Here is a 72,089-nt window from a genome sequence, read left to right as displayed (position 1 = left end):
ATGCCATGCTCCCTCCAGGTCTCCAGATGGCACTTTAACCCATGCTCAGTGTTCTCCACTCCTGCAGATGGTGCTAGTGTATTTAATTGTACTCAAGACTCTCCTCATTAGCCCTGATTCCCTTCACCTGTGTCTTGCCCTTTATAAGTGTGCTTGTTCCTTGCCATTATGTTCAGTCTTGAGCCATGTTCTCCAGTGTGCAGAGCTCCAGTTAAGTTTTGCGACTTATTGTACCTTTTTGACCCTTGTGTCTATTTTTGTCTGTTTTATGGAAGCTCGGCTTTCCTAGTTTATTTGTACTTAGTGCTTTGTTTTTTTTTCAAGTAAAGTCTACTTTTAGTTTTTGGAAGACCTCAAGTCTCTTGACTCTTTACTCTTCTGCTCTTGGGTTCCATTGTCTGGTAGTTAGCTCAGTGGAGAACACACCACACTTAGAACACCAGAGACCTGAGTTCAAGTCCAGCCAAGGGCGACATCCTTACAAGAGAACATACTATTATAACCAGGTTTTGTATAGGACACTCAAACCTTAATTATTCACTGCATATTATAGGAAAATGTGAGTCAGATTGTTGCAATTACTGTTGAAACAGTTGAACATGTGCTTTTACACTGTGAGGCATATAATAGAGAAAGAAATCAACTTGTTGAAAACAAGATATGGAAATTAATGCCATTTCAGTTAAGCATATATTTCAGGATGCACAGAAACAGTTAAAGGGTTAGTTCACCCAAAAATGAAAATTCTGTCATTTATTACGTACCCTCATGCCGTTCCACACCTTTGGAACACAAATTTAAGATATTTTTGTTGAAATCCGATGGCTCAGTGAGGCCTGCATAGAGAGCAATGACATTTCCTCTCTCAAGATCCATAAAGGTACTAAAAACATATTTAAATCGGTTCATGTGAGTACAGTGGTTCAATATTAATATTATAAAGCAACGAGAATATTTTTGGTGCGCCAAAAAACAAAACCCAAAATAACTATTTACATAGTGATAGCCGATTTCAAAACACTGCTTCAGGAATTTTCCGAGCATTATGAATCAGTGTGTCGAATCAGCTGTTCGGAGCGCCAAAGTCACGTGATTTCAGCAGTTTGACACGTGATCCGAATCATGATTCGATACGTTGATTCATTATGCTCCGAAGCTTCCTGAAGCAGTGTTTTGAAATCAGCCATCACTAAACAAGTCGTTATTTAGTTTTTTTGGTGCACCAAAAATATTCTTGTCGCTTTATAATATTAATATTGAACCACTGTACTCACATGAACCGATTTAAATATGTTTTTAGTACATTAATGGATCTTGAGAGAGGAAATATCATTGCTGGCTATAGTGGCCTCACTGAGTCATTGGATTTCAACAAAAATATCTTAATTTGTAATTTAATTTGCGAAGATTAACGAAGGTCTTACAGGTGTGGAACAGCGTGAGGGTGAGGGTGAGTCGTTTTTGGTTTAACTAACCCTTTAAGGGTTTATGATATTCTTCTAAAATATTTGAGAGATACAGATTTGATTAGAAGAATTATAATTTTTTTTTTTTTCCTTTATTCCTTTTATTCATCGAGGCCTCACACTCCATCCCAGTAGGTGGCGGAAATGGACCGTAGGACCATAAAATGTTCATCCAATTATTATATTTAGTTCGAATGAAATAATGCACCTGCCAGTTAGCATATGTTTTTACATACGCTCGTGCACCCTGTTCGCTCAGATATCATACGTCATCAGCGTGCTTCATGCTATGCAGTTTATACAGATTACAGACAGACCTCAGTCACGGAGCACCGCAAACAAACAGCTGCCACCTTTTACAGTTCCTGCTGAATCAAAACAACGCCCTTGTGCTGCCATGACTACCATAATTAATAGATAGCAACCCGGAGCCATTCAGCCAGACTCGAAATTATGCGTTTTTTATGTCAACAGTAGCCTGTCAACACCGAAATTAATCTGCAGCAGTCAGGTACAAGCTCTTTAAGTTGTTTATGTTTATTAATATTGTAATATTATGTGCTTTGAGACATGAGGTAGTTTAAAGTCATCTCTTTTGATGCTTTGCCTAGAGCAGCTGTGTGTGTTCATGTGTTTTGGATGAGGCATGGCTTTGGATGGTGCATTGGTGATAAATATTTTGTAAAGTGGTAAATTAGGTTTTTCCTCTAGTGGGCATTTTCATATATAGACTCTCTGTCTGTCTCTTTCTCTCTCTATACCTGTGTCTGTGTGTATGTTTGTACATTTTATTTTATTTTGTGTCTTCATATTCAAAATCACCTTCTCATAAACACATGAGAAAAAATCCCATCTTAAAGATCTCTTTAAAAAAATGTGAATTAATTACTATAGAAAAAAACTTATACTGAATTTTCAAACTCACATCCTTGTTTAGTTTCAGATGACAGCAGTGATAAATGCCATTTTGTAAGTGACTGAAAATTTCTCCCCACCAAGGCTTCTCTTAATCCTGTTTACTCTGCTACATTACATGTTGATGGTACTGAAAGAATATACATGCAAAAGCCAACAGGGTTTCTCCTTCTGATCAGATTACATTGTCCTAAAGCAGCTAAAGCCTAAAAGATCAAGCATTGACAGACAGCTCATTGTGATGGGTCATTCTACTGATGGAGCTGCAGATGAAACCAACAGGATAGCACAACATGGAAAAAGCTCATTTCTAAGACAAAGTGTGTCTAATTCAAGCAATATGGATGAGATCTACTGACGGTATGGATTCAGCATTCACACTTTTTCCCCTCTACAAGCTAGAGAAACATATTTGTGGATGAAATTCTTGTTGGTTTATTTTGCAATAATGACCATCTAACTGAAGGCTACAATATTTATTGGACATGAACATTTGATTTGAGTTTACAATACAGTCTTTACAATGGCACGCTCTGTATAAATGTCCTAGATCATGTAAATTTCATAACTTACAACCTTCAAAACTTCTAAGTCAAGCTAGCACCACATTAAATTCTTGACAGGAAGGAACACAATGCAGGGATAGAATACAGTGCGGTCACTGGTTTGTACTAAACCACTGAATGTGTATTCTATCCCTGCATCGTGTTCCTTCCTGTCAAGAATTTAAAGTCACTTTCAGTAGATGGAAGACAGTGACCTCTTGAACTGAGATGTAGGTACTGCAGAAGATATGACGCTACTTTCTTTATGGCCAGGTACTGAATGCTTCTCTCTATGTACAGTGAGATTCAACATAAATTAAACATGGACATTTTCACTGTAAACATGAAACCATACACTGGAAATTACTGGAGTCACTTCTCTGAATAAATCCAGGGGACTGTAGTTGATGCTCTTTACTATGCTTTATTGTGATTTTAATTTATTTAATTGGGAGGACATTATTATAGCATGCATTACCAGAGAGTATAACAAATAAAAAAAATAAAAAGCCCAGGATCCCCTTCAAGATATAACAAAATAGATTATGCTTAGAGTTAACCATACCCCTGCATCAAACTACAAAGAAAAAAGAAATGTAGCCATTAATGCACTGCAACAATCAGCTTAAATCATAACTACTGTCATTTTCGGATATATATTATGTTTTACAATTTTTTTCAGATTGAGTCATGTTCAAATCAGCACTAAGGAGGATATTTTATTTTTTCTTCTTTCTAGTTTTCACACTTAGTGCATTTGCAGGTCTCTATGTACATGTAGATATGAGACTTCTCGCTGCCATTGGCACACTTCAGCGTCACATTTCTATTGCTGAATTGATCCTCCTGGCAGCAAAAACAGCTGTGCGTCATATTGTTCATGTCCATCGAATACCTGTGCAGGTTTCCAAGAAAAACAAGTCAGATGAAGGTAATACAGCTGGATGTGAATTTATCCTAATACAGTATCCACACAAAGGTTTGGATGCTAAGACACACTTAAAAATGTATGAATTTCATTGGATAATGTATACATGACAAAAATATCAAACCAAAAGGCTACCGCAAACATGCTGGAGATTTTCCCAGAGCTATCTTCACTTTTCTGAGCTATTTTTGTTTTGTTAAAACATGATCATTTTAACAGTCAGTTGAATTGATATTCATTTTATTATAGAATAATTAACAAAATGGTTTTAATTAGCAAAGACATACTGATATCTCGCAATCCTGTTGCTAAAAAAAAAAAATGTTAAATTTATGGAAATATAAGACATCAATAACTACAAATCAACATTTGGTCCCAAACTAGCTAGTCCCTACTAAGTGACAGCTTAAATGAGTCTTAAATTTCAACCCTGTTATCCATTTTTGGCATAGGTAATTTTCTTTACATTTTCATAATTTTAACATTTTAAATGTTATAATATTGATTATTATTTGATGTTTATTGCCAAGTCTTCAGAAAGAAAGTCTTACAAAATATTATGCAAATTATAGACTTTACAGTTCATCTGAGAATTAAAAATAAAAAATGAATATGTTTGTGTAATGCTCTCACATTGATCTGCTGTCACAGTGGCCAGCGCAGGAAGTAACTTCTACTTTGTCAATGGAAGTGCAACCATCGACATGCAGACGGGTGTGGTTCTTCTCTAGAATACAGTTCTTGGGTTCACCTGAGAGATGATAGAGGCAGGTAAGCTTGAGATTCATGAACAATACATGCACTGAATGTTATGTATTATGTTATTTTAATTTACTTAACATCTGTTAAATTATCTGCATAGACATAGTAATGTGGACAAAATCATTTTAACTTAAATATATATTGTTTGTGTCAGGGTGTTTAGTATAAAGTATATCTTACAGGTCCTGCAACATCCATCTATGTCAAATTGTATTGTATCCTGTAAAGACAAATAATAGAATAGAAAACGTTATTCAAATGTTATTCAAACATATTGCACATTTTCATACTAAATAAAAGTACATATTTTTTTCTTGAAACAATACACAAAAACAATTTCAAAATAATATTTCACTCCATTTTGTCATCACCCTGTTTTACTTTATTTCTTGTATGAAACAAAATCTGTTATATACTATTAAGTATAATTGTAATAAAGAACATAAGTTGTATGGGCTTTTTTTTTAATTTGTAATATATATATATATATAGTGGTCATGAGCTAAGAATTCATTCCTTGTTCATTCATTGTTTTCTCATTTTAGTTCAATTGTGGCCACAAATTAATTTGTTCCCACATTCTATTAATTCACTTGTTCCCTTGTTTTAGTAAATCATGGCGACATTAAATTCAATTGTTCCCTTGTTTTGATTTAAATAAAACAAGGCAACAAATTATTACAATGTGGCCATGATTAAGTAAATCGAAGGAAACGAGTTTCGTAAAACATGCCAATTTTGGGAATGCATTGTTAATTAGTGGTCATGATATACGTATATACATTTTTCCCGTCATGTGTGGGGCTTCCCTGACATCCCGTGGCCCCTATCCTTTTTCACTGCTTGGAACAACATTAGGTTGAGTAAATAATGACAGAATATTCCCCTCTTTGATATACTAAACAAACCCATTTGCAACTTTTGTTTTGAAAACACTGACCGTAGTCTGGAGAAATGTGAAAAAATAAAAGAAAAACAGTGACTGTATGTCAAAGCGACACATCCAAACTTAAGCAGTAGCAGAAAGCAGCAGTAATAATAATTTTTTTTTAAAAATACAAGCTTACAGGCACACAATCCACTGGATTAAAGTCAGGGCATGTTTTAATGCTCTCCACAATCACAAACGAGCCATTCACTTTATTGCAGGTACCAGTTGTACATTTGAACTTGTACGCCTCTTGATCCTAAACAAAAAGACAGAGGCTGTATGAGGATGTATACTTATACTGTTTACTATAATATGTCTGATGAACTGAAAGAATGAAGAAAACATTGAAATGTTTTACACTGTACCTGGAGATTATGTGTGGTTTTGTCTGGTGCATCATAAATACAGCATTTTTGTTGACATGATCCACAGCACTCTCCTTCTTTTTTCACATATTCAAAGCAAGAGCCCAACTAAAGCAGACACAGGTCACTATGATGGTGACTACAATACATTTTTATTTTCACTAAAATATCAACATCCATATCTGTTAATTCTCAACAGCAACTTCTGTACAAGTATGAAAGAAATAATGTCAAACTGGTTTGTAAGCTTTAGTTGTAAAAGTCAGTTGTAGTTCTTGTGTTTCTGCTTGTCTCATTTTTCTGATCTTGTTTCTCTGTCCCTCAGTGATTCTGCTTATCAGGTGTTCATAAAGTGTCTGAATTCACTCCGTTCTTTTAATCAACTCTGTCAAGTGGACTATATTAGTGAACTAATGTAGGGAATAGTGAATGAGGGTATAGGGTGTGATTTAGAACACAGCCTCTGAGTGTCGACTTTGAGCGATGTTAACTCACAGTATATTCCTGTAGGCTATTTTCTCGAAAATGACAGATATTACCCAGATTGCATTGTTTTCTACAGTATATTACTGTTTTAATAGAAAATGTTTTTTTACTGTCAGAATTTGGCTGTTTTTCTACAGCAAGGTCTAACAGTGTACATAAGAGTTAATACAAAGTGTTGATTGTTAGTCACCCACAGAACAGCAGTTCCAGACAATCAAACCCAGTGTTAATCACATGTGAAGCAGAATGAAGCAGCCTCCACATCTGTTTTCAGGCCTTCCCACTTAGCTCTCTCCAGTGCTTGAAAGCTATTCTAATATAAATGCAGGTCCCAAAGTGCTTGGCCAGTCATAAACCTTCATTCCAGTAATATTCTTTTGTGCTCTTTTGTATCGTGTCTCATCTTTCGTTCTGCAGTTTTTTTCTTATTTTCAAATCTCTTGCTCGTTTTGTCGACCATCACACACCCCTTAATATTGATTGGTTATACGTTTGTAGTTGGTGACGGCCTGACTAACTTCCAGACAGTGTTTCTGAAATTCTACTCAGTCCACCTTATGAATATTTCGTATTCCAAAAAATACTTTTAATACTTTAATTTTTTTTATCCTTTTTCTTAAGACAAAACTTAAGACCAATTTATATTCTTGAATAGAAGGTTGTTAAAACCTGCGTAAATTACAAGGTAAATTACAACATAATTAAAGTTAGAAATTTCATAGTTGTTTTCTTTTTTCTTAAGAATATTGTTGTGGTTCCAGCCCTGGTTCTTAGGAATCATTTGTCCAGGAATAGGACATAACGGCTGTGTTTGCTGTTGTGTGCTGGTGAACAAAGCTACATCACTTTAGAATCAATTCAGAAAAACCATATTGCATCAAAAAATGACAGCCATACAAAATACATAGAAAATGTCATGTGTTATTTGACTATAATCCTGTTCCCTAATAAAGCGAGAACAAGATGCAGCGCTTAGCACTATGGGAACAGCTTTGCATAACCATCTGTGAATACTGTGTATAACACGTCAATTGAAAGCCTCAGATGGTGACGTCATAATGATGTGCTCATCTGAGGCTATAATTTTATGTGCCACAGGTGCCTCTTCAAGTATCACTTTGTCTGAAAAATTGTCCTGGGATATCCTCAGTGTCGCAGGTAACAGGGTTACAGTCATGTAACCTGAGACGCTACCTTTCAAAAACTACTCTCAATGCTGCGTTTAGTACTATGGGAAAGAGAATACCCATGCTGCTGCACTGTGGACATCTGGACCCCTCATGGTTGTGTAGTGTGTGTGCTCACAAGCATGTGAAAGGTCTCAGACATGAGCTTGTGAAACAAGGACGTGAACATCCAAACTATAAAATCTTATGAATGTGTGAGGAGAGGTCCAACCTGCCGCATCACAGCTTGGGAAGAAGCAAACCCCCTAGTGGAATGAGCCCTAATTCCTAAAGGCGAAGCTTGACCACGTGCCTCATAGGCTAGAGCAATGTCATCCCTCACCCAATGTGATAGTTTGCTTGGTGGCCCTGTTTTGACCACTATAGCAGATGAAGAGTTGCTCTGACTTATGCCACTGGTGAGTGCGGTGGACATAGACCTGAGGAGCACGGACTGGACACAGTCGGTGAAGTTTCTCCTGCTCTTGCATTGTGAACGGACAAGGGCAGAAGGCTTCAAGAGTGACCGGATTTAGTCGAAAATGGAACCTTAGGCAGGTAGTCATTGTGCGGATGCAAAATAACCTTAAAGGTTCATGAAACCTTAAACTAAATTTTCTGAGATTTTAACAGATGTATGTGTGTTGAACATCATTGTATACAATGTTAGCATATAAAAGATTTAATTGTAGGGGAAAAGTGGTTAATTTTGAGATTTTTTCAGCTATTTTCAACTTCCAGGTTTAAAATCTACACTGTGTCCACGTCACTGCGGTGCACTATAATACTTCCATGATGCGTCAGTCTTATAATTATTAATGAGACTTTTATAAATTAGAGTTTTCTTATCCTATGAGAAGACACTGTCTCTTAATTATTCAGGACACCATGTGGTTCTTTTAAATGACAGACATCAAACTGTTAGATCACGCAGTAGATGAGAGAGGCGTTCATAGGTCACAAGTCTTTGTTTTTGTGGTGTAAAAGTTTGGGTGTGTTGCATGGCTTTCCCCGTGATGCTGCCAGGGCTAGACTGGCTGCGGGCAGTTGGTTGGTCATCAACTATGACACATTGAAACTGTTTATGTTTAGTAAGCAGAGAGAGAGAGAGAGAGCTACAATAACGGGAGAAACTTCGGCCTCTTTCATTCTCTGAAAGGTGCTTCAAACAGTGAGATCGCATACAATAAGGTAGAGATGCATTAATGGATCAAAAACGAGTGTTTGTTTTTGCTTTGTAAGAGTTTCTGCGTTGCACAAGTTCTCTTTAATATCTGTCTTAGTCATAAACATGATTCATCACATCGTGAGTGTGGGTCGGTAGCTTGTCAGGCGCTGACTCTAGAGGTTCAAAGGGGGTGTCAACCAGCCCCTCGAGGACTATGGACTATAAATCCCATGAGGGAATCTTGGCTCTAACGGAAGGCCTCAGTTGCCTGGCCCCACAAATGAAGTGGACGTGTAGAGGATTCTTCCCTACTGGCAACCCATTAGTCAAGGCGTGGCAAGCCAATATAGCAGCCACATAAACCCTGAGAGTAGGAGACTGTCGTGTGTTGTCCATCTGCAATAGGACATGGCAGCCTATCAACTTTAGGAGGAAGTATTTCAAGGCCAGAAATACAGCCATCAGTTTGAGACAGTTGATTTGCCATTCGAAATGATGACCCTCTCACACCCCTTGGGCTGGACGACTACCTAAGACTGCTCCCCAGTCTGACAGGGAGGTGTCTGTCATTAGCATTTTGTCACTAGAGTAGGACCCAGGAGTAGTTGTGCCTGCGCTGTGATCGAATTCCATATAACCCCAAAGTATGACATTCTCTGGGTAGGAGAGAGAACAAATTTGCTGGCTCTGAGTCTCAACCCCAGAGAGACAAGATGAGCTAGAATGACATCTCGGTGTTGTGAGGCTAGCTCTTGTGACTGTGCTAGTAACAACCAGTCAACTATTTAATTCAAAATGTGGATGCCCTGGAGTAGCAAAGGACACCCGACATACCCGACATTGGTAAGCTTTGTCCCCCAAAGCAAACCTCAGGAACTTCCTGTGTTGTGGCAATATTTCTATGTGAAAATATGCGTCTTTGAGATTGACAAACCAATTTGAATGTTGCAACACAATCATCTTGATAGTTAGCATCTTGAACTTGAGCATTCTGAGGGAACGGTTCATGCCTCGAAGATCTAAAATCGGACGCAGTCCCATATCTTTTTCGGGGACCAGGAAGTATCGACTGTAGTAGCCCGCCTCTCTCTGGGAGGGGAACATGTTCTATGGCCCCTGTGACGAGCAGGGCGGGCGAGAGCCGTGAGGGAACAGCGCGAGGCCAGTGGCGCGAGAGTTAATGAGCTTCACCTGGGAGGCGCACCGGCCTTCAGTCTCTCACGGAGGAGCTCTGGGAGCATAAAAGGAGGAGCGACGACAGTGAAGGACGAGTGAGGACCAGGCCTGGATATTATTTTATGTTTTATTATGTTTGTGAACAAAACGAAAGTAATGCCGGCAGACCCTCGCAGACGTCTGCCAGCATTACTTTCGGCTTTACTTTTCGGCATTACTTTCGTTTTGTTCTTTGTTTATTTTGAATTAAAGTTACGTTGAATGTTCGCCGGTTCCCGCCTCCTTCTTCCCGTATATACGAACTGTGTTACATTGGTGCCGAAACCCGGGAGGAAGGAGGGACATGCTGTCGGAGAGCCCTCGCTGCTGAGGGGGATCGCGGTGCTGCAGAGTTCGGGCAGCGCGGGAGTGTGAAGACCACGAGAGGCTGCCCGAGGCAGTGGTGCTGGAGCCTAGTGACAGGTGGGACAGAGAGCTCGAGGCCATGCCCCTGGGACGAGGTGGGGTGGCTGCCATCCAAGAGGGAGTGGAGGAGTCGCCCGCCATTCGCCGTGGGCCAGAGCCTGCTGCCGTCTGCCATGCAGGGGAGGAGCAGGGAAAGGGGGACTCGCTGCCTGCTGCCATCAGTCGGAGGAGCCATCGCCGGCCGCCAGGAGGCGGTTGAGGATCGGGCCGTCCACCGAGCGTCCAGTGCCATCGCATGGCACCGCGAGAAAGAGCCTCTCGGCAGGCTGAGGACTGAGCGGCAGTGTGTCTGGGAACCGGACCAAGACATTTTTTTTTCTTTTTCCTCTCTCCCCTCTCTTGTTCTGTCGCTCCCCTTGCTTCCGTCTCCTTTCTCTCATCTCGTCTGTCCTTACCCCCAGGTGCTGCAGCTGCCGAGACAGGGGGAGTAGAGCGCAGTCTTGGGAGTACCCCCCGCCCTGCGAGGGGCGATGGGGGTATGTGACGAGCAGGGCGGGTGAGAGCCGTGAGGGAACGGCGCGAGGCCGGTAGCGCGAGAGTTAATGAGCTTCACCTGGGAGGCGCACCGGCCTTCAGTCTCTCACGGAGGAGCTCCGGGAGCATAAAAGGAGGAGCAACGACAGTGAAGGACGAGAGAGGACCAGGCCTGGATATTATTTTATGTTTTATTATGTTTGTGTGGCCGGCAGACATCCGCGAGGGTCTGCCGGCATTACTTTCGTTTTGTTCTTTGTTTATTTTGAATTAAAGTTACGTCGAATGTTCGCCGGTTCCTGCCTCCTTCTTCCCGTATATATACGAACTGCGTTACAGCCCCTTTGTCCAGAACAGATTTCAGATCTTGTGACAGTAAATGTGCCTGCTCCGTTTTTTTTACAGTAGTGGGGACCACACCATTGAAATGCGGAGAACGAAGAGCAAACTGGATTCTGTACCCTTTTCCTACTGTCATTAGAACCCAAATAGATATGCTTCTAGTTGCTTCCACGCTGCCAAGTTCTCTGAAATGGGTACCAATATTGATACTTCCCATTGAGGGGGTGCTGGGTGTTCCATGTCCTGGGAAAAAACAGGAAATAATGGAACACTCAACACTTCGCTGGAAACTGCTACCCCCCTGTGTTGACCAAGTCACCAAGGGTGAAATGGGGGCATCAAGCATGAACACTTGGTCGCTGTCTTTGAAGCATGTGAGGTTCAGACACAGATGCCTCTCCATGGTGCCCATTGAATGACCAATGGTGCATGCCAATTGCTTAGTCGCACAGAGGGACAGATCTGTAGCTCGACAAAGCTCAGAGAATGCCTCCTCATTGATGGAACCTCCCATACTCAGATCCTTTAGCAGGTCAGCCTGGTATGCCTGCAACACCGCCATGGTATGCCCACCAGGCATACCGCCATGGTATGGCCACTAGACAGAAACCTGTCTTCTAATTAAAAACGTTTAGAGGTCTCTTATTTGCGTGGCCAGTCTAGCTGTAACCTGGCAACCATGCAAGTAACCACCTAGAGTAATTCCTCATACACTTTATCATCACGTGAGGAATGCTCAGACTGGAAACTCAAAATCCATAGTGGGTGCAAGAGATTCATTGTACTCCTGAAAGGACATTCAGATCTAGATAGGAAGTGAGCGATAGGCATAGACCCATAGGGATAAAGCCCCATAATGACAGAGTGGGTGCTGGTCCTCGGAAGTAGGTGAGACAAGCACGTAGCACTTTCACTGGGAAAAGTTCACAGTGCTCACAGTCGTCCACCTCCAACGCGTGGGCAGTGTGCTCTTCCCCCAAACAAACAAAGCAAAACTGATATGAATCACATTCAGGCATGGGCCGTGGACACACAGCTCTAACCTCTTACATCGCTCATTTTCTTTAGACCATCTCTTTTCCTTATTGCTTTCAAAGAGAGTGAGAGGAGAAAGAGAGAATATTCCTGATTTGTCACAAACAACACAGTATGATTCTTAAGACAACGACACTTAAAGAGGCACCTGTGGCACGTCTAATTATAGCCTCAGATGAGGGCACATTACTATGAACTTGACAGCCTTAGACAGTGATGTCAATGTCAATTTCAATGACGTGTTATACACAGTATTCACAGATCGTCACGCAATGCTTTTCCCATAGTGCTAAGCGCAGCAATGAGTGTAGCTTTTGAAAGGGAACAAGTGTTTCATGTTTGGATTTTATTACTACTTACAGGTTTACAGTCACTTGAATCCAAGTAAGAGCACTTCTCAGAGCTCCTGTCGGTCATAAGCGAGCCATTGATTTCACGACAAGTAACATTTTGACATTTGTAACTATGGACTTCTCCAACCTAAAAAAAACAGACAGACTCAGAGCAGATTAATTGTCTGCTGAACCGAAAGAATGAAGAAGTTTAAGAATGTTTTCAAATGTACCTTGAGAGTCTGTCTGGTGTTGTTTGGCGCATCATAAATACAGGCCACTTGTATACATGATCCACAGCACTCTCCTTCTTTTTTCACATATTGAAACCCCTTGGAGTGAAAAACAAGTTTATACAGTAGTTTCAATAATCCAATGGCACTTTTTACTGGATTTTAAAGTAGAGACTTTTTAAGCATTACTGAAGAGTAAGAGGTGATGTTAAAAAGAAGATAAGAAAATAAGAAAATATGAGAAATATAAGAAAAAAACTGTAACAGCGGCCAAAATACATACAGAACAAGTGTGGATTTAGAGATTCTACTTACAGGTTTACAGTCACTTGAAATCAAGTAAAAGCACTTCTCAGAGCTCCTGTCAGTCATAAAAAAGCCATTGATTTCACGACAGGTAACATTTTCACATGTGTAATTGTGGACTTCTCCAACCTAACAAAAGACAAAAAGACTCCATGAGGACTGAAGAACATAGCTGATTAATTGTCTGCTGAACTGAACAAATAAAGAAAGGTTTAAGAATGTTTTCAAATGTACCTTGAGAGTCTGTTTGGTGTTGTTTGGTGCATCATAAATACAGGACACTTGTCTACATGATCCACAGCACTCTCCTTCTTTTTTCACATATTCAAATCCCTTGGAGTGTAAAACAAACAAGTATATAAAGTAGTGTCAATAATCTAATGGCACATGTTATTGAATTATCAATTTAGAAAAATTTTAAGCATTACTGAGGAGTAAGAGGTGGATATTAAAGAAGACGAGTAGATAAGAAACAAGAAATAACTGTAGCAGCAGCCAAAATACATACTGAACAAGTGTGGATTCAGAGATTCTACTTACAGGACTACAGTTATGTGAACTGCATTCTGTGATGTTCTTTTCAATCATAAGAGAGCCATTGATTTTATGGCAAGCAACAGTTTCACATTTGTAACTGGAGACTTCTCCAACCTGACAAAAGACAGACTCCATTGAAGAACAGAACTATATGATTAAGTGAAGAAAATTATAACAAATAAAAAACTTGCTAGAAACCGACAGAGTCTTCCATCGATAATAGTTCATTAATATGGAATGAACCCAGCAGCTCACCTTGTACTTCATGTTATTGTACACACAGACGTCTTTGGGCACTGAACAGAAAAAATAAACAATTTTGGGAATTGCTTATAGAGAAAATTTCACTTGTCATCATTTACTCACCCTCATCTCATCTCAAAACCAATATGACCCTCATTCTTTCATGGAACACAAAAGGAGAAAGAATACACTTTTCCAATCATTTGCGATGAATGGGCATTGAAGCTTTAAAGTTTCAGAAACAATACAAAAACACCATGAATGTAACAGAAAAGTGGACTATACTGCTTTGAAGACATTCTAATATGTCATACTTGGTACAAGATCACAAACTGAATGGATGAAGAATGGGGGTGTAACGATATATATCGCACTATGATATTTTGCGATGCAAAAATGTTACGATATGTATCGCAGAGTGATGTCGATACTTTTACGATATGACGGCAGTCTAATCTTATGACCTCATGACCTACTCTGCAAAATGGAGGTGGCAGTGAGAGAAGCCGCATATTAAGGGTGTGTCTCAATCAGCTCTCTTGTTCAGTAAGTGTTTCGCGCACACATTGAATCTTGCTAGCAGGTTTAAACGTATCTCGCGTCAGTCTCTTACTTGGTCGCGTGAGAAAAGTTGTGGCTTTCTTTCACCGCAGTGCCACCGCAACAGCTGTGCTCACAGAAAAGCAAAAGATGCTTGCTAGGCTTTGCTTTAAGAAGTTCTGTCTTAGGGGCCGTTCACATATTGCGTCTTTTCCGCGTGCAAGTCAGTTATTTCAAATGTAGCCATGTGGCAGGCGCGATCATAATGGAAGCAACGCGGTCGCGACGCACATGCAGTGCGTCTTCCAGGCGCATCGAGATGAAAAATTCTCAACTTTTCAGAATGCCGCAAGTGCACTGCAGGTCATGTGACAAGAACCAACCGATCAGCAATGGCCTTTCTGCAACAAAACATCAAAATCTGCGAAAACTGCGCGTGTGCACGAGCGCCAAGAGAACTTATTTAACACAGACCTATTGTCACGATCACCGTCGGCCCCTGTCAAGTTTCGGACTACATTTCCCATCATCCCCCCTGCCAGTCACATGCTCACACTCCTCTCCAATCATCATCTGCCACATCCACCCTTGCACACCACACTGATCACCACACCCAGCTGCAGCTCATTTACAGGACTATAAAGGACTGTCACATACACCACCTCACCGCGAAGTCTTGATTACCTTGTGTGTCATTTCCGAGCGTTTATATCCTGTTTACCTGTTACTGTTCCTGTCTGTTACCCGTTATTGACCCGTTGCTGCCTGTCCTGACTCTTGCCTTGTATACTGTTCTGTGAATGATATCCGCCTGCCTCGATCTACTGCCTGTACTCTGACTACGACTCTGCCTGTTCCTTGCTGTTCCTGTTTGCCCCTGATCGACCCAGACTGTACGACTATGCTCACTTTGAATAAAAGCTTGCAAATGGATCTCTGCCTCAGTCCCGCTTCGTTACACCTATATCTTATAGAATTGAGATATTTCTTTCTTTTTAGGTACAATTATTGCTGAGTTTAAGTTAACTTTTGAGATGTTTCAGATTCTTGCAGAGAGACGGCTGAAAGCGCACCCTGTTTTTTATTTTATTTTATTATTCAAAAGTACAAGGTTTTTGTTATTGTGAGTGTAGACAAATAAAAGCAGACCATTCGTAGTCTTGCATCAATCTGTAAGCTATCGCCAAAAATGAGGAAGGCCTGTTTTTGTTTCATAGTTTCATATTTATATTTAAATATTGGGCTATTGCCTATTATTTTTAAATGAATAAATTCCACCTATGTTCATTATGAAAAGTGAATAGCATGACGGATGCGAAATGTCAGGAGACAAATGCAGCGGGTTAGACATAAGTTTGACCACTTCATTAAGTTTTGTTTTATAGTAAGTCTTTCTTTAAAGTGAATTTCGTTTTGTAGAAATTGTATCTTAATTTCAATCAATGTTTCATCAACCAATTGCCTATATTTAATAAATAGGAAGAAAACCAAGAACGTTGGGTGTGGAATGGAAATGAAACCATGTTTCCACGGCCTTTGAATAAGGCTGAAGCAATAGACGTCTTTATTACTTTATTACATGTCTTTATTACTTAAATAATTGATAAGATGTTTTTGGTCAACCAATATATTTTAGCTGGTCTACTTAGACACACATTTGCGTAGTGGCTTATTGTGCAAAATTTTTTTCCTACCACACGCCAAACTCATAACATTTCTTGCAGATTTAAAAAAAAAAAAAAAAAAAAACACGACACATGCAAGCAGAATACCATAGAAACTAATGCTAAATTACCACAAAAGGGGGAAAAATTCACTGTTGTTTCCATCACCGTTTGTAAGGTAGCCAAGACAACAGCAAGCTTTGATGCGCTGTGCTACTGTGTTACTGTTAGCGGTCTTTGCTGAGATATTATTATTATTATTATTTTGCCCAAACGTAAATAGCATAGCCAATAAGTCTAGAGTTATGCTATTTCTTTATTCTTTTACTGTAAATACATGAATTTAGTTTAGGCCTGCCTATATCATTTGATGCACCGATCTAAATTACTGAAAATTTGCGGCCGAAGCAATTTACGTGCTTGTCTAGAAGGGAACCTTATATAGCCTAGCCTATGCGCAAATTTGTGTCTAACTTAGAATTTAGAGCAGCTAAAATATATTGTTAGACCAAAACATCCTATCACTTAATTAAGAAATAAAGACATGTATTTAAGAAATTTAATAAAAACAGAAAGACGTATATTGCTTCAGCCTTATTCAAAGGCCGCGGAAACATGGTTTAGTTTCCATTCCACACCCGACGTTCTTGGTTTTCTTCCTAATTAAATATAGGCAATTGGTTGATGAAACATTGATTGAAATTAAGATACAATTTCTACAAAACGAAATTAATTTTAAAGAAAGACTTACTATAAAACAAAACTTAATGAAGTGGTCGAAGTTATGTCTGACCTGTTGCATTTGTCTCCCAACATTGCGCATCCGTCATGCTATTCCCTTTTCATAATGAACATAGGTGACATCTTTAAAAAAAATATATATATATATTAGGCTATAGCCCAATATTTAAATATAAATATGAAACTAATTGGTTACATTTTTATCCCTCTGGTTGACGAAAGCGCCGGCGCGTTCTGATGGATTTTCTCCTCAGAAACAACTTAAAACAGGCTATTTACAACTATTTTTGGCGATAGCCTACAGATTAGTGCAAGAATACAAATGGTCTACTTGTATTTGTGTGCGCACACGATAACAACAAAACCTTGTGCTTTAGTAAAATAAAATAAATGAAAAAAACAGGGTGCGCTTTCAGCTGTCTCTCTGCGAGAAACTGAAACGTCTCAAAAATGAACTTAAACTCAGCGAATAATAGTACCTGAAAACGAAAGAAATATCTCAATTCGATAATAAATTCGTAGGTCTGTGTTAAATAAGAGGCGATCTATCCGCTGGAATGTGTTGTTTCTGAATTTGATATTTGATATTTTAAGGAATAGAATACACTAAATGCATTTAAATGCGGCTGCAGGAGTTGCAGTTTTTTTATGACGTTTTATTAACCCGTCCATTCTTTTTCATTTCAATGATTTAGCTAAATCGCCTTAAAATGATTTAGCTAAATTGCCTTAATAACGGGAGCGAAATTATTCAGTGACTCACGTTTTACTAAAATAAAGGGATATAATTCATGAAACAGGCAACAATTTATTAATCAGTGTCCAAACAGGCTATATTTTTCCTAAGTAGTTATCTGTCAAATAAAGGACAGGTAACGAATAACAAAGTAGCCTATGTGCGTGTCAAAAATCCATGCTGTTTTATTAAAGGAGTTTAAAATATAAATAAAAAATGTATTTGTGATAAATATATGCCTAATATGTGAGAAAATTTATATTTTGCATAAAGATAAATGTGCTTTGATGCATTTGTTGGATAACATATGGTTAAAGCGCCACTCAGTGGTCAAAAGCTGCAAATGCACTTTGCGACGCGGCGGTAGAAACACCGTTTTGGATGGCCACCTACTGTACCTGTACATATCTCATCTCCATAAATATATCTAGTAGTAAAGCTAATGCAAGGGCTAGAAATCAATTTATCCTTTGCTGAAACTTCCTGATCCTCTTGGCGAGCGCAGTTAATGGTTGCATAGTAACGACCGATGCCACGGGAGCGCAAGCCCTTTGGAAAGAAGGAGAAGCCATGCGGCCACGCCTTCCACGCGTTTTTAGACGCAATATGTGAATGTCCCTTAGGATTCTAGAATAATTAATCTGCAGTCAATGAGTTCATGTTAATTTTAACATTTTTTTTCAGTGACAGACAGACCTATTCAGCTGTTAATTTGAATACCGAAGCTTTTTATTAAACCTGAAATGTGATCTTGTATGTACAACAAGGAAAATTATTGAAATTTGTTATTGTTTTTTAAATAAATGAAGCTGAAATTCAAATAAGATTTTGATCAAAATATCGAGATACGTATTGTATTGTGAACTCCATATCGAGACCTGAGCGTATCGTTACACCCCTAATGAAGAATATTTAAATAAATATTATTGAATGTTTTGAATCTTTTTTATGTGTTTATGGCTGTTATTAGGTCAAAGTGGAAGAAAGTGGAAGAAATATCCATTGCTTGTTTTACTTATTTGATGTCTATGACACTACCAGCAGGTTTATACTAGATGAGACATTGTTTAAGTTTAAGGGTCCTATCACAGAACTTGCATAATGCGGCGTCATGTGCAACGCAAGTGTATTTCCTAGTTTCAGCCTGACGCAGTTAGCATTTTCATGTCCTGCACCACAATGTTTAAAAAGCAAATGCACCCATTTGTGCGCCCATGGGCGTGCTGGTCTGAAAACGAGGTGTGTTGGCGCGTTACTATTTTGATGCAACTGAATCAATGAGTCGAAACTAAGTCATTAGTAAATTTGTTATTAAAAGAGCGCGTTCGTAATATGTGCCTATATGTGGGTGCACAATGCGCTTCCGTTTCCTAGCTGGAGAAGGGTTAAGTTTTTCTGCTTGCAAATTCCGCCATGGTGCGAGTACAATTGGCTTTTAAAGGGAATGTGAGATGAGACTCTGATTGGTTTATTGCATTTTAGGGCCAAAACACACCCATTACTTATTAGGAGAATAGGGACAACACATTTAGACCATGTGCTGGGCACGCTGACCATTTTTCCTGTCGTTAAAATAGCAAAAGTAGAATCAGACATGCCCTAAGTGCACTTGCACCATGCGCTTTAGACCATGTGCTTAGATCATTAAAATAGGGCCCTAAATGTGGTGTGTTTTGAATTTCTTATTGTTCTTGCCCATGCACCATGTTGGCAATTTCTAACTTTTACTGTATTCAGTCACTGCTACAAATCTTTTGAGCCGCAATTCGAATTTCAATTCTTTCTTTGATGCTTGATCAATCCTTGATGACTCACCACAAGTTGGACAGCAGTTTATATCTGTGCTTTCGTATCCGTCACCACAGGGCATCTTAGTTGGACACTGTATAGGCTTTTTTAAAAGCACACCAGGATTACTGCAATTATATGTGTGACACTGAAATGTCCATGTGTCCCCAGGCTGCAGAAGAAGATTGAGAGTTTGTTTTGGTAATTTTAGTTTGTTATGATTACAAATAATTGTAAAAATGTGACTTCTCTGACTAATATGAGTTAAGAGGCTGCAGGTTTGGTCTAATATAGCTAAAAGGGTTATTGCTGGGGGTTCAGGGGGAATGAGGGCCCTAGGCAGCGATTTCAGCCAAGGGGGTCCGAAGAAATAACATAACGGTGTATCATTGTTTCTTTTAAATTATTGTGACATACCTTTCTAGGTAATCCATCAGGACCAATGCAATCTACAAAGAGGGAACAAAACCAACAACACAATCAAAAATATGACATAAAGCTGCATTAAACTAGAAAACAGAGAAAGTAAATGGAGAAACACTTCTTACCGCAGTAAGCTGTACACATATCTGACGTCATATTAACCCGATATTGGCCACCCGGACAGTAACAACCTTCAGTTACAGTTTGGTTTAAAATACTGCAATTCTTCTGCCCAAACATATCATTGTACCTAGTTGAAAAGTTGAATGAAAGGACAATAGAAATTTTTCAGTGATTTTCAGTAAATTTCAGAGCATTTAGTATTATAATTATAATACAACATGATAATGGATATGAACTGATAAGGATTATTACGATGTACTGCAGGATTTTTCCACTCTTGGTCCGCATGCCTTGTAGACTTTGTTACTGGGGCACTTGTATTCTGTTACAGAAATCAATGACAAGATTCATGGCTCTTTCAGATACAGTACTGTAGTATCATGAATTACAACAGTGAAAGTACAATTAAAGGGTTAGTTCACCCAAAAATGAAAATACTGTCATTAATTACTCACCCTCATGCCATTCCACACCCATAAGACCTTCGTTCATCTTCGGAACACAAATTAAGATATTTTAGTTAAAATCCGATGGCTCCGTGAGGCCTGCATAGGGAGCAATGACATTTGCTCTCTCAAGATCCATAAAGGTACTAAAATACAAAGGTACAAGATCCATAAAGGCATCTAAATCAGTTTATGTGAGTATAGTGGTTCAATATTAATATTATAAAGCGACGAGAATATTTTTGGTGCGCCAAAAAAACAAAACTTATTTAGTGTTGGCCGATTTCAAAACACTGCTTCAGGAAGCATCAGAGCGTTATGAATCAGTGTGTCGAATCAGCTGTTCGGAGCGCCAAAGTCACGTGATTTCATCCGTTTGGCAGTTTGACACACGATCTGAATCATGATTCGATACACTGATTCATTTATGCTCCGAAGCTTCCTGAAGCAGTGTTCTGAAATCGGCCATCACTTTATAAGTCGTTATTTTGTTTTTTTGGCGCACCAAAAATATTCTCGTCGCTTTATAATATTAATATTGAACCACTGTACTCACATGAACCGATTTAAATATGTTTTTAGTACCTTTATGGATCTTGAGAGAGGAAATGTCATTGCTCCCTATGGAGGCCTCACGGAGCCATCGGATTTCAACTAAAATATCTTAATTTGTGTTCTGAACATTAACAAAGGTCTTATGGGTGTGAAACGGCATGAGGATAAGTAATAAATGACAGATTTTTTTTTTTGTGTGTGTGTGTGAACTGACCCTTTAAATGTATCCACACATTATAAACATTAATATTACTAAAATCGTGATTGCATTTGTGAGTGTACCACATAGCCCATTGAGAATAGAGGAGTTTCTCCAGTCCACACAGATAGAATTCTCTCCACATAGCTGTGCATAGGCCTCTAGACTAGCGCAGACAGAAGGCTTTCCCTTTGTGAATACATCATATTTACATGCCTCATAATAATCCTTATAGGGAACGGCGTCATGGCAGCTGTTAAACAGACTGTGAAAAAAAAAACAAATTTGTGAGCCCCCCCCCCATCCAAAAAATCAAAATAATTCACTTATCTTAGAAGAGAATCATTTAAAAATGTGAATTTTATTAACATCATGATTTAATTCTGTTTAATAATGCTTTTAATAGAATCACTCTCTGTTACAAACAAACTGTGTTTGTCCTTTGCCTTACTTGGTGGTGATTATTTCACAGACAGTAATATTTGGAGGTTTAGTTGGAGTTGGTCCTGGAGGAGATGGAGGAGGTAATTTACAACCCGGTGGGACCATCCAAAACTGTGCCATGTCCTCACATGATTTGTCGATTGTTCCATTAGGAAGTCTGCAGTCGTCTATGGTGCTGTTGTCACAATGCCCTACAGAATATCAACAGAATTTCAAAAAGTTAATGAACAGAAGCACAAGCCAACCATGATGGGAAAATTTCAGCTGCAATAAATCAAGATGGAATAAGAACTTTCCTGAAATCAACAAAAACCAATATATATTCAGGTATAGAGCCTAAATTTAGTTTTTCTTTTAAGAAAACAAAAGTAAGTATTTTATTGTTCTTGCAGAAGGTGATCATCTAATTAAAATGAGTTCTATCAACATTATGCTTCACTTGAGACATGTTGAGCTTTGATTATAATTAAAATCTGTCATTAAACAACTAGATCTGTACTCACCACATTGTCCCTGAGTATTATTATGGAAGTAGGAGAATGGGAGATTGATTTGGATGCCTGTTTTACTGACTGTAATCAAAGTTTTGATTTCAGAGATGTTCAGAGTGACTTTCATGCCGGTACTGGTGATGATGATGCTATCGATTATGTATGTTGGCATCTGCTTTACATCATTAACAGAGACCTAAGGGAAATATTTATAATGAAAATTGTAATACTGAGTATTACATACATTTGCTGTAGAGCAGTATTGCGGAATAAACTGTGTACAAGTAAAAAGTGTACAAGTGAAATTCAGTATGAGTAGAAACTTGCAGGAGTGGATGGGAGTGAAATTAAACAATCCTGTGCAGACCTAGTTTTAAACACTTGTAGTTTTTGTAAAAAAAAAAAAAAAGTTTGAATAAACTTACATTGATCACTTCATTATTGTCACTTGCCAGCTTGATTTTGTAGGATTTGTAATACACAAGCACATACTCAGGGCAAGTAAGATTATGTGCAGTATCACAATAATAGTTTTTAGCATGGACACTGATATTGTATCTTGGGATGATTTCTTCGAACAAAACATAAGTGCAGTTTCCTTGAAAAGTATAATATTGTCCATCAAAAGTTTTATAATGAGGGTCACCCCAGGAACCGCATACACCTGTTGGATCAGAAAACAGATAAATATAATGCACTGCCAATACAATGTAATTTTTGATAGCACCTTTACGATCAATTTGAAAAAAAAAAAAAAAAAACTCACATTGACACTCATACTTAAAGCAGCAGTCATTGTTATAATACACCTTCACAGGATCAAGTCCATTAACACATTTAAGATTTTCTATTACTGGGTCACAATGTACAGTTTCTGTGACGACTTTTCCATCTTTGCACTTTTTGATAGTGCATGCATTTGTCTGCTATAAATAAAAGAAATATTGATGAACAAAGGTTAATAAAACAGGGTCATAATTCATTTCAGGTCGTTTTACCTGCACAAGAATACAATAATTATTTTTAACCAAGTTATTTACACTAGTTAGGCACTGAAATAATAAACACAAATTGTATGTGAGGACTGTTTTAGTCTCTTTTATTACCGTGTTGTCGAATTGAATCTGTTTTACAATATGGCAAAAAGGGGACTGTAGTGTATAGTTGCAATAAGCAGTATAGCATTCATCCTGTAGAGGAGGGATTGTTGTCCCTATAATTACAATAAAAGATTTGCAGAGAAGGCAAATATTTTTTTTAACAATTTAAACTTCAAAACATTTTAAAAATCATGCCAATTTCAATTTGACTATTAATCAATCTAATACATAAATTTACATGGAAAAAAAATAAAAGTATCAGTACTTACCTACTGGGTAAGTTTTATTGTTATATGTGCAGTAACATGTGATTGTTGTTGTTGTTGTTGTTGTTGTTGTTGTTACTTTCTGGCTTGCAGGTGTTGAGGAAATAATAGGGGGCTCCGTGTGCACACTGAAGTTTGTTGACATAGAACTGATTGTAGCTATTGTAGATGTGATTGTTTCTGTCTTGGTAGGTGTTGGTGTTACAGTAATAGTGGTGGTAGATGTTGTAGGAGTTGTGGTTGTGACTGTAGTAGTTGTAGAGGTAGCAGTGGATGTTTCTGTTGTTGTAGATGTTGTCACAGTAGAAGTGGGAGTATATGTTTCTGTTGTTGTAGATGGTGGTGTCACAGTAGTAGTGGGAGTATATGTTTCTGTTGTTGTAGATGGTGGTGTCACAGTAGAAGTGGGAGTATATGTTTCTGTTGTTGTAGATGGTGGTGTCACAGTAGAAGTGGAAGTATATGTTTCTGTTGTTGTAGATGGTGGTGTCACAGTAGAAGTGGAAGTATATGTTTCTGTTGTTGTAGATGGCGGTGTCACAGTAGTAGTGGGAGTATATGTTTCTGTTGTTGTAGATGGTGGTGTCACAGTAGTAGTGGGAGTATATGTTTCTGTTGTTGTAGATGGTGGTGTCACAGTAGTAGTGGGAGTATATGTTTCTGTTGTTGTAGATGGTGGTGTCACAGTAGTAGTGGGAGTATATGTTTCTGTTGTTGTAGATGGTGGTGTCACAGTAGTAGTGGGAGTATATGTTTCTGTTGTTGTAGATGGTGGTGTCACAGTAGTAGTGGGAGTATATGTTTCTGTTGTTGTAGATGGTGGTGTCACAGTAGTAGTGGGAGTATATGTTTCTGTTGTTGTAGATGGTGGTGTCACAGTAGTAGTGGGAGTATATGTTTCTGTTGTTGTAGATGGTGGTGTCACAGTAGTAGTGGGAGTATATGTTTCTGTTGTTGTAGATGGTGGTGTCACAGTAGAAGTGGGAGTATATGTTTCTGTTGTTGTAGATGGTGGTGTCACAGTAGTAGTAGTAGTATATGTTTCTGTTGTTGTAGATGGTGGTGTCACAGTAGTAGTGGGAGTATATGTTTCTGTTGTTGTAGATGGTGGTGTCACAGTAGTAGTGGGAGTATATGTTTCTGTTGTTGTAGATGGTGGTGTCACAGTAGTAGTGGGAGTATATGTTTCTGTTGTTGTAGATGGTGGTGTCACAGTAGTAGTGGGAGTATATGTTTCTGTTGTTGTAGATGGTGGTGTCACAGTAGTAGTGGGAGTATATGTTTCTGTTGTTGTAGATGGTGGTGTCACAGTAGTAGTGGGAGTATATGTTTCTGTTGTTGTAGATGGTGGTGTCACAGTAGTCGTGGGAGTATATGTTTCTGTTGTTGTAGATGGTGGTGTCACAGTAGAAGTGGGAGTATATGTTTCTGTTGTTGTAGATGGTGGTGTCACAGTAGTAGTGGGAGTATATGTTTCTGTTGTTGTAGATGGTGGTGTCACAGTAGTAGTGGGAGTATATGTTTCTGTTGTTGTAGATGGTGGTGTCACAGTAGTAGTAGTAGTATATGTTTCTGTTGTTGTAGATGGTGGTGTCACAGTAGTAGTGGGAGTATATGTTTCTGTTGTTGTAGATGGTGGTGTCACAGTAGTAGTGGGAGTATATGTTTCTGTTGTTGTAGATGGTGGTGTCACAGTAGTAGTAGTAGTATATGTTTCTGTTGTTGTAGATGGTGGTGTCACAGTAGTCGTGGGAGTATATGTTTCTGTTGTTGTAGATGGTGGTGTCACAGTAGTAGTAGTAGTATATGTTTCTGTTGTTGTAGATGGTGGTGTCACAGTAGTAGTGGGAGTATATGTTTCTGTTGTTGTAGATGGTGGTGTCACAGTAGTAGTGGGAGTATATGTTTCTGTTGTTGTAGATGGTGGTGTCACAGTAGTAGTGGGAGTATATGTTTCTGTTGTTGTAGATGGTGGTGTCACAGTAGTAGTGGGAGTATATGTTTCTGTTGTTGTAGATGGTGGTGTCACAGTAGTAGTGGGAGTATATGTTTCTGTTGTTGTAGATGGTGGTGTCACAGTAGTAGTAGTAGTATATGTTTCTGTTGTTGTAGATGGTGGTGTCACAGTAGTAGTAGTAGTATATGTTTCTGTTGTTGTAGATGGTGGTGTCACAGTAGTAGTAGTAGTATATGTTTCTGTTGTTGTAGATGGCGGTGTCACAGTAGCAGTAGTAGTATATGTTTCTGTTGTTGTAGATGGCGGTGTCACAGTAGTAGTAGTAGTATATGTTTCTGTTGTTGTAGATGGTGGTGTCACAGTAGTAGTGGGAGTATATGTTTCTGTTGTTGTAGATGGTGGTGTCACAGTAGTAGTGGGAGTATATGTTTCTGTTGTTGTAGATGGTGGTGTCACAGTAGTAGTGGGAGTATATGTTTCTGTTGTTGTAGATGGTGGTGTCACAGTAGTAGTGGGAGTATATGTTTCTGTTGTTGTAGATGGTGGTGTCACAGTAGTAGTGGGAGTATATGTTTCTGTTGTTGTAGATGGTGGTGTCACAGTAGTAGTGGGAGTATATGTTTCTGTTGTTGTAGATGGTGGTGTCACAGTAGTAGTGGGAGTATATGTTTCTGTTGTTGTAGATGGTGGTGTCACAGTAGTAATGGGAGTATATGTTTCTGTTGTTGTAGATGGTGGTTTCACAGTAGTAGTGGGAGTATATGTTTCTGTTGTTGTAGATGGTGGTGTCACAGTAGTAGTAGTAGTATATGTTTCTGTTGTTGTAGATGGTGGTGTCACAGTAGTAGTGGGAGTATATGTTTCTGTTGTTGTAGATGGTGGTGTCACAGTAGTAGTGGGAGTATATGTTTCTGTTGTTGTAGATGGTGGTGTCACAGTAGTAGTGGGAGTATATGTTTCTGTTGTTGTAGATGGTGGTGTCACAGTAGTAGTGGGAGTATATGTTTCTGTTGTTGTAGATGGTGGTGTCACAGTAGTAGTGGGAGTATATGTTTCTGTTGTTGTAGATGGTGGTGTCACAGTAGTAGTAGGAGTATATGTTTCTGTTGTTGTAGATGGTGGTGTCACAGTAGTAGTGGGAGTATATGTTTCTGTTGTTGTAGATGGTGGTGTCACAGTAGTAGTGGGAGTATATGTTTCTGTTGTTGTAGATGGTGGTGTCACAGTAGTAGTGGGAGTATATGTTTCTGTTGTTGTAGATGGTGGTGTCACAGTAGTAGTGGGAGTATATGTTTCTGTTGTTGTAGATGGTGGTGTCACAGTAGTAGTGGGAGTATATGTTTCTGTTGTTGTAGATGGTGGTGTCACAGTAGTAGTGGGAGTATATGTTTCTGTTGTTGTAGATGGTGGTGTCACAGTAGTAGTGGGAGTATATGTTTCTGTTGTTGTAGATGGTGGTGTCACAGTAGTAGTGGGAGTATATGTTTCTGTTGTTGTAGATGGTGGTGTCACAGTAGTAGTAGTAGTATATGTTTCTGTTGTTGTAGATGGTGGTGTCACAGTAGTAGTAGTAGTATATGTTTCTGTTGTTGTAGATGGTGGTGTCACAGTAGTAGTGGGAGTATATGTTTCTGTTGTTGTAGATGGCGGTGTCACAGTAGTAGTAGTAGTATATGTTTCTGTTGTTGTAGATGGCGGTGTCACAGTAGTAGTGGGAGTATATGTTTCTGTTGTTGTAGATGGCGGTGTCACAGTAGTAGTAGTAGTATATGTTTCTGTTGTTGTAGATGGTGGTGTCACAGTAGTAGTGGGAGTATATGTTTCTGTTGTTGTAGATGGCGGTGTCACAGTAGTAGTGGGAGTATATGTTTCTGTTGTTGTAGATGGTGGTGTCACAGTAGTAGTGGGAGTATATGTTTCTGTTGTTGTAGATGGTGGTGTCACAGTAGTAGTGGGAGTATATGTTTCTGTTGTTGTAGATGGTGGTGTCACAGTAGTAGTGGGAGTATATGTTTCTGTTGTTGTAGATGGTGGTGTTACAGTAGTAGTGGGAGTATATGTTTCTGTTGTTGTAGATGGTGGTGTCACAGTGGTAGTAGTAGTATATGTTTCTGTTGTTGTAGATGCTGGTGTCACAGTAGTAGTGGGAGTATATGTTTCTGTTGTTGTAGATGGTGGTGTCACAGTAGTAGTGGGAGTATATGTTTCTGTTGTTGTAGATGGTGGTGTCACAGTAGTAGTGGGAGTATATGTTTCTGTTGTTGTAGATGGTGGTGTCACAGTAGAAGTGGGAGTATATGTTTCTGTTGTTGTAGATGGTGGTGTCACAGTAGTAGTAGTAGTATATGTTTCTGTTGTTGTAGATGGTGGTGTCACAGTAGTAGTGGGAGTATATGTTTCTGTTGTTGTAGATGGTGGTGTCACAGTAGTAGTGGGAGTATATGTTTCTGTTGTTGTAGATGGTGGTGTCACAGTAGTAGTGGGAGTATATGTTTCTGTTGTTGTAGATGGTGGTGTCACAGTAGTAGTGGGAGTATATGTTTCTGTTGTTGTAGATGGTGGTGTCACAGTAGAAGTGGGAGTATATGTTTCTGTTGTTGTAGATGGTGGTGTCACAGTAGTAGTGGGAGTATATGTTTCTGTTGTTGTAGATGGTGGTGTCACAGTAGTAGTGGGAGTATATGTTTCTGTTGTTGTAGATGGTGGTGTCACAGTAGTAGTAGTAGTAGTATATGTTTCTGTTGTTGTAGATGGTGGTGTCACAGTAGTAGTGGGAGTATATGTTTCTGTTGTTGTAGATGGTGGTGTCACAGTAGTAGTGGGAGTATATGTTTCTGTTGTTGTAGATGGTGGTGTCACAGTAGTAGTGGGAGTATATGTTTCTGTTGTTGTAGATGGTGGTGTCACAGTAGTAGTGGGAGTATATGTTTCTGTTGTTGTAGATGGTGGTGTCACAGTAGTAGTGGGAGTATATGTTTCTGTTGTTGTAGATGGTGGTGTCACAGTAGTAGTGGGAGTATATGTTTCTGTTGTTGTAGATGGTGGTGTCACAGTAGTAGTGGGAGTATATGTTTCTGTTGTTGTAGATGGTGGTGTCACAGTAGTAGTGGGAGTATATGTTTCTGTTGTTGTAGATGGTGGTGTCACAGTAGTAGTGGGAGTATATGTTTCTGTTGTTGTAGATGGTGGTGTCACAGTAGTAGTGGGAGTATATGTTTCTGTTGTTGTAGATGGTGGTGTCACAGTAGTAGTGGGAGTATATGTTTCTGTTGTTGTAGATGGTGGTGTCACAGTAGTAGTGGGAGTATATGTTTCTGTTGTTGTAGATGGTGGTGTCACAGTAGTAGTGGGAGTATATGTTTCTGTTGTTGTAGATGGTGGTGTCACAGTAGTAGTAGTAGTAGTATATGTTTCTGTTGTTGTAGATGGTGGTGTCACAGTAGTAGTGGGAGTATATGTTTCTGTTGTTGTAGATGGTGGTGTCACAGTAGTAGTGGGAGTATATGTTTCTGTTGTTGTAGATGGTGGTGTCACAGTAGTAGTGGGAGTATATGTTTCTGTTGTTGTAGATGGTGGTGTCACAGTAGTAGTGGGAGTATATGTTTCTGTTGTTGTAGATGGTGGTGTCACAGTAGTAGTGGGAGTATATGTTTCTGTTGTTGTAGATGGTGGTGTCACAGTAGTAGTGGGAGTATATGTTTCTGTTGTTGTAGATGGTGGTGTCACAGTAGTAGTGGGAGTATATGTTTCTGTTGTTGTAGATGGTGGTGTCACAGTAGTAGTAGTAGTATATGTTTCTGTTGTTGTAGATGGTGGTGTCACAGTAGTAGTAGTAGTAGTATATGTTTCTGTTGTTGTAGATGGTGGTGTCACAGTAGTAGTAGTAGTAGTATATGTTTCTGTTGTTGTAGATGGTGGTGTCACAGTAGTAGTGGGAGTATATGTTTCTGTTGTTGTAGATGGTGGTGTCACAGTAGTAGTGGGAGTATATGTTTCTGTTGTTGTAGATGGTGGTGTCACAGTAGTAGTGGGAGTATATGTTTCTGTTGTTGTAGATGGTGGTGTCACAGTAGTAGTGGGAGTATATGTTTCTGTTGTTGTAGATGGTGGTGTCACAGTAGTAGTGGGAGTATATGTTTCTGTTGTTGTAGATGGTGGTGTCACAGTAGTAGTGGGAGTATATGTTTCTGTTGTTGTAGATGGTGGTGTCACAGTAGTAGTGGGAGTATATGTTTCTGTTGTTGTAGATGGTGGTGTCACAGTAGTAGTGGGAGTATATGTTTCTGTTGTTGTAGATGGTGGTGTCACAGTAGTAGTGGTAGTATATGTTTCTGTTGTTGTAGATGGTGGTGTCACAGTAGTAGTGGGAGTATATGTTTCTGTTGTTGTAGATGGTGGTGTCACAGTAGTAGTGGGAGTATATGTTTCTGTTGTTGTAGATGGTGGTGTCACAGTAGTAGTGGGAGTATATGTTTCTGTTGTTGTAGATGGTGGTGTCACAGTAGTAGTGGGAGTATATGTTTCTGTTGTTGTAGATGGTGGTGTCACAGTAGTAGTGGGAGTATATGTTTCTGTTGTTGTAGATGGTGGTGTCACAGTAGTAGTGGGAGTATATGTTTCTGTTGTTGTAGATGGTGGTGTCACAGTAGTAGTAGTAGTAGTATATGTTTCTGTTGTTGTAGATGGTGGTGTCACAGTAGTAGTGGGAGTATATGTTTCTGTTGTTGTAGATGGTGGTGTCACAGTAGTAGTGGGAGTATATGTTTCTGTTGTTGTAGATGGTGGTGTCACAGTAGTAGTAGTAGTAGTATATGTTTCTGTTGTTGTAGATGGTGGTGTCACAGTAGTAGTGGGAGTATATGTTTCTGTTGTTGTAGATGGTGGTGTCACAGTAGAAGTGGGAGTATATGTTTCTGTTGTTGTAGATGGTGGTGTCACAGTAGTAGTGGGAGTATATGTTTCTGTTGTTGTAGATGGTGGTGTCACAGTAGTAGTAGTAGTAGTATATGTTTCTGTTGTTGTAGATGGTGGTGTCACAGTAGTAGTGGGAGTATATGTTTCTGTTGTTGTAGATGGTGGTGTCACAGTAGTAGTGGGAGTATATGTTTCTGTTGTTGTAGATGGTGGTGTCACAGTAGTAGTGGGAGTATATGTTTCTGTTGTTGTAGATGGTGGTGTCACAGTAGTAGTTGGAGTATATGTTTCTGTTGTTGTAGATGGTGGTGTCACAGTAGTAGTAGTAGTAGTAGTATATGTTTCTGTCGTTGTAGATGGTGGTGTCACAGTAGTAGTGGGAGTATATGTTTCTGTTGTTGTAGATGGTGGTGTCACAGTAGTAGTGGGAGTATATGTTTCTGTTGTTGTAGATGGTGGTGTCACAGTAGTAGTGGGAGTATATGTTTCTGTTGTTGTAGATGGTGGTGTCACAGTAGTAGTGGGAGTATATGTTTCTGTTGTTGTAGATGGTGGTGTCACAGTAGTAGTGGGAGTATATGTTTCTGTTGTTGTAGATGGTGGTGTCACAGTAGTAGTGGGAGTATATGTTTCTGTTGTTGTAGATGGTGGTGTCACAGTAGTAGTGGGAGTATATGTTTCTGTTGTTGTAGATGGTGGTGTCACAGTAGTAGTGGGAGTATATGTTTCTGTTGTTGTAGATGGTGGTGTCACAGTAGTAGTGGGAGTATATGTTTCTGTTGTTGTAGATGGTGGTGTCACAGTAGTAGTGGGAGTATATGTTTCTGTTGTTGTAGATGGTGGTGTCACAGTAGTAGTGGGAGTATATGTTTCTGTTGTTGTAGATGGTGGTGTCACAGTAGTAGTGGGAGTATATGTTTCTGTTGTTGTAGATGGTGGTGTCACAGTAGTAGTGGGAGTATATGTTTCTGTTGTTGTAGATGGTGGTGTCACAGTAGTAGTGGGAGTATATGTTTCTGTTGTTGTAGATGGTGGTGTCACAGTAGTAGTGGGAGTATATGTTTCTGTTGTTGTAGATGGTGGTGTCACAGTAGTAGTGGGAGTATATGTTTCTGTTGTTGTAGATGGTGGTGTCACAGTAGTAGTGGAGTAGTATATGTTTCTGTTGTTGTAGATGGTGGTGTCACAGTAGTAGTGGGAGTATATGTTTCTGTTGTTGTAGATGGTGGTGTCACAGTAGTAGTGGGAGTATATGTTTCTGTTGTTGTAGATGGTGGTGTCACAGTAGTAGTGGGAGTATATGTTTCTGTTGTTGTAGATGGTGGTGTCACAGTAGTAGTGGGAGTATATGTTTCTGTTGTTGTAGATGGTGGTGTCACAGTAGTAGTGGGAGTATATGTTTCTGTTGTTGTAGATGGTGGTGTCACAGTAGTAGTTGGAGTATATGTTTCTGTTGTTGTAGATGGTGGTGTCACAGTAGTAGTAGTAGTAGTATATGTTTCTGTTGTTGTAGATGGTGGTGTCACAGTAGTAGTGGGAGTATATGTTTCTGTTGTTGTAGATGGTGGTGTCACAGTAGTAGTGGGAGTATATGTTTCTGTTGTTGTAGATGGTGGTGTCACAGTAGTAGTGGGAGTATATGTTTCTGTTGTTGTAGATGGTGGTGTCACAGTAGTAGTGGGAGTATATGTTTCTGTTGTTGTAGATGGTGGTGTCACAGTAGTAGTGGGAGTATATGTTTCTGTTGTTGTAGATGGTGGTGTCACAGTAGTAGTGGGAGTATATGTTTCTGTTGTTGTAGATGGTGGTGTCACAGTAGTAGTGGGAGTATATGTTTCTGTTGTTGTAGATGGTGGTGTCACAGTAGTAGTTGGAGTATATGTTTCTGTTGTTGTAGATGGTGGTGTCACAGTAGTAGTAGTAGTAGTATATGTTTCTGTTGTTGTAGATGGTGGTGTCACAGTAGTAGTGGGAGTATATGTTTCTGTTGTTGTAGATGGTGGTGTCACAGTAGTAGTGGGAGTATATGTTTCTGTTGTTGTAGATGGTGGTGTCACAGTAGTAGTGGGAGTATATGTTTCTGTTGTTGTAGATGGTGGTGTCACAGTAGTAGTGGGAGTATATGTTTCTGTTGTTGTAGATGGTGGTGTCACAGTAGTAGTGGGAGTATATGTTTCTGTTGTTGTAGATGGTGGTGTCACAGTAGTAGTGGGAGTATATGTTTCTGTTGTTGTAGATGGTGGTGTCACAGTAGTAGTGGGAGTATATGTTTCTGTTGTTGTAGATGGTGGTGTCACAGTAGTAGTGGGAGTATATGTTTCTGTTGTTGTAGATGGTGGTGTCACAGTAGTAGTGGGAGTATATGTTTCTGTTGTTGTAGATGGTGGTGTCAAAGTAGTAGTGGGAGTATATGTTTCTGTTGTTGTAGATGGTGGTGTCACAGTAGTAGTAGTAGTATATGTTTCTGTTGTTGTAGATGGTGGTGTCACAGTAGTAGTGGAAGTATATGTTTCTGTTGTTGTAGATGGTGGTGTCACAGTAGTAGTGGAAGTATATGTTTCTGTTGTTGTAGATGGTGGTGTCACAGTAGTAGTGGGAGTATATGTTTCTGTTGTTGTAGATGGTGGTGTCACAGTAGTAGTAGTGGGAGTATATGTTTCTGTTGTTGTAGATGGCGGTGTCACAGTAGTAGTGGGAGTATATGTTTCTGTTGTTGTAGATGGTGGTGTCACAGTAGTAGTGGAAGTATATGTTTCTGTTGTTGTAGATGTAGGTTTTACAGTAGTAGTGGGAGTATATGTTTCTGTTGTTGTAGATGATGGTTTTACAGGAGAACATTGTTGAACACAAGTCATGGTTTCTTCCAATAGATATGGAGTGTCTGGAGGGCAATGAGGATAACATCCTGGGCAAATAAATAAATACAGGAAGCGATAAAAAATTGTTATTTTTAGCTTTGTCCGTGCATCACCAGTGCAAAATATAGGTAAGAAATTTTGGTAACGCTTTAGGTTACAGCCCAGAAAGTACTGCATAATTACAACAAATTTACAGCATAACTTTCGGGGTATCAACCAGGAAAATAATACACGGGGAAATCTGCTTTTGTTTAATGTAGTTACAGGGTAAGTAATTAAAAAAACACACAAACAATCTGATATCACTGACACCGAAACCTTTATTTGAAAAATAACTTAAATAAATTAAAAACAGGTCTACAACAAATTTGATGTTTATCTGCTTACCCCCAGTGCATCCAAGATGTAGAGGACTTTTTTTCTTCAGTCGAACGTAAATTATGATTTTTAACTGCAACCGCTGCCGTCTGTCAGTCAAATAATAGCAGTGATTGGGAACTTGAACAATAAGAGTCGAAAAAACTTCCATAGACAAATCCAAATTAAACCCTGCGGCTCGTGACGGCACATTGATGTCCTAAGACACGAAACGATCGGTTTGTGCGAGAAACCGAACAGTATTTATATCATTTTTTTCCTCTAATACACCACTATGTCCAACTTCGTTCAACTTCCGGTTAGTGAGGTCTGATCGTGCTCTGACAACGGAAGTGATGTCTCGCGCTCATTGAAGTATATGGGCGAGACGTCACTTCCGTCATCACAACGCGTTTTTTGACCTCACTAACAGGAAGCTGAACGAAGTTGGACATAGTGGTGTATTAAAGGTAAAAATTATATAAATAATGTTCGGTTTCTCGCACAAACCGATCGTTTCGTGTCTTAGGACATCAATGTGTCGTCACAAGCCGCAGGGTTTAATTTTGATTTGTCTAAGCAAGTTTTATTTACTGTTATAGTTGAAGTTCCCATCTACTGCTATTATTTGACTGACAGACGGCAGCGGTTGCAGTTAAAAATCATAATTTGCGTTCGACTGAATAAAAAAAGAACTGCCGTCTCTGTTATTCTGTCTCGTTTGTTTCTCATTATCATTATCCATTATTCTGCGTATTTTTTTGTGAGCATTAAAAAAAAAAAACTGACAGCATCCGTCATCCACGTGACATTCGTGTGAGTTTCTCGGCATGCTTACGTCATGCTTCAAGTTACGTCAAGCATGCATGCAAGCACAGGTGACAGTTGGTCGAAAGTTTAAAATATTTTAAAATATTTGTTGTTTTTTTTCTTACAAATGTGTATCGTTTCACTTAAGAAGATATTGATTCATCCACTGGGGTCGTATGGATTACTGTAGTTATTGCTGTATGTGCTGTTTGATGCCTCGACTTTTAAGAACACACAAACTTGCATTATAAAGCATTCCCAGATATATATTTTTTTTTTCTAAAAACCTTTGTTTGTGTTCATCTTAAGAAGGAAAGTCGTATATATCTCAGATGGCATGAGGGTAAAAGATTCTGGGTGTACTATATTTTCTTTTAATACAGAATATCAAATGACATGGGATTCCTTCTTAAGATTCAGCAGTGGAAAGAAAGAAAAAGAAGAATTGGAACAAGAGGAGGACTCTGGAGGAGGAAGCCAAGCAAGAGAAACGAATAAGAAGTGTTGTAACTTTAAATCTGTTTTGAAATAAGTTGTTTTTTTTTAAATAAAGGTTTCCGAGTGATAACAGATTGTTTGCGTTTTTTTTTTTTAATTACTTACCCCATAACTAAATGAAACAATAGTGTAACAAGCACCACTTTAATTTAAGGCCTGCAATGTCATACTTACCCTGTAACTTCATGAAACAAAAGTATATTTCCCCATGTATTAAAAAAAATGCAACAGTTCTTTCTACTTGCCTTGAAACAAATTAATCAGTGCACTTTCCCGCTAAGTTGCTCCCAAACGTAAGATTGTTGTCTATCATTATAGTATAAGTACCCCTTAGTTCTACTTACAGTATAAATAATTTGTTATTTTCCTGGTTGTTACCCCTTTATTCCCAAGACTTTACATATAGTTCCCCTATACTTAAACATAGCCTACTTACTTTATCCACCTGTTAATTTGTGACGTAAAGAACGCCGTTACTAGGTCAAAGCCTTGACTCGTTTCACTTGAGAATGCCATCTCCACAAACATTTATGAGTGCTATTTATTCATAATAAACATTTGACATTTTAAAGTTAAAAATGTAAAATACTTACTACAGAACCGACTCCGTGCTCACAGCGTCACAGACATTAATATTTTAACGATTTATAAATATGGATCACTGTCTGGCCATCTGGGATTTTGGTATGGAGACAAAGGTTATGATTATAATTTTTTGGAAGAATTACACCACATCGTTTGTGTATATTAGTACCGTTTGTTGTTTTCTTGTGGTATGAGATTGCGTTTGGACCCAAAGCGCTGCCGCGTGACATCAGACTTAACAACCGAATAGGTACACTATAATTATTGAAAGTTACGCTGTAAATTCGTTACCGAAATTTCCTTTTGATTTAGTTTGTTTTGGTGTGTAAGGTACAAATTATGGAAATATGATTGGTGTTACTTTGAAACAAAAGTCTACCACTGAATCTTGCAAATGGTAAATCTAAATAAATATACAAATAGGGTCCTTAAAATACAATTTGATGTTAACAAGTTAAACATAAGCAAATTAAACTTTTTCAGCTGTCATGAAGTCTACAAGCCTTGGGAGAGAACATAAAACATATCCAGAGTATTAAAAAAATTATGCCTAACCTTCTATTAGAGGAATTTGATCAGAGCAATTTCCTGAGGGGTTTCTGCAGGTTTTCAAACAGGGTTTTCCACAGTGGTTATAGTGCCACGTACATGCTTCCGGAGTTGGGTTGTAGTAGTCACAGCATACATCTGCATGAACAATCACTTCGGTCAGTAAAATGAAAACATTTATAGTAAAAGACAAATCATAGAAGTTTATTTAATTTTGTAGAACAGTAAAATAAACACTGTTTGTTTAAAGGCAAAATAAAATATTTGCTGACGTTTTAGAAATATCAGGACTCACGGCATACGTCTGGGCTCCGCCATTTCACACAAACACCTTTTTTACGGCATTCAGCAGCATAAGCTGCCACTGCAGTACAGAAACAATCACAGGTATCCCCAATGTCACATGTACAGGTGTCTGTTTTACAGTTTTCATAATATTGGTTAGCGTCCACCTAGAAACAGAGAGACAGAACATTTCACAGCTTCTATCATGTTCTTCTTCCAAGATTTTTCTTGATTTTCTTTCCCATGGTAACTGTTAGTAGATAAGTTAATATTATAAATTAATCTAAAATATTAAAGGGATCATCCAAACCCATTCTGTCATCATTTACTCAACCTCATGCCATTTCCAACCTGTATGGTTTTCTTAATTATGCAGAACATGATTTTTGAAAAACAATTTTTTGTAAGTGTACCCCACTTAATTTAACTGAATAGACAAACACTAAATGTTTTAAGGTGATATTCGATAGACATAATGATAATGTCCCCACAAGGACATGGATTTTAAATATTGCCATCTTTGAGGAGGCATTCACCACACACACACACACACACAGAAGTTGTGTTCTCCAGAAGTAAGATTTGCAGATTTTGAATGAGGAAATGATGACAGAAGTTTCTTTTTAGGGTGAACTATCCTCACAACTTGGCTTTGTTCCAAACCTATAAAGGTAAAGTATAATTTCTAATTTCTGTGCCACTAGTATTTCCAAACAGTATTGTAAAAAAATGTTTTAAATTAGGTTCCCCAAAAACTTGTCTGCCATTTTGTCAGTCCAAAGTATGTGAACATCAAAAATAAATAAATAAATAAACAAATAACACATAATATGTAGCTACTGTAAAAAAAATAGTTTATACTGTTACTTACAAGTGCATGGCAATCTTTAAAGACATCGCTTCTGATGATGTTACACCGTTTTTCAGCCCTGATTCTCCGATGTGGATACTCTATACAACAGTCTATTATGTTCACATCTATCACATCTAGACAATCAGCTTTCACCTTCCAGCTTTTCCCAAATTCCTTTGAATCCGTCACCACTTCTCCATTGTGCTTCATGAAGTCATTGTCTGCATTGCCATCAAAGTTTCCACACAGTCCACACACCTTGCCCTGTCATAGAGGTCATGTGGATGTTTAGGTGAGTAGGCACAAAAGGTACAAAGTTCTTATGTATGAGTGAACCTTTAAGGAATGCATACCTTTAATTTGGGATCGAGTTGGAGCATCAGAGTTGTTTTATTGTCCCAGATTAAGTTCAAAAGACCTTTGACCTCTATGATAATATACAACCCCACAAAATGGATTTGATATTTGGATTCAGTGTCATTGCTTTCAGTTATTTTTTTTACTCCATCTTCAGATAAACTTATCTCATATTCCTGCAGGATTTGAATAGTGATTACCACAAGATTCTTCATAACTCTAATACATGAAATTGGATATTGACATTATTGCAAAATTTTGCATTTTACATTTTTAAAAATGTCTATAAATGTATACATTAGTGATATTATTGCTGCATGTCACACACATTTACATACTACATTAATGTTTTTGTTTGATATATGAAATAATCTCACCCCAAAGATGAGACTGATTGACTTGCAGAAGGTGCCGGTGGTCTCACAGACTTTGTTCTCTGTGATAAGGTGGAAGGAGGGAGTCTGGTTCACATTGCAATAATCCTAAAGGGGTTACACACAGTAACATATCAGGCAGTAAAGAAGCTGACACAGGGATGACTAAACACTTAATACTTTTACAAGTTGAAATACATGTTCACTGCATTATTTGACTTTTTTCATTTATCCTTTTCTAAAAAAAAAAAAAAAAGAATAACTTTTAAAAAAAAAAATACTTGTTTTGAAATAATAAAAAGAACAGCTGCATCAGTATGGATTCATTAAATAACAGAATGGTTTAATTAAATGTAGTTTGGTAAAAAGTACAATATTATTCTTTAGAATTTAATATTTGAATTATATTTAAATCAATATTTGAATAATATTTAGTAGTAAATCCAAAAATGTCCAAAAATAAAAATACATATACTTGACAAATGTATATACTTAAGTGTAAAAAAATGTATATACTTAAAGGTGCCATTGAATTGAAAATTGAATTTACCTTGGCATAGTTGAATAACAAGAGCTCAGTATATGGAAATGACATACAGTGAGTCTCAAACACCATTGTTTCCTCCTTCTTATGTAAATCTCATTTGTTTAAAAGACCTCCGAAGAACAGGCGAATCTCAACATAACACCGACTGTGATGCAACAATTGGGATCATTAATATGTACGCCCCCAATATTTGCATATGCCAGCCCATGTTCAAGGCATTAGACAAGGGCAGCCAGTATTAACGTCTGGATCTGTGCACAGCTGAATCATCAGACTAGGTAAGCAAACAAGGACAATAGCGAAAAATGGTAGATGGAGCGATAATAACTGACATGATCCATGATATAATATTTTTAGTGATATTTGTAAATTGTCTTTCTAAATGTTTCGTTAGCATGTTGCTAATGTACTGTTAAATGTGGTTAAAGTTACCATCGTTTCTTACTGTATTCACGGAGACCAAAGCCGTCATTATTGTAAATTTTTAAACACTTGCAGTCTGTATAATTCATCAACAAATCTTCATTCTTTATAAATCTCTCCAACAGTGTGTATTGTTAGCTTTAGCCACGGAGCACATCCTCAAACTCATTCAGAATCAAATGTTAACATCCAAATAAATACTATACTGACATAATCTGATGCATGCATGCAGTATGCATGACGAACACTTTGTAAAGATCCATTTTGAGGGTTATATTAGCTGTGTGAACTTTGTTTATGCAATGTATAATTAGTCGTGAGCTCGGGGGCGGGAAGCGCGAGCATTTAAAGGGGAAGTAGCTGAATCGGCGCATTTATAATCATGCCCCAAAATAAGGCAGTTAAAAAAAAATCTATGGGGCATTTTGAGCTGAAACTTCAAAGACACATTCAGGGGACACCATAGACTTATATTACATCTTGTGAAAAAGCATTCTAGGGCACCTTTAATGCATATATAAGTACAGTAGCAAAGAAAAAAACTTAGTTACTGTTCAACACTGAGCAACAGACAAACATACATGGGCTAAGGTTTGATTGCAGTCTCCGCGGAAGGAATATGTCTTGCCATCAAAAGTCTTGAAATGACCTTCACCGTAGATGGTACAGGTGCCATAGCATTTCCTTGTTGTACAATCCCACTTCCCGTTTCTGCATGTGCTGAAATATAGAACATATACAAATTATTACCAAATTATTATCATTACTAATATCAGTTTTTAATTTTTGTAATGCATGAGACGCTGCAAAAGACACAAGTGCAATAAAAAAATGTCCATCTAGCATGTGTTTATAGAAAAACAATGGAAAAGTAGCATAGTGGAATGGAAAAATGGGTTCTGTGTAAAATGCCAGCAGCGTGACAAGGCACTGAGCATCTTTTTCACGCTAGGAGCTTGGCTTTTTTTTCCTCACAGCCGAGAATTTTCAGCTTTGGATAAAATGCAGCACTTGTCACTGTCACTTTTTTATCCAGGCATCCAATCACAGTGGAGGAAGGGTAGGACAAATACCACACCAACAATCAGTCACATCCTACTTGGACAAAGAGTGAACAACAATGGAGAAGTTAATATTGTTTGTCTCCAAGTATTCATGTCTGTACCAGATGCAATTCCCAGACCAACACCAATATTGATATGAAAAATAATGCTAAAAGAAACATTTCATTCCTGATGCATCTGCCACATTATAAATAGTTTATAAATGCTTCTTATTACAAGTATAGGAAGATGTCTGGTGCATGCACCTCATACGCGGATCAACAGTGCTTGTGAGAGATGGAGCAGCACTTACTGCAAACTGATCACAAGCTAAAATCGCAATTTCAGAAAGAGCTTTATTGCCAGGCATGTTTACACATACTAGGAATTTGTTTTAGTGACAGAAGCTCCACAGTGCAACAGAGTGACAGTGACAAAACAAGACACATAATTAAAAGAATAATATACAAATATACAATATAGACAAAGTGCAAAAAAAGCAAAAAACAATATATAATAATGTCAATTTGTATGTACAGTTATGATGTGTGCAAATTTGAAATATACATAAGTGTTTTAAGTAAATAATGTATAACAGCTTTGTGTGTTCCGTGTTTGTCAAGTGTTCATGAGATGGATTGCTTGAGGGAAGATACTGTTCCTGTGTCTGGTCGTTCTGGTGCTCAGAGCTCTGTAGCGTCGACCAGATGGCAACAGTTCAAAGAGGGAGTGTGCTGGATGTGAGGGGTCCAGAGTGATTTTCTTTGCCCTTTTTCTCACTGTGGATAAGTACAGTTCTTGGAGAGTGGGGAGGTTTGTACCCAGGGGCGGAGCCAGACATTGTAAACATTCGGGGCTTAGCCCAAATCTATTTTGTCCAATGACATTTTAATTTTGTTAACAGCTTTTCTGACATGAAAGGAGCTTTGTGATAGTATATTTGAGTAAAGTTCAATAAGCTACATTATTTTCCACTGGAATTTGCAAAACTATTTGGGTGTACCTCCTCTAGGGGGGTCTGGAGGCATGCTCCCCCATAAGAAAATTTTGTACATTTTAAAGGGATAGTTCACCCAAAAATGAAAATGTGATGTTTATCTGCTAACCCCCAGCGCATCCAAGATGTAGGTGTCTTTGTTTCTTCAGTAGAACACAAATTATGATTTTTAAAATGCAACCGCTGCCGTCTGTCAGTCGTATAATGCAAGTCAGCGGGAACTTGGACTATAAGAGTAAATAAAACACGACAGACAAATCCAAATTAAACCCTGCGGCTCATGACGACACATTGATGCGCATATACTTCAATGAGAGCGAGACATCACTGCCACTGTCAGAGCGCGATCAGACCTTACTAATGAGTGCTGCACGCATTTGGACATAGTGGTGTATTAGAGGTAAAAAATTATATAAATACTGTTCGGTTTATCACACAAACCGATCGTTTAGTTTCTTAAGACATCAATGTGTCGTCACGAGCCGCAGGGTTTAATTTGGACTTTAATTTGGACTAAGCAAGTTTTATTTACTGTTATTGTAGAAGTTCCCATCCACTAGCATTATTTGACTGACAGACAGCAACTGTTGGAGTTAAAAATCATCATTTGTGTTCTACTTAAGAAACAAAGACACCTACATCTTGGATGCTCTGGGGGTAAGCAGATAAACATCACATTTTCATTTTTGGGTGGACTATCCCTTTAAGGTTAAATGCATCAATCTGGTGCACTTTGAGAGCTCAAAACTGAGAGCTTAAGCCCATGTACAGTGTGCAAATTGACCAAAGAAACAGCATTGACTTGTACCTGGACATGAAAGAGGGTTCAAACATCTTTTTAGCTGTGATATAGTCTCAGTCTAGGATGCCAAACAATTATTAATAAAATAATAATATAATAATGTTTTAGGTATAATTATTCATAAGACAGTAATATATATATATATATATATATATATATATATATATATATATATATATATATATATATATATATATAAATATTAGTGACTTTACACAAAAGTATAGGGAAATTACAATACTAGTTTGTACTAATTTCTAAGATAAATCATTGAGCTTTTACTTTGATCACCAGATCAGCTGATCGCGTGAGCAAAATATACTTATCTTTAAAACACGCAGCACAAACAGACAGTGTACTTAATCGCTGTATTTTGCTGTTTTATAAAGGCACAAAGCCATATCACGGTTTCGATTTTAGTTCTTTGGCAAAATATAATGTAGAGACCATTTAGGCTATGTATGTTTTAAATTTTCAGTTCATTATGAAATGGTGGTGGCGGCACAGGGTCATTAATGGGAAACACTGAATGAATGTTTACCTGACACATGTGCTAAAGTTGCCATATATCATAACAAAAACCCTTCAACCAGACCGAAAGAGTGTCTCGAGGCCTGCCGTTGCTCTGAGTGAGTGACAGGAGGCGTGGCTCTGTACTGAGTGAGTGACAGGAGGCGTGGCTCTGTACAACTGCGGTGTGCGTGACCTTGCTGCCGGAGAGAAGAGAGAGAAAGTGCTGCCGGTGTAACATACATACTTTAATAGAGAGATATGTTTAGAAAAATTATATTTTGACAGCACAGTTAAGTAACCTCAAACCTGAAAGGTTCAGGGCTTTTGGAAAAACATTCGGGGCTCCAGCCCCTTTAGCCCACCCCTAGCGCCGAGCCTGGTTGTACCAATGATTCTCTCAGCAGACCGGACTACCCTCTGTAGCCTTCTGAGGTCAGATTTGGTAGCTGAGCTGAACCAGACGGTAATTGAAGTGCAGAGGATGGATTCAATGATGGCAGGGTAAAACTGTTTCAGCAGCACCTCTGGTAGGTTGAACTTCCTCAGCTGGTGAAGGAAGTACAACCTCTGCTGGGCCTTTTTCACAATGGACTCAATGTGGTTGTCCCACTTCAGGTTATGGGAGATGGTGGTGCCCAGGAACCTGAATGACTCCACTGCAGTCACAGTCCTGTTCATGATGGTGAGTGGGGGGAGAGAAGGGGGGTTTCTCCTGAAGTCCACAATCATCTCCACTGTCTTGAGCGTGTTGAGCTCCAGGTTGTTAAGACTGCACCAGACAGCCAGCTGTTCAACCGCCAGTCTGTAAGCAGACTCATCACCGTCCTGGATGAGGCTGATCAGTGTGGTGTCATCCGCAAACTTCAGGAGCTTGACAGAGGGGTCTTTAGAGGTGCAGTCATTGATGTACAGGGAGAAGAGCAGTGGGGAGAGGACACAGCCTTGAGGGGCGCCGGTGCTGGATGAGAATTTTCCCAGCCTCACTAGTTGCTGCCTGTCTGTCAGGAAGCTGGTGATCCACTGACAGACAGAGGTGGGCAAGGAGAGCTAAGTTAATTTGGGCTGGAGGAGTGATGGGATGATGGTGTTAAAAGCAGAGCTGAAGTCCACAAACCGGATCCTCACATAAGACCCTGGTCTGTTCAAATGCTGGAGAACATAATGCAGTCCCATATTGACTGCATCATCCACAGACCTGTTTGCTCGGTAAGCAAACTGCAGGGGGTCCAGTAAGGGTCCAGTGATGTCCTTCAGAAAATCCAGAACCAGTCTTTCAAATGACTTAATGGCCATAGATGTTAGAGCCACAGGTCTGTAGTCATTTACTCCAGTAATTTTGGGTTTTCTTTGGGACGGGGATGATGGTGGAGCGTTTGAAGCATGAGGGGACAGCTCCAGTGATCTGTTGAAGATCTGTGTGAAGATGGGGGCCAGCTGGTCAGCGCAGGTTTTCAGACAGGCTGGTGAAACGCTGTCTGGGCCTGGTGCCTTTCTTCTCTTGTTCTTTCTGTAGACCTGGTGCACGTCATCTTCACTGAACCGAAGTGGAGGAGTGGAGTAGAGGAGGGTTGTTGGAGGTGTTAATGATGATTTTTCAAACCTGCAATAAAACTCGTTCAGATCGTCTGCCAGTTGTTGATTCTCCACAGAGCTGGGGGATGGTGTCTTGTAGTTGGTGATGACTTTCAGACCTTTCCACACTGAAGGTGTGTCATTAGAAGAAAACTGATTCTGAAGCTTATCAGAATAATTCCTCTTTGCCACTCTGATCTCCTTTTCCAGTGTGTATTTGGCCTGTTTGTACAAGACTCTGTCCCCATTTCTGCGAGCATCTTCTTTGGCCTGACGGAGCTGGCTGAGTTTTGCAGTGAACCAGGGTTGTTTGTTGTTGTAAGTTAAATGAGTCCATGTAGGAGTGCACAAATCGTCACAGAAACTGATATATGATGTAACAGTCTCTGTGAGCCTGTCCAGATTGGTGGCAGCAGCTTCAAAAACACTCCAATCAGTCCATTTGAAACAGACTTGTAAAGCCCACTTTGGTTCGATTTTATTTCAATAGTGCAGCCCTACCTCTTTCTATTTCTGATGTACTCCAAATGCTAAATTACAGAATTTGTCACTGTAGTAGTTGTAGAGGTAGCAGTATATGTTTCTGTTGTTGTACTGTAGTAGCACAGTATATACAAAAGTCACTGGAGAGGACAGGAATACACTGTTGGAGTGTTCATAGATTTAACTCCCTGAGGTCTGAAAACGCGCCGGCGCGTTTTGCAGGATTTTTTTCACATTGCAGCAAAACAGACTTAAAATACTCCGTCATTTCTTGTCATAGAGACATAAGTAATATATCAATTGAAACTATAGAATGTCTTCTTTTATTTGTGTACACTCAGAGTAAAAACACAATGTTGTGCTTTTTGTAAAATAAAGAAAACTAACATGATGCGTGATCTCTCGTCTCCCTCTGAACGAAGACCAATCTGATAGTTCTCAGAAAATGAACTGTAACTTATACTAATGACAAAAAAATGACACTTGCGTCTAAAGAAACGTTGAAATGTCAGGTTTTAAATCGTGCAAGTCAAATCGAAAACAGACATTCTGTGTTTATGTAATCTGTATGAAAAGAGAGCCATGTCAGAAGTCTGTGATTCAGCTCATTATCCGCTGATGCGGCCACACCCACGGAGCCAGCGCAATACATGCATTCATTGTCTCAATCGTGTATTTATTGTCTTGAAAAGTGTTTATTTTGATGTTAAAGCAATGGTTAGCGATCTCTAGAAGACATGCCATTAGTTCCTAGTTCCTTTTCTTCTTTATATCAATTTGTGGCCTAAAGGTGTACAGAGAGGGCCCTCCGGCTGCAAGTATGAATTGAAAACACCATTCCTGAAATGTCCTCTTCTTCTTTAGAATAATTTGTGGACTAAAGGTGTACAGAGAGCACCCTCCGGCTGCAAGTATGAATTGAAAACACAGTATCCAGCACTCATAGTGATGACAATAAATATTACTTCTCAGTATTGAAAACTGACATAAATATATAAGAATCCATCAATATTTCTCCAAATGTGCATGCTTTTAATTTAACGCCAGGAGAAACAGGAGCGAGCGAGAGAGAGAAGGACTACTGGCTGCCACACTCCTGGAGACCTGCTGAACTGCTGGAGTGAATCACGATATTCTTTATGACTGTTTTTGTGCCTGTGTAATTGTATTAATAAAGCAGCCAGTAGTCACAGCCGACCCTTGTCGTCTTCCTTCTTTGCATTACGAACTCTGTTACATGCTGTTTATGATGAGCTGAGACATTATTACAGAGGGTTTTTTTCACAGCCTACCTGACTGAAAGGCCTCATTAATATGCAAGACATTTCAGGTCATTATTATGTGATTCTTTTGTCTTCTCAGGTGTAAATGGCCCATTATTCATGCAGATTCACGCCTCCACGCATACTGTGTTTCTTGACAAAAAGTGTCTTACAAAAACTAAATCAATATATTGTTTTATATGAAGGAGTAGGCAGCATAATTTTACATAATTCTGAAGCAAAAACTCTAGTCTACAACCAATACCCAAAAGTCTTGTGAACACAGATTTAATATAATTTTTTTGGCCTTATTTCAGTGACTTAAGTTTTTTATTTTTTCAATAACCATACATAAACATTATTCCTTCAAAAATACAAACATGTACATACATGTTCCTCACATATTATGGTAGCCTAGTTTGTGCTGAATACAGTGTAATGACACTTTTGTCATTTATATGTTTATGATCAACTGAAAAAAGCACAAATGTCAGGGCATGTCAAAACTTCTCCAAGCCACAAATCAGCCTAAGACTCCAGATGGTTAAATAAAGCTTTTGATACAACTGATGTAATTCAAAAGATATGGTTAAGAAATTATCTTGAGAATAGATATCTGTACCACAGTTCGTAAATACGGGAAGAAGGAGGCGGGAACCGGCGAACATTCAACATAACTTTAATTCCAAAATAAACAAACACAAAACGAAAGTAATGCAGGCACTATCCGCTAGCTGCCTGTCTCCTGAACACACTGTAAAAAACGCGGTCTCTGTAGTTGCCACAAGTTCCAAAAATGGCATCAAAAACAAACTGGTGCAGTATGGACCACGAAACTTAATAAATAGTGCTCCAGCCAATAACCGACAAGCAGCTTCAATACGCATTTTAAATGCGTGTTCATGACTGTTTCAGGAAGCACGGAAGGGAGGGGGAGGAGGAGGAGGAGGAGGAGAGAGGGTCTAGCTAGCCTCTGTTTTATTTGACAACACTTCGAACGTCAACAGGAAGTTACTCCACCCAGGATCACTTAGAGCACCTTTAAGGAAATCAAGGTAAGGTAAGTGATGCAAACTGTTTGCAAAGTTTGTTGCGCATAACCCGCATTTTGAAGGGCAATTCGAGACCTCAAAGCACCCCTCTCTACATGTGCCAGGTGTCTGATCCACTACAAGAAGTGAACTGTTTGTCACTTATTGCAGCCTTCTACTCTCAACTACTTTTAAGGCAAGGTGCATCTCAAATGATTTTAAAGTGGGAAGACAAAAATGGCTGCAAAAAATAAATTAATTAAACAAATTAATCCTTTTGTACTAGAATTAAAATTATTCATTATTTTTTTATGATATACAACATAGACATCTCTGTTAACATCTTACAAAATGCAGTTCAGTGTTTCATGACCCTTTAATAATATTGTAAAAAATGGGTTATCTATGATGATTGAGTGTCTGACTCACCAAATGTTACAGTCCTCTAGAACTGACATCCCGGGTAAATAGTTGATTCCATTGTGGGTACAGGGGCAGTTTTCCCTCTTCACACACCCACCTTTCCCATCAGCCAGAAGGTCATCTGGACACACACAGTCTGATACACACCCTGTGCTCACCTACAGACAAAACAAATCAAGAAGGACCAGCATCAGTACAATATCATGTTCCCTGCAAGATTTGCTGTTTCATGTTATCAATGCATTATAAATAAATTATTTTATCAAAAGTTTGGGATCGGTAAGATTTTTTATGTTTTTAAAAGAAGTTTCGTCTGCTCACCAAGGCTGCATTTATTTCATTAAAAACACAGTAAAATCAGTAATACTGTGAAATATTATTACAATTTAAAGTAACTGTTTTCTATTTGAATATGTTTTAAAATGTAAGTTATTCCTGTGTTGGCAAAGCTGAATTTTCAGCATCATTACTCCAGTCTTCAGTGTCACATGATCCTTCAGAAATCATTCTAATATGCTGATCTGCTGCTCAATAAACATTTATTGTGTACAATTGTTTTTTTCTGGATTCTTTGATGAATAGAAAGTTCAAAAGAATGTTTATTCGAAATATAACATTATAAATGCCTTTACAGTCGCTTTTGATCAATTTATGTATCCTTGCTGAATAAAAGTATTAACAAGTATTATCTTTAATTTCTTTAAAAAAAATAAATAAATAAATAAAAATTGCTGTTCTTTTGAACTTTCTATTCATCAAGGAATCCTGAAAAAAAAACTGTTTTTAACATTGATAATAATCAGAATTGTTTCTTAAGCTGCAAATAAGCATATTAGAATGATTTCTGAAGGATCATGTGACACTGAAGACTGGAGTAACGATGCTGAAAATTCAGCTTTGATCACATGAGTAAATTACATTTTAAAACATATTCAAATAGAAAACAGAAATAGAACATTTATTTTAAATTGTAATAATATTTCACAATATCACTGTTTTTACTGTATTTTAATTAAATAAATGCAGCCTTGGTGAGCATAAGAGACTTCTTTTAAAAACATTAAAAATCTTACCAATCTCAAACCTTTGAACAGTAGTGTATATACGGTATATATATATATATATATATATATATATATATATATATATATATATATATATATATATATATATAATATTTCATCCTGTTATTCTCATCTAACCATCCATCCTAACTCACACAATTGTTGGGGTCTTGCATCTCACATGTCCTCTGACACTCCGCCCCTTTGTGCCCTTGTTCATAAATTGAGCAGTTGAATAAGACCATTGGAGCTTTGCAGTCTAAAACTGAAAAGCACATGAATGAGGATCAGAATACTTGTACATCATACCAATGTTTCTGTATCTCGGTGACATCTCAGATTTTTATTTGGCAGGTGGTACTACGGAAGAGCTGTTTATGGCTCACCTCTACTTTGGCACTCTAATTTGCCAAGGTAACAAGTGCTGTAATATGACAAAACCATCAAGAGTTACAATAGTGCTTTTATCAATAATAAATTATGTGTCAATAATAATTTATGTTGAACTAGTATTTTTACCATTTAACACCATTATTGTAGATTAATCCTAATGGCTTTATGACCTGGTCCCCATAGTAACATGGACACTTCTCAGGAAGTACACAGCTGTCTTCTTCATTAAGATATGTTCCCTCAGAACACACACAGCCATCTACAGGTGTGAAGGATACTTGACAGGTGTAATGTGAGAGAGAGCGGCAGGTGTTGTCACAGCTGGTCACGTTGTAGGAGTACTTCATGTTCTTTGAACACTTCAGTTCATATCCTGTGCAGACAAACAAATACACTTTTGACGTTTCTTTTGAGAAGGTGATTCAAACACATGTTATTATAGATAATAAAAATATAGTTTTCAAGCTGTACATTACATTTCATGCCATACATATAAACAAATAAATACGTATGAAGTTCTCACCACAGACTTCTCGATCCATCCAGCCCTTGAGAACGACTCCTTTGGCAGCACATGCGTGGGCATAGGTGGACAGGGCCGCACACATACAATTCTTAATATCAGCACACTTACATGTGTCATAGACGCACCGCTGGAGTGGATGAAACCCAAATTACAAAAAGAGTGCTTTAAATTTGTATATCATATTTCACGTAGAATACCATTTTGTGCAAAAACACTCACTTGGTAGTAAGTCTCAGGACATATTTCTGAATGACATGGTGAAAAGACTCCGCTCTGGTTATTAAGACGGGAACACCAGGCTTTAGCAAGTGTCTCTGAATGGAAAGAATAAAACACTCTAGATTTTAACTCTGACAAGAATGAATATATCCTGTAGTATCTCAAATAATATAAATAAAAAATATCAGGCTGGGATTTTTTTTGCATATTACAACACAGTCTTTATTTATCCTATGCTTATTCATATATCCTTTTAAATCCCTGTTATCAGTGCATGTTGTATCAATGTTAATAAAACTGAGTACCTCTGTCCACATTCATGCTGCAGGGGTTGTCAAATGTGTTTTGAATATCTGGACAGCGGTATGGGTAGTTTTTCCATATGTTGACAAATGTTGTTGATGTGCCCTCTGTAATGCCCGATTCCTTTTTAAAGTCATCTTTTTGCATGCCATTAAAGTTTCCACACAAACCTGAAAAAAGGAAGGTGTAGAATCGAAGGAATTTAAACAGAAAAAAACACTTATTACCTGTGTCTATATTATACATGTTGTTTAACAAGTTATTTCTTAAAATATGGGTGCTGTAGGTGGAGTTAGGGATATTACAAGACAAATCTTCTTTACTAACCACTCATTTTCCCTTTCTCTTCAGTGCTGGCTACAATATACAACTGCATGATTGGTTTCAACTGGATCTTTAGACGAAGACTCTTCAAATCAGCAATAATGAAGGAGGAAGAGGGCTTGAAGATGCTCACAGGACCTGCGACAATTAAATGTGTGGTTAAGACACAAAACAGAACATCTAGGCAACAGTGCATTTTGTTAATGCTAACATACAGGATATCTACATTTGTAAAGGAAAGGAAAAGCATAGAATTTTCTGAACTTAAAGGTGCTCTATGTAAGAATGACAGCTAGTGGTTGAAATGGGTACTGCAATCCAAATTCAAAATATTGTTTGCCCCGCCCTCCTCGCCGCTCTCGCGGGTTGCCAGTCTGAAGACACGCAACAGGAGCGAGCTCAACTGACGTTGGAAGGCGAGGAGACTTACACACTGTAAGATAATTAGTTGATTTATTGATTTATGATAAGTTTATATCGCATTTTAATATGTTCCAGTTCATAGAGATTTTTAGATGGATGCTGAGGCTTTTTAGGTCAGGTAGAATCTGTGATCTCTGACCCATTTTGTTTGCTGACTTCCATGGCAATTCGCTGTGTTTTCCACCAACTGGCAGTCCGGGAATGGCAAAATACTATTGGGTAAATTGGCAATGTGCAGTCTTGCACAGACCAAAACAAAAACAGACATTCCAACACGGAACTCACATTTCAAAGTAAAATAACTGGCTGTAGCAATGGTTTTCAGAGAAACGACGCATAAGTGAACATTTCGGCATGTTTAATAAATATCTGCAAACATATTATGGTATTTTTATGCTTTAGTACAGTCAAAAACTTACATGGAGCACCTTTAAAATGCATTTAATTATGTTTAATTTTATGTTTATCATGCTAATAGTATAACAATTTCCAATTTTAGACAACCCACCTCTGGTAACAGGAAGCTTAAATGGGCTGTTTCCATTTTGTGTCACAACTCCACTGGAGGAAAAACTAATCTGTTTTGTTTGTAAAATGTTAGTGAAGTATGCTGTATATATGCACTTTGCTGAAATCAAGTCTGTCATTCTGAACAATATTCGTTGGATCTCTTAGAAAAACTATTTTAGTTATTTGAAATTTGAATAAAGAAAACACATCAAGTAATTAAAAATTAAGAAAATTAAACCCAGTACTTACAGTGGCATTTGGGATGACAAGGATAACTGTATTTAGACATGTGTCTGTTCGGCCTTGATTTCTCGGATTACACTTTGCCAGATTTCCCACGACAGCAATATCACTGTTGTTAGATTGCTGGAATAAAAAAAAGAACTGTAAGTAAGTACATCTAAATTATATAATGTGTATTATATTCAGGGGCTTGGCAACCTTTAAATTGTCCCCACTTTCCTGATTGTTACACAAACAATGTGAATAAAAATACTATTGACTTTCATTTATCTCATGCTGACAGAAAATATCAGTGGATCATCTGCTATCCTGACAGACCTTAGTGAGGATGTAGTCACAGTTGCCGCTAAAGGTGAAGCTCTTTCCATCATAAGTGGTGACGTGAGACCCTCCCACAACAGAGCAGATTCCGGGACATTCCCGGTTTGTACAGTTCCAGTGTCCCGCGACACACACACTGACACAATATCACAGCAGTGTTAGGAAATTCTGTCAAATGGCTGATGCATGTTTGTGTGTTCTGTTATAACTAACTCACCATGTTTTACAAGCTTGTTCGTTTGACTCTCCTGGTGAGAATGTTTCACCATTGTACTCACATGGGCACTTGTCCACAGGAATACAACCATTGTGACCGATGTCATCCTCAACAGTACCTTTACAAAAAGTAGATGTGCCATTTTTATTAAGAACATAATAAAAAAATTCGAATTTTTAAGAGATAGTTCACCCCCAAAAATTCTGACATCTTTTACTAACCCTCAAGTTGTTCCAAATGTGTTTGTGTTTCCTTCTTTAATTAAATACATAAGAAGATATTTTGAGGTCTGAAGTCTTTAAAAAAAAAAATCTTCTTTTTTATACCATGGAAGTCAATGAGGACCAGCAACTTACCCACATTCTTCAAAATATTGTCTGTTGTGTTTAGCAGAAGAAACTCATACATGTTTGAAACAACTTGAGGGAGAAATGAAGCAGCTCCCACTTTAAAAGCTGAAGCTGCTGTTTATGGGCCCCAAACTATATGGTTTATTATTTGTACATGTCTTTTAAATGTATAGTTATGTTACTATTTTTTGGTTGCATCAAGGACATAAACAAAGACCAGTGCAGTTTGGCTTCTCTAGCCAGTTAGCTAAATTCTATTGCATACTTCAACAAATGCTAACAAACACCAACAACTTCTATGTTCATAGACAAACAGTTGTCCATGCTATAAATTAAACGATACCTTTACAAAATTGCTACTACTCAGTCATGTATTTGGCTACAGTAAAGCTTTAATCAGGATAAAACCGTATATTGAAATCTAACATAAACAGCAGTAACATGTACAAGTGACAGCATATCTAAACACTTTGACACAAATACAAACGGAAACACTTACCATTCATAAACGTCCTTTAAAAACCGTGCTTGCAGAGGTTCTGCTTGACCCTCTTCATCATTACTGCTATCTATTATTGATACGGCAATATTAACGCCATTATAAAGAACCTCAGGGATGACATGTTTTTGTAGGCCAACCCGGAAGTTAGCGGCGCACGGGTTCCCTCGATCGAAAGCCCATGCATTTTTCCCATAGACTTTTGGAAAATCGCAAAAAATAAGCTCTGTGTTTAACAAAGGGTTATGACAATTACACGTTTTGTCTATCAAGATAATCAATACAACATTTATACATTTGAAGCCTAAATAAAGTGGTCAGATATAAAATGCTAACAGTAGGCTATAAACGGACTACAGCACACCATGATCAACGTCACCACCGCCAAGCTTCCTCAAACTTTATTTATTTAAAAAACAACTTTATTTAAAAACAGATTAGGATTATGATCTGCGCTGTGTATGAATACTTATCCACTTTTTCATTAGAAATGCTGTCCAAATGTCATGTTTGTCATGATGACGTCTAAAGTCCCCGACAAAGTAAGTAGTTCCTTTTAGCAACTTGTTATCAACCGCTGTTTTTAAGACACAATAAAGGTTTTAAAAAAAAATCAAAAGCGGGTTATAACCAGTGTGTTTAATGTCATAGATAAAAACTAGAAAATATTTAGAGGCTTTGTTTACCACAGACCTTATTTCAGGCGATTTAACAAAAACCCATTCAAAAAATGCATAGACTTTACGGCGTTGGATCCGGAAGTCCTAAAATACTAACTCGCTTCCGGGTTTTGCATACAAAAACACTCATCCCTGAGGTACTCTATTTACATTTCCACTGAAGCAAATGTAACAACTAATGGTAAGGGGCGTGGCTTTTCCGGACACTTCAGCGAATCACAATATACTGGGCCAGCTAACCAATCTGAGCCCATTGCGTATTTCGGAGGGAGTGTTATCATAGAACCAGGAAGTCAAATCGGCCATTCAAATGACAATGGAAACAGCGGTGTAGAATAAAGGTCAAATATATGAAAAATACACTTTTTTTTTTTTTTTTTAAACAAAGCATTAAGACATGTTAAACTGGGCCCCATAAACACAATCAAGCCTAGAAAAAACTAATGAACCACCCCTTTAAACTCTGCTTGCAGCTGATGTAATACTTGAAGCATGATAAGCATATTCTTGCAAGGAGAAGCTTCATGTGAAAATAGACCCATCGATCTGCTTAATCTAGGTGCAGAAAACCTCCCCCATCATTTCTCACCTTCAGGGCAGAAACAGCCGTCCACACAATGTTCTTTACAAAGCAGGGCTGCGTCTGGATCTGAGCAGGTGTTCTTGCACGGACCACCACACTCCAGGTATTGCATGTTTAGAGGACATGACTTTGCTGCTCCACAGAACAAAAGAAATAGCATTTCACAAAATATCTATCTATCTATCATTTGAATTTGTTTAGAGCCGAGTCTATCATACTCACAACAGAGCTGGTCTGTTCTCCATGTTCCTGGTTTTCCTCCAGCATGTGTGCACTGTCGTGAAATCTCCGTGAGCGTGTTGCAGAGACAGTCGTGATTGCCGTAACATTGACACAAATCGTCTACACAGGCTTTTTCATATGAACCCATGTCCATCACATTAAAACAGTTACTAAACCCTGGACTGCTGAGATGCTGCTGGCAAATGCTTGTCTATAATATATATTTAAAAAAAATCAGAAAAAAACTCTGGTTATTTTGAATAACATCTCTTTTTCATCTTTATATTGAGTATATCAAAAAATATCAATACCAATGTTCCAAATATAAAACAATTAAAAATGAAATATTTATTGTTTACGTCATGAAATTCAGGCACAGTTCCAAAATCTGTTAAAATTATAACAACTTTTTAAGTTTTGTATCATAATACCTGGTTTGCGCACTGATCATTAGGATGAATACTAATGTCCTCACATGATTCAATTGGAGACACTTTCCATTTGGCCACATTAAAACCTATACAAATTAAATGTTTTGATAACATATTAAATTATGATTCGATAAATTACTTTTGATTTTATCAAAATGAGATTTACCTTTGTCAAATGAATCATCAGTCTTGTTGCCGTTGAAGTTTCCACAAACTCCACAGGTCTTGCCTTGGTACTTTTCTGAAAGTTCAATCTGGTGAACATCATATTGTAAAATACAATTATTAGGTGACTGAGGTCTTATTGTGTCACAAATATAAGTAACACTTTATTTCACTTATGTCCACTTTAGACATTCTGCTTACTATAAATAACTTTGCAACTACATGTCTGGTCAACTACTAGTCATTAAAATATTAGTAGACTGTTTGCTTAATATCTGCTAACACTATTTTTTTAATGCTTTTTATGCAGACATTCTACTGACTATAAGTAGCCTAACTTTTCAGTCTACTAATTCTTGGTAACACTTTACAATAAGGTTCATTAGTTAAACATTAGTTAATGTATTAACAAACATGAACTAACCATGAGCAATACATTTGTTACTGTCAGGTATGGTGGTGGAGGAATGATGAGGACTCAATTGCAGTGAGGATGGGTTTTTATTAAATGAATAAAAATAAAACGCAACAAAAACTACCCCGTGGGGAAAAACAGACTTGACAAAAACTTGACTAGACTTGGCTACAAGAGGGAAACATCCAATAACGAAACACAAGGAGATTAAATAGGAGAGCAAACAAGGCAGTTAATGAGGGAGGACAGGTGGGGCAAATCAACCAATAATCAGGTAACAAGATGGGTGGTGTCAAGACAATAGACATGAGAGCACATGGCACAAAGAAACACATGACGAGCCATGTGCTCACAACAAACATAACAAAAACACAAGCACATGGCCAATGAAGACAAATCACAAGCCATGTGCTTACACAAGACCAGACATGAACACGCAACTATGAAAACTCATAAGCCACGTGTTCACACAAAAACAAGACAACATGAGAGCACGCAGCCCGTGAAACACAGACTGCGTGCTACACAACACAAGACAAACTATGGAGTCAAATTAATGCCTTAAAGTTTTGCACAAAAATAAAGTTTTGCAAAACACAAAAAAGAATTGAGCTATAAAAAAATGTTTTGCAAACAAAAATAAAGAATTGCAAAGGAAAATAAAATACTGAGCGGAAAAAAAAATAAGTTTTGCAAACAAAAATAATAAATTGCAAAATAAAATAAAGTAGTGCAAAAATAAAAATATAATCAATTACAAAAATCAATGACAGCTGTAATCCTATTTTATCTTTGCCACATATTTTTCATGCTCAAACCTACAAAATCATACGCTCATTTTATTCTGCGTTTCAGTCAAGCGCGCGCTCACGATGCCGGTTTTCTTTTGCGCTGCACTGTTCTGTGCGGTTCTCTTTATGGCACTGGTTTGACGTGGGGGTGGAGTCAAGAAACGGGGCACGCCCCCGCGAAATACATTGGAAGGGAACGTAATCGGCGACAGGTGAAATAATTCTTTGACATGGTGAAAAATAATGCATGGTTTGTTTTTGTTGGTTTGTTTAGCATATGTTGTCACCGATTACGACCCCCTCCAATGCATTTCTTATAGTAATATGACCCGTTGCGCTCTGTCTCACTGCCTGTATCCACTTTTGTGTCCTTAAACATTCGTTTTTTGGGGTCGACTGCTTATAAAAACGTATTTCTGTTTTTTTTTAGCTTGTTAGCTGTACACCTTGTCACACAGCAGCTTTTAGGCATTGTTCTGTTTATTGTAATGAGTCAGAAAAGACAAGAAGGCAGCCTCACGCAATACAAAGTCAATGGAGACGGTTGGATTGTTTGTCCCCCCGGTGGGCGTGGTTTTCAGATTATAATAAATGCGCTCTGTCTCTATGCTTGATCTGATCTGGGTAGCGTTTCCCAAAAGCATCGTAAGCCTAAGTTGATCGTAGCTCCATTGGTTTCCAAAAGCTTATGATGCTTTTGGGAAACGCTGCCCTGTTCTGTTGCGATCTGCGTCTCCTGCCGATGACGTGTTTCGCGGGGGCGTGCCCCCGTTTCTTGACTCCACCCCCACGTTAAACCAGTGCCATAAAGAGATCCGCACAGAAAAGTGCAGCACAAAAGAAAACCGGTATCGTGAGCGCACGCTGGACTGAAACGCAGAATAAAATGAGCGTTGCAAATGATTTAGTAGGTTTGAGCATGAAAAATATGTGGCAAAGATAAAATAGGATTACAGCTGTCATTGATTTTTGTAATTGATTATATTTTTATTTTTGCACTACTTTATTTTATTTTGCAATTTATTATTTTTGTTTGCAAAACTTATTTTTTTTCCACTCAATATTTTATTTTCCTTTGCAATTCTTTATTTTTGTTTGCAAAACATTTTTTTATAGCTCAATTCTTTTTTGTGTTTTACAAAACTTTATTTTTGTGCAAAACTTTAAGGCATTAATTTGACTCCATAACAAACACAACATGAAAGCACGCGGCAGGTGGAAACAAACCACGTGCTACACAAAACATGACAATACAAGAGCGCCTGGCCGATAAGAAACATGATACAAGAACGCGCAGCAAGTGAAAGAACACTCGACCGTGCGCTCACAATAAAGACAGGACTGGGAGCGCGAGTGTCCGAATCCCGACACAAACCCGAACCCAAACTAGACATGAGTGCCGCAGGGGCGTAAATCGCGGGGGGGACAGGGGGGTCATGACCCCCCCTATCTGAGTGCTGTCCCCCCCAAAAAATATATAATTAATAACCACGCTAAGTATTGTACATAAATTATATAAACTTAAAATAATTATGTAAGTAGTGAAGCAATACAAACGCAAACGGGCGTTGTAAGTTTAGAAATATTTTGAGTCACCCCTCCCTTGCCTCACAGTGGTTTGGTCCACCGCGCACGTCACACTCGCTTGTGTGTTGATTCTGTAGAAGTCCGGCGGCGCCGGCGGGAGAGAATAGTTCTACAGACAGATGAGTTCCAGTAAGTCGGCTCTCAAGGCTATATTATTCAAAAACATCGGATGAAGTGATTATTTTTACTGTTGTGTGTTCGGTTATGCTCAGTGTGTATTCACAAAGAATAAAAGGGACTTTGGTATTCATCGTATTTTGGTGACTTGGTTGTAAACAACTTCAAAAAAAAAAAAAAAAAAAAGTTTAAATATAATATATATATATATATATATATATATATATATATATATATAAATATATATTATAAGATTTTGAAGAATATTTTGGCCAATTTAGTCAGTTTTTTCATTGAACCAAAGAGAAACAATGAGCATAATGGCAGTCTCCATGCTACACTAATAATAGTAGGTTTTCTTCTGTGTAACATTACATATATTCTTTATAAGTAAAATTTTGGCTGTTATTTGTGTCCCCTTCAAAAATTGCTCTTAAGAAATTTTATGTTTATTGTCCCCCCCTACTGTCAGATGAAATTTACGCCCCTGGAGTGCCGGGATCCGAACGCCACTCTCCCAACATGAAACAAGAACACAAGAGACCGTACGCTCACACAAAAACAGGGCAAGATCGGGAGTGTCAGGGGTCTGTCACGAAACCAACAAATAGACATAAGTGACAGAACCCTGACAGTTACTGTATTTACTAATCTTTGTTCATTGTTTGTTCATGTTAGTTCACAGTGCATTAACGTTAATGTTAACAAGATTTTAATAATACATTAGTAAATGTTAAAATTAAAATTAATGAAGATTAATAAATGATGTATAAGTGCAGTTCATTATTCGTTTATGTTAACTAATGTAGTTAACTAATGTTAACTAATGAACCTTGTAAATGTTACCTAATTCTCTAATTAGAGGTATGTAGTTGTAAAGACACTTATAGTTAGCAGAATGTCTAAAGTGGACTATGGAAATAAATTGTAACTCAAATATAACACTAAGCTTATACATGAACAGAGAAGCATACCAATAAAGATTGGTCCTTCTCCCAAAAGACGGTCACATCATGTTTAATAGAGACCTTAACACTTGATGCGCTCAGCTTGACAGCAATTCCATTCATATAGGTTGAATTATACAACCTGTTAGTGCAATAAAAAAATTATTCAACAAAAGAAAGTGAAATCTTTGTTTTTAGAAATTATAATACAAAATAATGGATGCAGTGTTGAGTTTAGTTAAAAAAAAAGAAAGAAAAAAAAAACTCACACTTTGTTGTCCATGAAGATGTTTTTGTTGGTGAGTTCAATGTTTGTCCCCAGAAGACTTATTTTGATTTTGTTGAAAGTGACTGAGTTATTTACAAAGCTTCTTTGCATTTGTATGGTAAATTCAGAACTATCAATGCTATTGCACAACTCAGCCAGAATGTATTCGCATGTGTTTGGCACTTGAAAGAAATGACCATCAAATGTTCTGAAGTGAAAATTTCCCCACGTACTGCAGATCGTGTATTGATGTTCAGGATTTGGTTTAACTGAAGCAAGAGAGAAGGTTATAAATGTGTGATCTATAATAATGAATACTAAACCAAGACTGAAAAGGTAGTTTCAGTGATTTAAAAACAAACAAACAAACAAAAAAAATTAAGGACTTTATACCTTCAGTTGTGATTCTTATGCCAGGGAACACTAAAAATAGAAGACAAAGAGGAACAAAGCTGTTTGAATTATAAAGAGAGTGTACACACACACTCACACACACACACACACACACACACACAGGGAGTGTTTTTTCCCGTTTACAGAACTTATACATTTTTTTATAACTTATTTAATTTTTTAACTTTAAAAGTTGTCACCTTTTATAGCGTTTTGCGTCTGCTGATACTGAAATTAATATGGATACCTGCTTACCTTATTTGTTTTTGACTTGGTTAAATATTCACATTCTTTATCGTTTGCAGGGAAGAGAAGCTATTTTATCCCATTGAGTGTTTTCACTTCAGTTTTGTAGAATTCCGTTCACAATGTTGATGTGGTTACCATGAAAACAGTGTCACGCGCTGCTGCTTCAGCCATCATATGGTAGAATATGTCCAAATAAAATCAATCCTATTCTACTTACGGAACGTACGCGGCGCCAGTTTCGTTTTTTTTTTTTTTTTCTTAAGTTGAATAAAGGTGTAGGACATACAGCGTAAGCATTTTGAAGAATGCGGAAAGCAGAAGTACGTTCAAGGCGATCATTTGTTTATATAAAGCATATACGTATTTTTTTTTTTTTTAGAAAATGACCGATCATTTCGCTAGATAAGACCCTTATTCCTCGTCTGGTATCGTTTAAAGCCCTTTGAAGCTGCACTGAAACTGTAATTTTGACCTTCAACCATCTGGAGGCCACTGAAGTCCACTATAAGGAGAATAATCCTGGAATGTTTTCATCAAAAACCTTAATTTTTTTTCGACTGATGAAAGAAAGACATGAACATCTTGGATGACATGGGGGTGAGTAAATTATCAGGAAAAGTTTATTTAAAAGAGGACTAATCCTTTAATACTGGCATGCCCCAAGGCTCAGTTTTGGGCCCTCTTCTATTATTATTATACCTATTTATACCTATAAATTATATTTTTCATAAATTCAGTATAAATTTCCATTGTTATGTTGATGACACTCAGATCTATTTGTCTTCAAAGCCTAACTCAACACTACCACCTTTTTTATCTTTTGGCTTGTGTATTTAAAATGAAAGCATTGTTTAGGCTACATGATTATTGATTGTTTCTCCTTCCCTTCAGATTATGAGTCTGGGTGTCATCCTTGACAGTATTTGAAGCACATGTAAATAACATTACATAATTGCCGCCGTATTGTCTTTGACAAAATATTAAAATAATTAAAAATATACCTATGGAAGCCTATGGAAAAAAAATATAATTCTGTAAGTCATAACAATGAGAAACTTTCTCGTAATTATGACTTAGCATCTCATTATATTGAGAAAGTTTCTCATAATAATGACTTAGTATGTCAGAATAATGAGAATATTTCTCGTAATTATGACTTAGTTTCAATATTATTAATAACAATATTATGATATTAATATTATTGTCTTACTTTCTTATAGGTTGTGATACTTTTACCTACAATTACTTAATTAAAAATGTGTATTAAAATTCCCCTAATTAGTGCCTGTAATACATTAAACACATGAAATGACAAAATGAAATATTTACCAGTTACTGTTCGGTTCATTACAGAATCTGTTATGGCATCTCCATAATCTTTAAACATAAAAGACAGGGAAATAGTTAAAATAATATTGTGCATTGTAAAATTAGAACAAAACAGATTACAGTTAACCTGCTTGTATGGACTGCAGCCCCACCAGCAGAATGACCCATCTCAGCATCCACACATACAAACACACATTTTGATCAAATAATACGCCATTAATAGCGGTTCACCTCTGCAATTTGGTACGTTTGCATTCATATCACAAGCGAACTGTACTGCACTTGAACCGCACCCTAGACCACCCTTTTTTTAAGCGGACCTGGGTACGCTTCGCGGGTGCGCACCCAAGTTCAGAAGACTGTGTTCACATCACCCAAACATACCGAACTCTGACGTCAATGCTGTTCAGCCAATCAAGTTTGAGGACTGAAACTAACTGTTATATAACAGTGCATCAACAGTAGTGCATGATCTTGATGAAAATTAACCATACACATATGTTTCCATTGGCACACATATAGAAATACATAATTTCCAGTCTTTACATTTTTGGTTGCCACTAGTGTTTTAGTCAAGACTACCTAAACCAAGACTAAGACTTTGAGGTGCTGAGACCAAGACATGACCAGACCAGCACTCCTTAAATTCATTAAAAAAATCTACATTTACTGCCTGAGAAATGTCTTATATTTTATCAATAAATACAATTAGAATAATAAGACTCAATATAGAGAGATTACCAATTAAATCACTAACAATAAAATTCATATTTGCATTGCAGAGGTGGCACAGAAATTGGTACAATAACAACATGCATACATAATGTTGAGATTATATTTTAAAAATAAAATTGTGTTTATTGAACGTTTGTATAAAATCAATATCACGTTTGCAATTGTGCTCATATTTGTGAAAACAGCTCTCTTGGCTTTGTGATATTGCTCAAATATATGTTATAATTTGAAAAACAAATCAAGATGGGTGTCATCCTTGACATTATTTGAAGCACATGTAAATAACATTACATAATTGCCGCCGTATTGTCTTTGACAAAATATTAATCATCTTTAACCATCTCTTACCGCCAATAATACTGTTATCCTTGTAGATGCATTAGTTAGTGTACATATTGTATTGACTATTTTCTTTAACTCTCTTCTCAGTGGTGTTTCACAAAAGTTTCTTAATAAACTTGAAAAGGTCCAGAATTTCGAAGCTCAGATCATTACACAAACACCTTCCATTGAGCATGTTTCCAGTTCTTAGACAACTCTATTGGTTTCCAGTTAAATACCAGAATCAATTTAACATTTTACTTTTTATTTACATTTACTCTTCAATTTAGTTTTATCACCTCCGTTATCTTCTCCAAGTTTTTTCATCTACCCAATCCCTTAGATCTTCCGTTTCTATAATTCTTGTTACACCTTCTGTACATTTGACTACCATGGGATATAGAGATTTTAGATGTACTGCTTCAAGTCTTTGGAACACCTTACCTCAAGACAAACATTATAGTGCTAGTATTTACATTTTTAAATCACGTCTTAAAACCCTTCTTTTTAGAACTTTTTGTGTTGTGTGGTATACATTATATATATATATATATATATATATATATATATATATATATATATTTTTTTTTTTTTTTTATTGTACTTGTAAGGTGTCCTTGAGTGTCTTTAAAATGTGCCCATAAATAAAATGTATTCTTCTTATTACTATTATTTACACATTGAATCAAATTAATATGGAATGAGAATAAAGGAAGTATTTAAATATTTGTTTTATTGTTTTTTCAACTTCTTTTATGTTATTCATTTATTATTGTCTTCCTTTCTTATAGGTTGTGATACTTTTACCTACAATTACTTAATTAAAAATGTGTATTAAAATTCCCCTAATTAGTGCCTGTAATACATTAATGAAATATTTACCAGTTACTGTTCGGTTCATTACAGAATCTGTTATGGCTTCTCCATAATCTGGAATAAAGTCTTTAAACATAAAAGACAGGGAAATAGTTAAAATAATATTGTGCATTGTAAAATGAGAACAAAACAGATTACAGTCAGCTAACCTGCTTGTATGGACTGCAGCCCCACCAGCAGAATGACCCATCTCAGCATCCACATTTGGGACATCATCACAGTCCCCATGGAGACAACCATCCTGATGAGCTAATGTGAGCTTTCTGTAAGCACTTGTCTTTTTATAGTGGATTTTAATTTTCTTTGGAAGTTGGTAGTTTGTCATCAGAAGGTGGAACCCATCTTATGCATTACCATGGGATTCTATCTTTTAATCTAACGCTAAATGTCCAGAATAAACAACATTGAGCACATTTACATGCACAACAGTAAGCTAATAGCTGACAAATATCAGCTTATTAAAAAACCAGTTTTCCCCGTTTACATGCAAACCAGTTAACTGAAAACGCAAGTAAACCGCGTTTACATGACTTTATTAATAAATTGGTTTATTTGCCTGTAGTGACGTCAAAAATAATCATTTGTGTATGTGACACTGAGTATTCCATATGTCAGTTTTGATATTAATAAAGCTTGCAACATGTCAGCGATAAACTTCTCTCATGCAGTTACAGATGCAGGGTTTTGACTGAACCACTTCTACTTCTGCACAAGAGATGAGAACACATTTTTACAATTTTCTGGGTCTTGAAAAAGTCTGTGTTTGCAATAGATTTCCTTCTTCCTTTCCTGCAAAACGCACGCTCAGTCTGGATGCGTTTAAGGGTGCTTTCACACTTGTCTGGACCAAACCTGAGTTCGACTGTGAGTGAAACACACATACAAACACACATTTTGATCAAATAATACGCCATTAATAGCGGTTCACCTCTGCAATTTGGTACGTTTGCATTCATATCACAAGCGAACCGTACTGGAGTTCACTTGAACCGCACCCTAGACCACCCTTTTTTAAACGGACTTGGGTACGCTTCGCGGGTGCGCACCCAAGTAGGGCTGGGTATCGTTCAAAAATTTTCAATACCGAGACGATACCGATACCTTGACTTCGATACGATACCTAAACGATACCTTTTTCGATACCAATTTTATAAAATCTGTTTAAACAAGATTACATAACCTCAAAAAAATCTTTGGTTTTATATTTTAACTTTGTTGACTTTTTTTCAAACTCAAAGACTCATCTCCTGAGCCACTGCGGGGAATAAAAAAAGCACAAATTAACTAAATTTACCCAACACAATAAATCAGTGCAAATAGTTTTAATAAAGTTTCGTTTTCAATGCAAAAATTCAGTATGTGAGGCTCTTTTTAAATCACTCAGCAATTGTTCTTCTTCAAAAAATTAATTATTATTAACAAGATCAAAGCGGAAGTAAGAGTGACGCAAGTTCGTTGCGTCTTACCGTGAAATAAGAGTTCTGTGTCTTTATTAAAATCAACACATTAATGATTCATCTCTCATCCACCGGCAATTAATTTGAATGTTATTTTTTTATTACTTGGCCCGACCCGCAGATTATCCGCAGTATCAGGAGGACGCTGATACCCCCTTTTCAGCAGAATTGTTCGCGTTCTGGAGCCAGAGCCTGTGCTCGTGCAGGCGAACGAGACTGTCACGAACCGGTCGCGTGTTTCCATAGACTTGAGGGACGAACGCTGATGTAAAGCTGCTGTGTGTTGTACCCAGGGGCGGCGCCAGCCGATTTAGCCGGGGCTTCAGCCCCGAATGTTTTGAGTCAAGCCCCCGACTGTCACTGAGAAAATATGAAACTGGACAATAGCCTATGTAAACCCCCGAAATCATAAGTTGCTTTATTTCACTGCGCTTTGGCTTTGCATACTGCATACAGCCTGTAAAACTAGACCTTAAAAATAATCTAGCCTATAGAATACATTTCTTTGCTGTCGGTAGCCTATAGGCTACTCCGTTTCTTCCTCTCTGTTGAATATGCAGCAGGTAGGGGAGGAGCTAGCACAGTCAACCGCAAGAGTGCGAGACAGTCAGCAAGCAGGAATTTCAGGTTAGAGGTTTCTTAACAGTGCTCTCAAAATATAATTTTTCTTAACACATCTCTCTATTAAAATACGTTAAGCAGTTCAATACCGCTTTTCTACAGTATCCGACCATACACCGGCCGCGCTTTCTCTCTCTCGCACATTTGCGCACACGATCAGCTGGTGATGATCAAAATAAAAGCTCAAGGATTTATCTTTTAAAAAGAAATGAGTACAAAAGTATTGTAAAACCCTTTTTAATGTCCAGGTACAAGTCAATGCTGTTTACAGATTACAGTGTCAAATAATGTACATTTTCTGAACAAGAATATGACAACAAAAGCTCCTTTCATGTCAGTAAAGCTGTTAATAGAAAATTAAAATGTCTTTGGACAAACATAGATTTGGGCTAAGCCCCGAATGTTTACAATGTCTGGCTCCGCCCTACCTGTCCATAACTAATCTAAAAAACATTGCGCGTTCCGCTGTTTCTGCAGGCAGTGCGACACTAGTGAACCGGCTGCTCACATAAACAGCCGTTTTTCACCCGTCCATTCGGAGATAAACTGAAAATGAAACCGTTGATTCACTCGCCCTCTCGCACAGTCGAGGGTCTCTCTCGCGCGTATAGTTTTATATATTTAGATATAAATAATAATGTAGCGCAACGTTACTTGCTCCTCAACGAGACAGCGAAAGCATTTCTCCGCCCCTCTACTCGGCTCCATTCTGAGGTACCGAAATTTGGTACCGAATGACAAGACACTTTTCGATACTCGATAGGCAGTTCGATCGGTACCTAAAAAGTATCGAGTTCGGTACCCAGCCCTACACCCAAGTTCAGAAGACTGTGTTCACATCACCCAAACATACCGAACTCTGACGTCAATGCTGTTCAGCCAATCAAATTTGAGGACTGAAACTGTTATATAACAGTGCATCAATAGTAGTGCATGACCTTGATGAAAATTAAACATACACATATGTTTCCATTGGCACACATATAGAAATACATAATTTCCAGTCTTCATTTTTGGTTGCCACTAGTGTTTTAGTCAAGACTACCTAAACCAAGACTAAGACTTTGAGGTGCTGAGACCAAGACATGACCAGACCAGCACTCCTTAAATTCATTAAAAAAATCTACATTTACTGCCTGAGAAATGTCTTATATTTTATCAATAAATACAATTAGAATAATAAGACTCAATATAGAGAGATTACCAATTAAATCACTAACAATAAAATTCATATTTGCATTGCAGAGGTGGCACAGAAGCTGCATCTGAATTGGTATAACAACATGCATACATAATGTTGAGATTATATTTTAAAAATAAAATTGTGTTTATTGAACGTTTGTATAAAATCAATATCACGTTTGCAATTGTGCTCATATTTGTGAAAACAGCTCTCTTGGCTTTGTGATATTGCTCAAATATATGTTATAATTTAAAAAACAAATCAAGATCTCTAGTATAACCCCCTTTCCAGAAAAGGTGTTGCAACGGTTTTGAAACAGTCTACAATAAGCAGGTGAATTGGCAATAGGTGAGGGTCATTATTGGGTATAAAAGGAGCATCTCAGTCTTTGCAAGCAAAGATGGGTAATGGCTCACTCCTTTGTGCCCAATTTCATGAAAGAATTGTCAGCCAAATCAAAAATCACAATTCTCAATGCACGAATGCAAAGTATTTCAGTCTATCACTATTTAACATACATAAAATTGTGAAAAGTTTCAGGGAATCTAGAGAAATCTCATTCTGTGTAGGGCAAGGCAGGAAATCTCTATTGAATTTGCATGACCTTTGAGCCCAAACCGTCATGCTGCTGTGTTAAAAAATAGCCAGTAGCCACATGGGCTCGGGAGTACTTTAGAAAACCTTTGTCACTTAAAGTCTTGAAAAAGCAACTTGAAAGATACACATCTTTTCAATGCAGAGATGCTGCCGAGTTCTCTGGGCCCGAGCTCATCTCAGATGGTTCATCATGAAGCAAGAGAATCAGACAACGATGGCCACAGTCTGTTGAGCAGCTGTCTTGTATCATACCAGATTGGGCAAAAATTTCACTTGCAAAATTTCAACAATTAGTATCCTCAGTTTCCGAACAATTAAAAAATGTCATAAAAAGGAAAGGTGATGTGACACAGTGTTTAACATGCATCTGTCCCAACCTTTTTGGAGTGTGTTGCATCCATCAATATCAAAATGTATTGATGGATGCAACATCAATACATTTTGCCCGCATCCTCCACCATAAACTGTTGGGCTTAAACAGTTTAGGACCCTTGAAACCAGATATGTTGAATAAAGACCGGAGTCAAAGTTTAAAAAAATAATAAATTGAAGAAAAATTTAATGAAGAATAGTTTGCAGTTTCATCAGCAGAAGCCAGCTTCAAGTCTCACAAGGAGTTCGTAGGCCGCTCCGCGTACATTCACATTTCCACAACAATTATACTCTAACAGAGTCAACTAACTACGTCATTACTTCAGGTTGGATGATTCTGATTGGTTAAGGAAAATAGACAAGATTAGAAATTTTCCACACGTGGACAGATAGTAAGAAGCATATCACCCTTCGTCACGGTGATGACGAGGGGGACCCTAGATTTAGGTACCGGATGTCCTTTTGGGGTCATGATGTGGCGTCTGCTGGTCTTGAGCAGAATGCCAGTTGTCCCGTACAAAGGGACCTGCACAAAACACTTAGCGCACATACACAGATACACATGATTCACAGCTTCTTCAAGGCTGAAGTTGATCTGAGCTCTGCTCTGAGCAGGAAACTTTACCAAAACATACTGATAACATGTTCTTTTCTCTCAGTGAGATGTACAGAGGAAAATAGATCCTTTAACATACATTGAAGAAGTCATTCAAATAATTTAACAGAAATATAAATGTTGATTTATAACTTAAAAGATTGAAGCGGCAGTGGATTCCAGAATCCACCCCTTCAATATTTACAAAATACAATTAATTTGGACAGTAAAAAAATATTTTCTTTGTACTTTTGTCAATCAAATAAAGGATAAAGAATTAAAAAAAAAAAAAAGATTCTTGATTTTATATTATTTACACAGTGTCCTAACTCTTCTGGAAATTGAGTTATACTTTTTTTGTGGTGAATGGTATTAATTTTGGTGACATTTTTGACCCCGTTATTTTTTTTATGTAGATCAACAGTAACAAAAAAAAAAAAGTTATTGATTGCATTTGAAGCCGGAAGTTTTACATCTAACACATTAATGATGTTAACAAATAAATCTGACATTGTACAATCAATACAGAAGAATGGTCCAGAGACCGAGAAACATTTACTAAATCTTATCATATATGTGATTTATTACTGAGATCCCAAGCCTCATTTCTCCTATTGTGCCACATAGTCCCTCCATGGTTGTTGGTTGACAAACTGAAAGTCAATATTCAAATATTTCTAATCGAACAAAATGTGAAACAAACAACTGGAATAACTAGCTGATTCACTGTTGCTTATTTATGCAATGCTTTTCTATTGAACTGTTTAATCTAATGTAAAAATCCTTATCCTGTTCAATGCCTCAATGATCCTTGTTTCTTTTGTATTACGTGCAAAGAAAAAGTATTTAAGAGATGTCTAATCAAAGAACTTAGATATATCACATGGCCATGACAAATATTGCAATTAAATGTATTTACACAGAGATATGTGATGCAGTGGCAGACTTTAAGCGACAAAGGTTTTCTAAATTACTCCCGAGCCCATGTGGCTACTGGCTATTTTTTTTACATTTTTTTATAACACTAATACAAATGAGTGTGATAGGACCCTCAATGACAACTAAATGACTATTGTAATCAGGACTGCCAAACGTGGAGGACAGGAAAGGTGAAATCAATGACCCAGTGATCACAGGCTAATCTCATCACGAGTTGCCTTTGTTCACCTCAGCCCTCCATGCCTGAGTCCAAGGTGTGAATGACCATGCCTGAGTCATTCTAGGGCTTCCAAACCTGTACTGGCTAGTGCACAGCAAGAACAAAGAAATGCTCCAAAAGAAAGACAATTTCTATACATATTGGCTTGAAACCACAAAAATGGACAGGAAATACTGTAAGGAACATGTTCTATACGTCTTTTTACTTATCCAGGAAAGTGTGCACACACAGTGGAAACTGCACCTGGAATAAAAGCCAATGCAATCGCACCCACAGAGACAGAAATGTGATACTCCAAACAGTTAACATCAAGTCTGGACTCTACGAGTTCAGAACACTGCTACAAGAACTTTGAGAAAGGTTTGAAAAAGAAATAAAACATTTCCATGGTCCTAAAGACATTGTTTTATTTAACTGTGTATTTTGGGACAATACAACAAATTCCACAAGATGAAAGGTGGGCGTGATAAGGGACGGACACCTGGAATGCTATGACCCAATCATGTCACCACATAAGGAAAGGAATAAAAGCTTTCCCAAGTGAACAAACCCTTGTTCTGAGTTTCTGACCTGACGAGGGAAGAACAACAGCATGACAAAGGTGTTACTCTTGTGAGTAAACCTTTCACCGCACGGACCTTCAAGCAGCTCAACTGCTTCTGCAGTTATATAACGCCTATCCCAAGCTCAAGGACGCTTTACAAAAGCAGTAACATAATAGACAGTCGATTTCACAAATCATAAACAGTCATTTCACAATCAATTAATCAGTAGACATTTACCTAGTCCAGGGATAGAAATGATTGCAGTTCCATATCATGGTACAATTACATACAGAAAACAGAGATACATAACAAATAACAACAGGAAAAGTATAGTGTCAATAAGTAACAAACAAGAATAGTAGATGCAACATAAAATACACAGAACAAAAATACACAGAGAGAATTACAGCTGGTAGTATAAGATGAGTTGATAAGATGATAGTTTTATGTGCAATGACGGAAAATGACCTGCCGCCCATTGAAGCTAGACAAAATCTAGGTACAGTAAGAAGTACACACCCTGAAGACTGAAGTGATCGAAGTGGAACGTAAGGAGACAGTTGATCAGAAAGGAGGGGCAAGGCCATTGAGTGATTTAAAATTAAGCAGAAGAATTTTGTAAGTAATGGGAGATGACACAGGGAGCCAGTGGAGTTTAAAGGATTAGTTCACTTTCAAATAAACTTTTCCTGATAATTTTCTCACCCCCATGTCATCCAAGATGTTCATGTCTTTCTTTCGTCAGTCGAAAAGAAGTTAAGGTTTTTGATGAAAACATTCCAGGATTTTTCTCCTTATAGTGGACTTCAGTGGCCTCCAAATGATTGAAGGTCAAAATTATAGTTTCAGTGCAGCTTCAAAGGACTTTAAACGATACCAGATGAGGAATAAGGGTCTTATCGTGAAACGATCGGTCATTTTCGAAAAAAAATGTAAATGTATATGCTTTATAAACAAATGATCGCCTTGCACGTGCTTCCGCCCAAACTGCACTTTCGTATTCTTCAAAAAGCTCATGCCGTATGTCCTACGCCTTCCCTATTCTACTTATGAAATGAACGCAGCGCCAGTTCCATTTTTTCTGTAAGTAGAATAGGGAAGGCATAGGACATACAGCGTAAGCTTTTTGAATATAGAAATATAGGAAATATAGGAAGAGTGTGCTGCATTCAAGGCAGTTTTATAATTCCTAATATGTTCTGAGAACATTTGAAAATGGACAGTCAAGCCAGTTTTTCTAAAAAGGCGTTCAAGCTGTCTGCCCTTTGCCTTCATAGCTTGAAGCTCAGCATTATATCAGGGGGAGGTGTGGGACAAAGGAACAGACCTGGTCCTTCTTGGAGCATGCTCATCTAGCGCTTATACTTCAATGAGAGCGAGAGATCACTTCCGTTGTCAGAGAGCGTTTAGACCTCACACACCAGATGCTCAAGGCAGTTGGACATAGTGGTGTATAAGAGGTAAAAAATTATATAAATATTTCTATATACTGTTCGGTTTCTCCCACAAACCGATCGTTTTGTGTCATAGGACATCAACGTGTTGTCACGAGCTGCAGGGTTTAATTTGCATTTGTCTATGCATGTTTTTTTATTCTTATAGATGGTGTTACCATTTCAATGCATTATATCAGTGAATCTCAACCTTTTTTGAGTAATGGACCCCCGTCATATTTAGAACTGTCCTCAAGGACCCCAGAATAATATTGGCTCATCGGTATCATAATTTCTTTTGTGACTACCAATTGTATAATTTTATACTACATTAGTTGACTTGTTCCCATAAAAGAAAATAATATAACTGAAAATATGACTGAATATTGGACATTTAAAATGTCAAAATATACAAATATTCATATTCACATATTTTTTAAGGACCACCTGGATTACGTCAAGGACCACTAGGGGTCCACGGACCCCTGGTTGAGAAACACTGCATTATATGACTGACAGACCGCAACAGTTGGAGTTAAAAATCATAATTTGTGTTCTACTGAAGAAACAAAGTCACCTACGCCTTGGATGCGCTGGGGGTAAGCAGATAAACATCAAATTTTCATTTTTAGGTGAACTCTCCGTTTAACGTTCTGGGTAAGATAAAAGCAGTCCAGGACAGTCTTTAATTGAGTGTTGTTAGAACATTCAGTATCAACATGAATGTTAAAGTCACCAAGTAAGATGACCTGGGACGATGTAGCACAAGCTAAAGTTACTAGTTCAGAGAAAAATTCAGTTTGCTGCTTGGGTGGCCTATAAATAAGGATAATTACAAGAGAACAGTTTGAGCCAATTTTCAGAACCATGTACTCAAAGGACTTAGGAATGTGAAAATCCAGCTGAGTGATCAAGAGTTCCAGTAGATAACGGCAAGACCACCCCCTTTACCATGTAAACACGGTTTAGACAATTATCGATATCCGTTCGGTGTAAGCAGGTTAAGATGTACGAAATCATTTGGTGATGCCAGGTTTCAGTAAGAGTTATCCAGTTTGTTGTCCGTAGTTAGTTCATTTAGATAAAGACCCTTATCTGAGATGGAGCGGCAGTTGAGGAACGCAAAGTGATTTTGCGATACACCTTCATTCCAGTTGTGTTGTAACTGAAGTTTGTCCTATATATGTAAACAAGCGATTGTGGTGAACAACAGTCGCTCTGTAGACGGGTCGGTTTATTCGTAGTTCTGTTTTTTGACCAGATACACGGAATACCAGTAGATGTTGACTGGAACACACTGAAAATCCTGCGGGTTGAACAATGCAACTCAGTTGCTTCCAACCTACAGAAGATCCTGCGGACCGACCACCATCTGACCTACAGTTCTCTGGATTACATAAAGACCTCAGCACTCAGTGCAGCTCTGCAACTGTTGGAAAGCAATCCGGTCTCTCCCACTGTAAATGGAAGGATACCAGTTTAAGATGCTGGTTACCTGACCAAGTGAAACGTAAATATAAGCTAAGCAAATCTTTTCCCAAAAGACTTGGCATTAAACTTCTTTCAATTTATAAAATTCAAATTCAGTCAACAATCTTCCATGATTGTTCTTTATTGTCAAGGTGAGATTCCTGGCTGGTGCCCTGAAATATTGGAAGGAATCATCTGATTTAGTGTTAATATTAATGTAATGTAATCGTCAAAATAAACTAAACTAAATAACTACAATAATCATTAGCGAC

General features: G+C 37.9%; 1 protein-coding gene across 1 annotated transcript; it reads right to left on the bottom strand.

Annotated features, from left to right (window-relative positions):
• Positions 1-21,537: 21,537 nt before the first annotated feature.
• Positions 21,538-62,625, bottom strand: LOC137015600 (mucin-2). The gene is made up of 35 exons (XM_067380647.1): positions 62,535-62,625; positions 62,399-62,451; positions 59,604-59,616; positions 58,484-58,799; positions 58,242-58,356; positions 54,359-54,446; positions 54,193-54,278; positions 53,762-53,972; positions 53,546-53,671; positions 51,428-51,545; positions 51,208-51,346; positions 50,896-51,012; positions 50,645-50,714; positions 49,717-49,851; positions 49,392-49,559; positions 49,087-49,181; positions 48,865-48,994; positions 48,468-48,714; positions 48,335-48,372; positions 48,104-48,207; positions 46,891-47,042; positions 39,340-39,478; positions 37,792-37,896; positions 37,411-37,590; positions 37,076-37,321; positions 36,215-36,371; positions 35,926-36,057; positions 33,043-33,167; positions 31,834-32,520; positions 30,236-30,727; positions 23,471-25,516; positions 22,792-22,834; positions 22,451-22,689; positions 22,038-22,221; positions 21,538-21,725 (listed from the first exon to the last, which is right to left on the bottom strand). Exons 1-35 carry the CDS (start codon positions 62,623-62,625, stop codon positions 21,538-21,540), a joined length of 7,575 nt encoding a protein of 2,524 aa, XP_067236748.1.
• Between the last annotated feature and the right edge of the window lie 9,464 nt (positions 62,626-72,089).

The sequence above is a fragment of the Chanodichthys erythropterus genome, chromosome 24, assembly GCF_024489055.1.
Source record: "Chanodichthys erythropterus isolate Z2021 chromosome 24, ASM2448905v1, whole genome shotgun sequence".
Classification (NCBI taxonomy): Eukaryota; Metazoa; Chordata; class Actinopteri; order Cypriniformes; family Xenocyprididae; genus Chanodichthys; species Chanodichthys erythropterus.
The sequence above is the reverse complement of the archived record's forward strand: the minus strand, read 5'-3'. Positions and strand labels throughout refer to the sequence as shown.

What these genes read in the sequence shown, in the direction of transcription:
- LOC137015600 (XM_067380647.1), bottom strand. Translation starts at nt 62,625, where the DNA reads ATGGTTGTCTCCATGGGGACTGTGATGATGTCCCAAATGTGGATGCTG. An exon ending in CAGCATGAATGTGGACAGAG is followed by an intron (nt 49,182 to 49,391) that starts GTACTCAGTTTT and finishes CTTTCCATTCAG; the next exon opens with AGACACTTGCTAAAGCCTGG. An exon ending in CAACACCTGCAAGCCAGAAA is followed by an intron (nt 22,835 to 23,470) that starts GTAACAACAACA and finishes GATCCTGTGAAG; the next exon opens with GTGTATTATAACAATGACTG.